Source organism: Nicotiana tabacum, chromosome 12 (assembly GCF_000715075.1).
Source record: "Nicotiana tabacum cultivar K326 chromosome 12, ASM71507v2, whole genome shotgun sequence".
Lineage (NCBI taxonomy): Eukaryota > Viridiplantae > Streptophyta > Magnoliopsida > Solanales > Solanaceae > Nicotiana > Nicotiana tabacum.
Window position 1 is genome coordinate 118096159 of NC_134091.1, and position 72089 is coordinate 118168247.

The 72089-nt window shown below is 38.1% G+C and overlaps 2 protein-coding genes and 1 non-coding gene across 6 annotated transcripts; all 3 read left to right on the forward strand.

The window, feature by feature from the left end:
- The first annotated feature begins 13318 nt into the window (after positions 1–13318).
- On the forward strand, positions 13319–19864 carry LOC107765264 (inactive leucine-rich repeat receptor-like serine/threonine-protein kinase At1g60630). The gene is made up of 2 exons (XM_016583889.2): positions 13319–15810; positions 18902–19864. The coding sequence occupies exons 1-2, from the start codon at positions 14433–14435 to the stop codon at positions 19558–19560; spliced, it is 2037 nt and encodes a 678-aa protein (XP_016439375.1). The 5' UTR covers positions 13319–14432; the 3' UTR covers positions 19561–19864.
- A 1901-nt stretch (positions 19865–21765) lies between these two features.
- On the forward strand, positions 21766–56194 carry LOC107813361 (ADP-ribosylation factor GTPase-activating protein AGD2). 4 transcript variants are annotated; one of them, XM_075226897.1, is made up of 20 exons: positions 21766–22043; positions 22129–22205; positions 22883–22983; positions 24271–24341; positions 26390–26452; positions 27725–27769; positions 27922–27987; positions 28915–28962; positions 29063–29158; positions 29239–29280; positions 41492–41707; positions 41891–42019; positions 48246–48458; positions 49007–49090; positions 49166–49438; positions 51707–51745; positions 51940–52061; positions 52410–52497; positions 54019–54464; positions 55731–56194. In XM_075226897.1, the coding sequence occupies exons 1-20, from the start codon at positions 21990–21992 to the stop codon at positions 55843–55845; spliced, it is 2388 nt and encodes a 795-aa protein (XP_075082998.1). In that variant the 5' UTR covers positions 21766–21989; the 3' UTR covers positions 55846–56194. The 4 variants fall into 4 exon arrangements, with proteins under 4 accessions (XP_075082998.1, XP_075082999.1, XP_075083000.1 ...); XM_075226899.1 differs by having other exon boundaries at positions 21833–22043; positions 22888–22983; XM_075226898.1 differs by lacking the exon at positions 51707–51745.
- On the forward strand, positions 37170–37272 carry LOC142167680 (small nucleolar RNA R71). The gene has a single exon (XR_012697768.1). It is a non-coding gene; the product is annotated as a small nucleolar RNA R71 (small nucleolar RNA).
- Positions 56195–72089: the final 15895 nt, after the last annotated feature.

Below are 72089 nucleotides of genomic sequence, written 5' to 3' on the forward strand. Positions count from 1 at the left end.
AGAATGAGTCGCTATGTAAGTGAGGCAGTTGGTGCATGTCCACCTCACTTAGGTTGGGGTGTGACAATAGGCAAATAAACCAACATATGCTATGAAAGAAAATGACCATACGATAAATATTGGTTTCTTGCATTTTGCTTTACAGATCTATTGACGGGGCAAAAATAGATCAACAAAGACGTAATGTATAAATTATAGTAATTTGATTAGGAAAATCGATACAGAAACTTGCGCAGATCTAAGATACATTAGGCGAGATGCAACGGAGACTAATGTCGTCGCCATCTCGACTTTTCTTTCCAATGAAATCACCCAAAACCCTCTCTTTTGTTACTGGAGAAGATTTGTGTAGTGTTTTGTTTCCTGTAAAGATGGATCTTAATTAGGAAAATGACAATTAATTAAGCTAAAGAATGTAACATCAACTTTATCCAAGAATTTAAAGGTAAATAAATGGAAAAAAGTAATGGTAAAAAAGGTATCTCCAAACGTCATTTTATCTCATTATTTCACTATTTATAGGCATTTAATAGATGAATATAGTCCATTCATGTATTATTTACTGAATTTAGTGCATTAATTACTCAAAGTACTCTTCAAATTCTTTAGATACAACATCACGCTAATGACTTTTCATTTAATCAATTATCTATACTATTTATTAGAGGGTCAATTTACTATTTGGTAGTATTAAAATGTTATAAAAATAGTGTTTGTATGGGAGGTAATTTATTTGATCAACTTTTGAAGGGCATTTTCGTAATCCAACTTTCAACTTTTCGAATATAGCTTATATATATATATATATATATATATATATATATATATATATATATATATATATATATATATATATATATATATATATATATAAAGCGGTAACAGCTATTTGGATTAATTCTTCTAAATTGATCTCGAATCATGTATAATACGTGTATAACTATTCTATAATCTATGTATACTGATTAGGAAAAATAAATAATGAACCCGACCGACTATTTGTGTAACGATTCCTTTTCTATAGTCGAAAGTGATCAAAGAAATTAGCCCATTAGTTAGCGCAATCCAGGCCCAATGTGGGCATGAGAGCTTAAAAGCTTGTTTTGGGCCATTGAAATGAAGATCGTACCCATTCTTGAGCTCATAAAATTAGGCCCAGTAAGGCACCAAATGAGGGTTACACGATTTATATATAAAAAAAGATCCTTACATGAATAAACGGTTGGATTTATTGTTTAATTTTTTTTAGCAATTATACATAGATTATACACAGTTATGCACATATTATACATGTATTAAACATCCGAAAGCTATTTTTAGTTTAAGAGGTTGGGATATTATAACGACCTGACTGGTCGTTTTGAATATTTTAACCCCGATCCCCTAATTATTGCTTCCTCTCTTTTGTATTATGGATATGTGATTTGATGGGGGTGTTTGGTTTTGGTTTCGGGCGAGTTTCGGAGTGGAATGAGACATCTAATCCCTAAGTCAGAGCTTTAAGTTGAAAAGGTTTATCGTAGTTTGACTTTTGTGTAGATGACTCTAGAATAGAATTTTGACGGTTCCAACAGTTCCACATTGTGATTTTGGACTTAGGAGCGTATCCGGATATCGATTTGGAGGTGTGTAGGTCGTTTCTGTGCGAATTGGCGAAAATTAGAAAATTTAAGGTTTGTAAGATTGGAAAGTTTGCCCAGGAGTTGACTTTGTTGACATCGGGGTCGAATTTCGATTCCGAAAGTTGGAATAGGTCCGTCATATTATTTAATACTTGTATGCAAAGTTTTAAGTCAATCAGAGTTGTCTTGGTATGAATCGACATTAGTTTTTGGAATTCAGAAGTTCATAGTTTCATACGCTTAAATTGGGTTGCGATTCGTAGAATCGATGTTGTTTTATGTGATTTTTGGCCTCGAGTAGGTTCGTTATATAGTTTGGTACTTGTTGCTATATTCGGATGGTGTCCCGGGGGGGCCGTGTGTGATTCAGATTGAATCCGAATTAATTTTGGACTTAGCCTCATTGCTGAAGTGTCAGCCTTCTGGTGTCATCGCACATGCGGAGGGAATGGTGCAGGTGCAGACTTGCAAATGCGAGTGATGGAGTGCAAAAGAGAAAAGGGCTGCCCAAGCCTGGGATCACAGGTGCGAGATAGTTTCCGCATCTGCGAGTCCGCAAAAGCGGAAGAAATGGTCGGAGATGTGGATTGTGCCAGCTTGGTCGGTCATCGCAGAAGCACAGATTATCCGCAGGTGCACGTTCCCAGGTGCACGAGTTTTGCCGCAGAAGCGGATTTCCCTGACCTTAGTGGGAACATCACCTGCGATGATTTTTTCGCAGGTACGACATCGCAGATGCGATTAAAGGCCCGCAAAAGCAAAATCAGTGGGCAGAAAAGACCTAATTTCGAGAGTTTGATTTCATAATCTATTTTTTGACCTAGAGAGCTTGGTTTGTGGCGATTTTTCGAGAGTTTTTCAAGAAAATCATTGGGGTAAAAAATTCTAACTCAGTTTTGGTTAAATTACATGAATCTATTATTAATTTTATCATTTAATTAGTGATTTGAGTTGGAAATACGAGGAAAATTGTGAAAATTTCCTAGACTAAATTTTGAGGCTTTGAAAGGTGATTTGAGGTCGGATTTGAGTAATTCTTATATGGTTGGACTCGTTATCGGATTGATATTCGGATTTTGTAATTTTGGTCGGGTTCCGAGATGCGGGCCCATGTTGACCTTTTGAGCTGACTTTTTATTTCTTAGCAAATATCGTAATTTTATTGTTCGAAATAGTTTCTTATAGTTTATATTTATAGTATAAAGTTATTTAGTCTAGATTTGAGCCGTTCATAGTTGGATAATTGAGGAAAATGCCTATTAGTGGATTGAGTTTGCGTGTTTCGAGGTAAGTATCTTGCCTAACTTTGTGTGGGGAATTACCCCGCAGGATTGGTATTGTTTGTGATAATTATGATGTGTGGAAGTCGTGTACGCAAGGTGACAAGTGTGTACACCGGCTAAAAGTAAAAATTATCGGTTTTAGCTGTGTAGATTTTTTTCATGCCTTAATTGAGTTATCTTAATATGTTATATTCATCATCATTAGTCATTTTCATATGTTCTACTCGTCTTATCTCTTACTTGCTAATTGCTCGACACGTTTAGTTTAAGTTATTGTTTCCTTTATTCCATATTCGTTATTTAACCATTGAACTCTTTATTTGAAGTTGTTATTCTTGGAATATCTTGTTGTTGAAATTAGTATTGAGCTATAAAGGTCGTGATTCGCATTGAGACAAAGTGTTAAGTTGTGAAATACTATTCTTGTTGATTTATTCACTACCAGTTGTTCTTGTTGAGACTCTTATATACATTGTGGTTGAGCCATTGGCTCTTTATTGCGAAAACACTGTTATTGTTGATTTCTTTAGCAAGTTGTGATATTGAGTATTTGAGGTGCGATTTGTGATACGTTGTGATATTGATACACATACGATGGTCTAAGGTTTTGGGGTTGAAATGCATGCGGTGAAATAAGTTGGGCTTGATACGCGTGGCTAGTAGGGGAACTACTAGAAGCCACGCGATGTGATAAGGTGGGCTAAAACGCGGAATGCTATTTCGTTAAAATGATTTTCAAAACTAAATGCAAGGCTCCCGCGGTGATATAAGAAAAGATTATGAATTATTCTTGTAATTTGAGACTACGAGGTGGTACCTCGGTAGTGACTCTTGTTGGTATTGCTCTATTGCTGCACTTGTCTTTGGTTGTTTTGTTTCCTTAACATATCATTCCTTGTCTTCTCCGTGTTGCATTATTTGCTTTAGTTCCGTGTAGCTAACCTTGATATGTTATTTGTTGTTTCAATTTCATTACTTTCATTACTACACTGCCATACACTTGTGCAGTTTTTCTTATTTATTCCAGTAGGGCCTTGACCTGACCTCGTCACTACTCTACCTAGGATAGGCTTGGCACTTACTGGATATCGCTGTGGTGTACTCATGCTACGGTTCTGCACATCCTTTGTGCAGATTCAGGTATCTCCTACCATTTTAGGCATCAATGAGCTAAGTTCGTACTTGAAGACTTCAAGGTACACATGTCGGCGTTCGCAGGCCTCGGAGTCACCTCCTGTCTATTTCTATATTTTCCTTCTTTTACCAGACACAGTTGTATAGGGATGACTATGCTATCGTTGTAGAGCTTGTGACTCGATATCATCAGGTTTTGAGGAAAATTGTAAATGTTGAGCTTTGGAGTTTTCTTTATTAAGAAATGTTGAGTATTTGACAGTTCACTTGCTATTTCAGTTATATTTCGCATGATTGTTAGGCTTACCTAGTCTTAGAGACTAGGTGCCATCACTACATCCTACAGAGGGAAATTGGGGTCATGACAAATTGGTATTAGAGCTCTAAGTTTATAGGTGTTATGAGTCACAAGCAGGCTTAGTAGAGCCTCGCGAATCGGTACAAAGATGTTTGTACTTGTCTTCGGGAGGCTATGGAACTGTTAGGAAAAGTTTCACTTCTTTGATTCCTTATCGTGCGAATTTGTTGGCTTCGAAATTCTAAATCTATGTCTTTCTATTCTTTCATAGATGGTGAGGACACACACAGATGAATCGGATGATAAGACACTCGTGCCCTGCCAGAGCCGCAAGAGGTCGGGGTTGGGGCAGAGGCCGAGGATGGGCATGTGGTACAGCTAGAGAACCTACCCTAGATGCTATAGAGGAGCCACCAGTAGCTCCAGTTGGAGGGCAGGCACCTGAGACCCCTGTAACTACCCCCACACTTCAGGAGACTCTCGCCTAATTTTTGAGCATGTTTGGCACTTTAGCACAGGTATGGTTGATCCCACTTACTCCTGGCATATCTCAGGCCGGGGGAGGAGCACAGACTCCCGCCGCCCATACCCCAGCACAGTGGGTCCATGTTGACCAGGTCCTAGAGGTCATACCAGTGCAGCCGGTTGTCCCAGTTCAGTCCGAGGTTAGGGCGGTAGCTTCTTAGGGGGAGGAACTCAAACTTGAGAGGTACAAAAAGTACCACCCTCATACTTTTAGCGTTTTGGCGACAGAGGATGCTCAGGGGTTTTTTGAGGATTACCACCATATCCTTTATACTATGGGCATACAAGAGTCGAGTGGGGATTCCTTTCACTGCGTTTCAGCTTAAGGGAGCGGCTTATCAGTGGTGGAGAACGTATGAGTTGGTTAGCCCAACCGAGGCAACTTCACTCACTTGGGCTCATTTCTTAGAGATGTTCATGAGGGAATTTATTCCTCAGAGTCTTAGGGATGCATGGCACGCAAAGTTTGAGCAGTTGCGCCAGGGTGCTATGCCCGTATCAGAGTATGCAGTATGGTTCAGCGAGTTGTCGAGGCATGCACCTGCATTAGTTTCCACTGTAAGAGAGCGAGCTCGTCAATTTATCGAGGGGCTCAACCCCACGTAGTAGATTTAGCATGCCTCGAGAGTTGGAGACTGGCATCACATACCAGTAGACTGTGGAGATCACTCGGAGATTGGAGGGTGTGTGGGGCCTAAAAGAGAGGAGAAGGAGGCCAAGAGGCCTCGAGATTCTAGCACATATAGTGGTGCCCGTGCCCCAGTTGCAGTCCGTCATGGTAGAGGCTATGTGAGATGTCCTGTTCATTCAGCACTCTTATAGGCCTCAGGATGCCTATTATGCACTGCCACTATCTAGTACATCTCCTGCACGGGGTATTTTCAGTGGCCCAGTCCAACCGACCGGGCCCGAACCAATTCCGACAGTCACGTCCTCTGATAGCTTGTTTTAAGTGTGGTGACACTCGTCATATGGTGAGGGACTGCCCGAGACTTAGGAAGGGTGCACCTCCACAGACTACTCAGGCCCCACGTATTCCACAGGACCCTCAGGCTTCTCAGGCCGTGGTTACCGCACCAGTTGCCACTCCACCTGCACAGCTAGCTAGAGGTGGAGGTCGGGCAGGTAAAGGTCGCCCTAGAGGGGGAGGCCAGTCCAGATGGTATGCTCTTCCTACTAGGACGTAGGCAGTTGCATCAGACTGAGTTATTACAAATACCGTTCCGGTTTGTCATAGAGATACATCTGTCTTATTTGATCCAGGCTCCACTTATACTTATGTATCATCTTACTTTGCCCCATATATGGGTATATCCCGTGCTTCTTTGAGTTCTCTTCTCTATGTGTCCATGCTTGTGGGAGATTCCATTATTGTTGACCGTGTGTATCGGTCATGTTTAGTTGATCTTGGTGTTTTTGAGACCAGAGACGATCTATTGTTGCTCAGTATGGTAGATTTTGATGTTATTTTGGGCACGGACTGATTGTCACCCTATCATAATATCCTTGATTGTCACGCAAAGACGGTGAGTTGGCTATGCCAGGTTTGCCACGGTTGGAGTGGAGTGGTACCTTGGATTATGTTCCTAGCAGGGTGTTGTATTTTCTTAAGGCACAACAAATGGTTGGGAAGGGGTGTGAGGCATATCTAACCTACATGAGAGATGTCAGTGTTGATACTCGTACCGTTGAGTCAATTCCGATAGTGAGGGATTATCTAGATGTATTTCTGGCGGATCTTCCTAGCATGCCGCCCGACACGAATATCGATCTTAGTATTGATTTGTTATCGGGCACTCAGCCCATTTTTATTCCACCATATCGTATGGCCCAAGCAGAGTTAAAAGAGTTAAAGGAGCAGTTGCAAGAATTGCTTGATAAGGGTTTCATTCGGCCTAGTGTGTCACTTTGGGGTGCTCCAGTGTTATTTGTATAAATAAGAAGGATGGTTCTATGCACATGCGTATTGATTATCGATAGTTGAACAAGGTGACAGTGGAGAACAAGTATCCATTACCATGCATTGATGACCTATTTGATTAACTATAGGGTGCTATAGTGTTCTCAAAGATTAATTTGCGGTCAGGCTATCATCATTTGAAGGTTCGGGAGCCAGATATCCCGAAGACTGCCTTCAAGACTTGGTATGGTCATTACGAGTTCCCTGTGATGTCATTTGGGCTGACCAACGACCCAACAACATTCATGCACTTAATAAACAGTGTATTCTAGCCCTATCTTGACTTATTCATCATCGTGTTTATTGACGACATCTTGGTGTACTCCCGGAGCTGAGAGGATCATGAGCAGCACGTGAGGATCATGCTCCATACATTGAGAGAAAAGAAATTGTATGCCAAATTTTCAAAGTGTGAATTCTGGCATGATTCAGTGGCGTTTTTGGGTCATGTAATGTCAAGTGAGGGGATCAAGGTAGATCCGAAGAAGATTGAAGCAGTGCAGAGTTGGCTCAGACCGTCTTCAGATATTGAGATCCGGAGTTTTTGGTTTGGCACGGTATTATTTCCGATTCGTAAAGGGTTTCTCATTGCTGCACCTATGACCAGATTGACCCAGAAGAGTGCTCCGTTCAGGTGAACCGAGGAGTGCGATGAGAGCTTTCAAAAGTTCAAGACTACTTTGACTACAAACCAGTGTTGGTGTTGCCTACGGGTTTGGGGTCTTACACTGTATATTATGATGCATCGCGTGTTGGCCTTTACGCGGTGTTGATGCAGGACAATAGGGTGATTGCCTACGCATCTCGAAAGTTGAAGGTGCATGAGAAGAATTATCTTGTCCACGACCTTGAGTTAGCAGCTATTCTTCATGTCTTGAAGATTTGACGGCACTATTTGTATGGTGTTCCTTGTGAGGTCTATACCGACCACTGAAGTCTGCAACATCTGTTCAAATAGAAGGATCTTAACTTGCGTCAGCGGAGATGATTAGCGTTACTTAAGGACTATGATATCATAATTCAATATCATCCTGGGAAGGCCAATGTGGTGGCCGATGCCTTAAGTCGTAAGGCGGAGAGCTTGGGCAGTTTAGCATATCTATTGGCAGCAGAGAGGACATTAGCATTGGATGTTCAGACCTTGGCCTACCAGTTGGTTATATTGGATATTTCAGAGTCGAGTCGAGTCTTAGGCTTGTGTGGTTTCTCGGTCTTCTCTATATGATCGTATCAGAGATCATCAGTATAATGACTCCTATCAACTTGTCCTCAAGACACGGTTCTGCACGGCGACTCCATGAAGGTCACTATTGGGGATGGCAGTGTGTTATAGATGCAAGGTAAGCTATATGTGCCCAATATAGATAGATTGCATGAGTTGATTCTTCAGGAGGCCCATAATTCGCGGTACTCCATTCATCCTGGTGCCGCCAAGATATATCAGGACTTGAGGCAACACTATTGGTAGATGAGAATGAAGAAGGACATAGTGGAGTATGTAGCTCGCTATCTAAACTGTCAGCAGGTGAAGTATGAGCATCAGCGGCCATGTGGATTACTTTAGAGGCTAGAGATTCCAGAGTGGAAATAGGAGCGAGTTACTGTGGATTTTGTTGTTGGGCTCCTACGAACTCAGAGGATGTTCGATGTAGTATGTGTAGTTGTGGATAGGTTGACAAAGCCGACTCATTTCATTCTAGTGGTAGCTACTTATTCTTTAGAGTAGCTGGCTCAGGTTTATATTAGCGAGATTGTCCGACTTCATGGCGTGCCGGTATCCATCATCTCTAACCGGGGTACGCAGTTTATATCACGATTCTGGAGGGTCGTACACCATGAGTTAGACACACGGGTTGAGTTGAGTACAATATTTCACCCTCAGACGGACGGGCAGTCCGAGCGCACTATTCAGATATTGGAGAATATGCTTTGTGCATGTGTGATGGAGTTTGGGGGTTCTTGGGATCAGTTATTGGCACCTGCGGAATTTGCCTACAATAACAGTTATCAGTCGATCATTCAGATGACTCCATATAAAGCCTTGTATGGGAGACGGTGTCGGTGTCTGGTAGGTTGGTTTGATCCGGGTAAGGCTAGGCTATTGGGTACAGACTTGGTTCAAGATGCTTCGGAAAAGCTTAAATTGATTCAAGATCGGGTTCGCACAGCCCAATCTAGACATAAGAGTTATGCGGATCAGAAGGTTCGCGACGTTGCATTCATGGTTTAGGATCTTGCTATGGGTTTCGCCCACGAAGGGTGTTATGAGGTTCAGAAAGAAGGGCAAATTAACCCCTAGGTATATCACGCCTTTTATAATTATTGAGAGAATTGGAGAGATGGCCTACAAGCTTGCACTGCCATCTAGCCTAGCTGCAACTCGTCCAGTATTCCATGTTTCTATTCTCCGAAAGTATCACGGTGATCCGTCTCATGTGTTAGATTTTAGCTCAGTCCAGTTGGACAAGGATTTGTCTTATGTGAAGGAGCCGGTGGTCATTTTGGACAGTCAGGTCCAAAAGTTGAGGTTGAAGAACATTGCTTCAGTGAAGGTTCAGTGGAGGGGTCAACCAGTCAAGGGGGTGACCTGGGAGACCGAGCATGATATGTGTAGCCGTTATCCTCATCTTTTCACTACTTCGGGTATGTCTCTGTACTAGTTCGAGTGCGAACGTTTGTCTTAAGAGGGGGAAGATGTAATGATCCGGCCGGTTGTTTTGAGTATTTTAGCCCTGATCCCCTAATTATTGCTTCCTCTATGTTGTATTATGGATATTTGACTTGACGACGATTTTTGGTTTTGGTTTCGGGCGAGTTTCGGAATGGAATGGGACATATAGTCCCTAAGTTGGAGCTTTGAGTTGAAAGGACTAACAGTAGTTTGACTTTTATGTAGACGACTCCGGAATGGAGCTTTAACAGTTCCAACAGTTTCGTATGGTGATTTTGGACATAGGAGCATGTCCGGATGTCGATTTAGAGGCCCGTAGGTCATTTCGGCGTGAATAACTAACCCTATATAATATGTGAATAACTATCTATAATCTATGTATACCGATTAGAAAAAATAAATAATGAACCCGACCGACTATTTGTGTAAAGATCCCTTTTCCATAATCGAAAGTGATCAAAGAAATTAGCCTATTAGTTAGCGCAATTGAGGCCCAATGTGGGCTTGAAAGCTTGAAAGCTTAAAAGCTTGTTTTGGGCCATTGAAATGAAGATCGTACTCATTCATGAGCTCATAAATGTAGGCCCAGTAAGGTACTAATTTTACACGATTATATATATATATAAAAAAGACCCTTACATGAATAGCCGGTTGGAGTTGCTGTTTATTTTTTTTAGTAAATATACATAGATTATACACATTTATGCGCATATTATACATGTATTAAACATCCGACGACTATTTTTAGTTTAAGAGGTTGGGATATTTGGGTTAATTCTTCTATATTGTAAAGCTAACTCATGTATAATATGTGTGTAGGTGTGTATAATCTATGTATACTGCTAAAAAAATAAATAGTAAATCTAACCAACTATTTATGTAAGATCAACGTAACCAAAGAAATTAGTCCATTAGTTAGCGCTATTCCGACCCACACAGTCTTGAAAGCTTAAAAGATGTGTTGGGCCATACAGATGAAGATAGTACTTATTCATGGTCTCACGGCCCACTAAGGGGCCAGATGTAGAGAAGGCTCCAAATGTTCCAATTTTTTTTTTCAATTTCAATCAAATATTGTCCAAATGTTGAAAATCTTGAAACTTTTTCAAAACATTTTTTAGTCTTTCGGTGTGATCCCATACCCCACTTGGAAAATTACACTAAGCATATCGTTGTTATTAGTAAGTTTTCTAGTCAACCAATGTTTCAATTTTTATAAAAACTACAACACTCCTCTTGGTGTTTGATTTGAAAAGAATTTTTTTTTTCGGTGCTTTTTTAGTTTCCGAGAAAATTAGAACAAAAAGAATTCACACTTTTCAATTTAAATGTCAAATGACCTATACTAGAAGGGACAAAAGTCCATAATACCAGTCAACATTTATTTCATGCTTATGTTTATTCATAAAGAATTGTCAAGATACCCCCGATATATTTGGTGAGACGGATGAAATCCTTCAACTCTTAGTTAGAGGTAACCGATTTAAGCTTTGAAAATATTATTTTTTTTATAGAGAGAATTTTCTCCTTTAATGGACAACTAGCACGTAATCCAGGCCATGCCTTATGACGAAAGAGGGAGAAAGGGCGGATCACTTGTCGATCCGTGATCAAAGAAAAACTATATCCGAAGAATGTAATACAAATTAACAAGTACAAAAGGATAGAGTTCTCTATTAATCCACGCTTGTTGATGAGACAGTGACAAATGATTATTTTTAAAATAAAAAAATATCAGGACAACCCTCAAATAAAAAATTTAGAAGGATCTAGTGTAAGAAGGGAAAAAAATACAAGAAACTGTAAAGATGCCTTGCACAATCAAAGATAAATCTCAAGGAAGGTTAATAAAATTATACCTATCAACTAATTTTGTTTTCTTACTTTTGTTTTTCTTGTCTTCCAATTAAACCTAATATAAAATGTCAGATTATTAGTCCATATTACGTCCTTAATACTCTTTACCTTAGTCATTATTCATTACTCATTAATTACTACTCGATACTAACTTTTACGTAAAGTTTTCAATTCAATTAATGCCACGACAGTTTCACCATTGATGCCTTTACAGCTTTTCTCCTTTCAGAAAAAGGCTTTTTGTTGCAACATTATAATAACTATAGAATGAATGAAAAGAGACTGCAAAAACTTGGACCACGTAACTTATCATTTACTCTACCTTGTAAAATTTAAAGAGTATAAATATTTATTAAATGAGATAGCTGGTTTTGCATGGTCATTATTATGTTGGGGGCATTTGTTTTGTCTTATAAAGTAAATGGGATTGAATTTATTATTATTATCATACGGTTTATACCATGCTCCTTGACGTTATACATTAAATGAATTTTGTTATGACTTTTATAATTCGTTCCTTTTTATTTTTCACACCAAAGAAACAAAATCTTCAATGTTAGGTCACTCACCTGCATATTTGATAGGTAATACTTTCCCCCTAATTAGTAGAGTCCGCGGATTTTTGATTTTAATTCTATGGGTTCAATTTTATATTTTTTTAGCATTGAACCCATTATATTATAAAGTTATGCATTTATATTTACTATTTATTATAAATTTATGCTCCGCATCGAAAATACTTGATTCAGTTGAACCCGATAATTGTATGCTACATCTGACCCGTCCCTTGTTGATCTAAATCTAACCAGCGTGAATGAAGATTAGTGGAACTAGTTGATTTTGAATAACGAAAAGATTAATTGTAGTGCAAATATTGTTATAACTTTGAAATGATGTAAATATCGAATATCATTTTAATATTAAGATGTTTGACTCACAATACACCTCTAATTATTAAGATGTTATCTCTATAAATATTAAATAATTAAGATTGTTTCTTGTTCTGAAGGTCAGAATGTATGCAAGTTATTTATATGTAAATCATATAAATATTATAGAAAATATTAATTATATGATATTTTAAAAATTATTTGCTTGACGAAGCACTAGCAGCGGTGGCAGTTGGACACTAGTGGTAATTGACGATTTTGGTCGTATAGGTAGAACTTTTATTATCGACAGGCAACAAAAGTGGAGTATACTATTCCTATATGATTATTTGATATTCATGTCATTTCATTTAAAATCGTCTTAATCAAACATTTAAAAATTTATTTTTTTTGTAACTAAAAGTTCTCTATATCTTCTATTATTATATAGATCTTTAACAAGTCTAATTTTTTTCTTCTTACTGAATAGTAAACTTAAAGTAAAACCGTCAACATTACTAAGGCGCGTTTATTAAAAAAACTTCTCTTTTTTCAAATAAATAGATAAATCAAAAATGTATTTGTTCATGAAATTTTATAAGTTCTTGAAAAAATTTCGAAGATAAGTTTATCAAAAATCACTTTTTCAGAAATTTTGGAAAATTTTTTTTCCTCGCTCACAAAACTGTAATACATTTTTAAATTTCAAATATCTTTTTTTCGACTTAACTCAAAATACTATTTCTTTTTAAAATATATAATTTTTATGTCCAAACGCCTACTAAATGTTAATTCCAAGAAACCAAACTATTTCCTCCAAGAAAAATGAAAATATATTTGACAGCATCACTGTCTAGTAAACGTTACTAGTAACTAGTAAGTCAATGTCTGAAACGGAGTAAAGTTTGTGACAAATAAACTGCCCGTGTCACCAAACATGAATACATTAATTACAATCTACTATCGCCTTCAATTTCTTCACCTATTTCCTGAGACCCCATTTTCATCTCAGCCAAAAAACCCACCTGTCCTCTTCTCTCTTTTTTTTTTTCTGTCCCTTTCTTTCTACAGTTTTCTCGTCCCTCTATCCTATAAAGACTGATATCAATGTAACATAACATGGTTGCAGACCAAATTGCAAGAAAAATACTATAGAAATAAGATTACTTGAATTGGATCCAATGCCTTTCAAGCTTCAAAAACACCCCTCAAAATTCAAATAAATGTTTTTAGTAGTCCAATGTGTTTTTCCTTTTAAAATTCAGCAAAGAAATGTATTTTATTACACACCCAAATCATTGTTCCAGTAAAATGAGAAGCATTTTTGGGTGTCTCTGCAAACTCTGAACCCTGTCACGTGAAGTTTAAGCCAAAAAAATTCAAGAAACGAAGCCCCCCAAATCTTGAAATTCTTTGTACTATTAATCCCATTTCTCTTTGTTTATGGTACTGAGTTTTTTTTAGGTTCCATTAAAAGTGAAAGTACTAGCACAGTGAACAAAGAGTAAATATGTTGTGGATTTTGTTTGCTTCTGTTTTGGAGGTGTTGTCAAGTTTGATTTATAGCTTGTGAGTCAAAGCTATTGTCATTGATGATAATGACACTAATTGGCGCCTTCTGTTACACTTCCTCATTACATTCTTTTAAAGTGGTAGATCTGAAGATTCTGGTGTTGAAAGTGATCTTGTTAAAACTCTTTAGATAGAAAGCTAATTGTCTTTTGGATCTTTCAGTTTTCAAGATTCTATCTGATTTTTTTGTCCTCCTCAATACCAAATAAAAACACTTCCACCTTTTTTCCTCCACCATACCAAAACCCAAATCAAGACTCCATTTTTAATCTGCTGTTCAACTTTTTAGTGTTTCATTCATCAGTAGAAATCCAAATCAAGACTCCATTTTTAACTTGCAGTTCAACATTTTAGTGCTAATTCATAAGTAGAAATCCAAATCAAGACTCCATTTTTACTCTTCAATTGAGCATTTCAGTGTTCATTCATCAATGGAAATCCAAATCAAGACTCCATTTTTACTCTGCATTTGAGCTTTTTAGTGCTCATTCATGAAAATCCAAATCAAGAATCCATTTTAACTCTGCAGTTGAGCATTTTAGAGCTCATTCATCAATGAAAATGCCAACTTTAGTGAAAATCAAGAACCCCTTTTGGCTGTAGAGTTGAACAAGAACAATTCAGTGTTCATTGATTCAACAATGGAAATGTTATCAATTTCAATGGGAATCAAGAACCCACTTTTGTACTTAAGGTACAATTCATGTCACAAAATGTTCTTTTTAATCTTTTCAATATTTTCCATATTTTTCCCACTTGTAAAATCAGGAGATGCTGAAGCTTTACTAGCATTGAAAGCCACAGTAGACCCAAAAAACATTCTTGATTGGAAAAAAGGGACTGATTTATGTCAATGGCAAGGTGTAAAAGAATGCATGAATGGAAAAAGAGTTGCAAAGCTTGTAGTTGAAAATCTAAATTTGAGTGGCAGATTGGACGAAAATGCCCTCAATCAATTGGATCAATTACGAGTTTTATCCTTCAAACAGAACTCCATTTCCGGCCAAATTCCTAACCTCGCCGGACTTTTCAACCTCAAATCCCTCTTCCTCAATAACAACAACTTCTCCGGTGAGTTTCCGGCGTCCATCACTGTCCTCCACCGCATCAAAGTCGTGGTACTCGCCGGCAACGATCTGTCAGGCGAAATTCCGCCGTCGTTTACGAAATTATCCCGGCTTTACGTGCTGTATTTACAGGACAATCACTTCACCGGCGAAATCCCGCCTTTGAATCAACCGAGTTTGAGATTCTTCAATGTGTCAAACAATCAACTCTCCGGCCGAATCCCTAATACTCCGGCGCTTTCTCGGTTCAACGAATCGTCTTTCGCCGGAAATGTCAATTTGTGCGGAGCCCAATTAAACCCTAAATGTACAATCTCCGGTCCTTCAATTAGCCCGTCGTATCCTATTAGTCCTTACAATGAATCTCACCATAAAAGAAGCAAAAAGCTTGTCATTATCATCGTTTCGGCGCTTGCCGGAGTTTTGCTGCTCTGCATTTTGACGGCGATTTTCATAGCATGTGTGAGAAAAAGAAGAAGAAAAAATAATGAAGGAAAAAGCAAAGGAATTGAAGCCGCTGCCACCGGCGGGGATGAAGAGGGGACAAGTGGCGGCGGTGGCAGTGGTGGTAATTTTGGAGGAAAAGAAGGGGCATTTTCATGGGATCAACAAGGAAGTGAAGGATTAGGGGCATTGGTGTTCTGCGGACCAGGGGATCAACAAATGAATTACAGCTTAGAGGATTTGTTGAAGGCTTCAGCTGAGACATTAGGGAGGGGTATAATGGGAAGTACATACAAAGCAGTGATGGAATCTGGTTACATTGTGACGGTGAAGCGGCTGAGGGATTCGAGGTTTCCTAGGTTAGAGGAATTCCGGCGACACGTGGAGATTATTGGTAGGCTAAGACATCCTAACTTGGTCCCACTCCGAGCATATTTTCAAGCTAAGGAAGAACGTTTGCTTGTCTATGATTATTTCCCTAATGGCAGCCTCTTCTCCCTCATTCATGGTACATATTATGTTTGTTACTTATTCATTTATATTATCATATTATTTATGTTGTTGAGTGAGCTCATGAATAGTGAAAGAAAACAACGGGAATAGTTAAGCTCATGAGTATTGAAAGGAAGAAAAAACAGGGGTTATTGAGCTTGTGAATAGTAAAAGTAAGAAAAAATGAGCATAGTTGAGTTCGTGAATAGTAGAAGCAAGAAAACGCGAGCATAGTTGAGCTCATGACTCATGAGTAGGGAAAGGAAGAAAAAAACGAGGATAATTGAGCTCGTGAAGAGTGAAACGAAGTAAAAACAGGGATAGTTAAGCTCATGAATAGTGAAGGGAAGAAATAACGGGGATAGATTTGGCGGGAGCGGGATAAACTTGCATTTAAGTGGTATAACGTGGAATTAATTAAGCAAATAACTTATTTACGTCTTGTATATGCATCGAATCAATAGATGCATGCATGTGTTTATTACTAAATTAGGTATTGCAATGGTTAATTAATGCCTAGTGCTCCTCTTTAGATTAAACTAGTTTAGTTTGGTGCAAATACACGTGGGGACAATTTTTTTGTCCGTGAAATCACTTGGTTATAGCTCAATCTCCAAAAGTCGGTTCCTTATTTGACATGGCCTTTTCTTTTTTTGAGTTCGAATTGTGACCTCTTGACTGTTTTATGGAACATTAGAGGACTTAAGTGGCCTATTTTTTGTGTTCATCTTTGTGAACTTTACAGATTTTCCTTGAATTGTTTTGCTTTTTAATATGTTTCTTTGATCTTCTTCAGTTTTCTGTCTTTTTGTTAATTTTGAATTTTCTCCCATATAATTTGGTTTGGTAGTGTATCACTTTCTGGTTGGATTTTGTTTGGTAATGGTGGGGAAGAGAGGGACAACAAGGGAAGAGTGTAGGAGCCAACAAAGAAAATGAGACAAAAAAAGAGGAAAGCATGGAGATAAAGCTTTTAGGAATTAGGTTAACTGCCCAAGTGAGGACAAATATGTAAATCACAAAGTAAGTCCCAAACTTACTTTGGTATACTGATATGAGGATTATAGAAATATTTTATTTTGTTAAATTACTGGGCAAATAAGAAAAGAAAAGAAGTTCAAATAAGTAATAACTAACCTCTTCTAACCTTAGAGCTAGAGATGGAATTTTATTTATGAAAGAAGAGGACAAAGAACAATAGTGGTGTATAGTGATCTGCCTTTTGATTCTTACATTAGGGGGAAAACAGAAAAGGAAGATTTTTCATTTAAATAGATTGTGAAGAAGATGTCATTCTGAGAAGAGATTTTGAATTAGGAAACAAAAGAATGATGTCAATACTTCACTCGCATTTTTCGACCTTGCCATTTATAGATACTAACATAGTGCCAAAATAGTTGTCCACACATATGGAGATAACACATGCTACATTGAAACTAGAAAGACAAAATCATTGTTTTCAGCAATAACTTGCCTATAAGGTGGATTAGCAGCTCTGCTTGGTTTTTTTGAGTTCTGAACAATACAACTATAATGACCCTGCATATTGCTCGAATTTGCTTATGTAAGAGTTTCTTTGCCTTCTGCTGATTTTGCAACTTGTTTACTATGCTGCTAATAACTAAATTGACCATTGAACTTTCAAGGAGACCTGGAAAAGGAAATTGTTTCTCCAGAATAGAAATAATAAAGTTCAAATTGTTTCTCCTTATGTATATACACACAAAATAGATACACATATATACATCAGATACACATATACATCTCTTTTGCTCTTTATACATTTATGTGTTTATGTACTTGTATGGTCAGTATCGAAGCTAGGTATTTGAGTAAGGGGATTTAAATAAATGTAAAAATGTCACACCTAAGATATCAATCTATCTCGAGGGGATTCAATGGTTTATATACATGCAATTTTTTGTTTCTATGTGCACAATGAAATTTTCCAGCGAAGGGGATTCAATTGAACCCCTTTCACCCAGGGTAGCTCCAACAGTGTTTGGTGTACACACACACACACACACACATACATACTTCCTTTGTCATTTATATGATACTCTTTCCTTTTTAGTTCGTTCCAAAAGAATGACATATTTCTTTATATGGAAACTCGTTTACTTTAAACTCTCATTTTGCCCTCAATGATATCCTCTTATAGCCATATAAAAGTCATTGCATGTTTAGTGCTACAAGTTCCAGGGTACTTCTTGTATGTGCCAAAGTCTTTCTTTCTTTCTTAAACTTCATCCAGTTCAAGCATCGCCATATAACATAAAACAGAGGGAGTCTGTATATATGTCTATGTATGTGTGTGTGTGATTATAGTTTGAATTGTCCTAAGTTTTTCTCGAAAACTAAATGTCCTATAAGTTGATCTGTTCCAAGTAAACTGAAGTTGCAATTCCGTTCTATTCTAGAGTGTGTCCGATGTGATACTTAATTTTTTTCCAATAGGAAAACTAGAATACACTACACCAGCGAGTAAGAACAATAAAGTTATTCATCTTATTAACTATTGTCAATTGACATACTGAATACTCAATTCACTAGTTGTAGTACTCTAGAGTAGGAATAGCAAGTTGGGGAATAATAAAAAATCATGTAGTTTAGATGCTAGTCTCTTCAAATAAAGTTCCAAGGATGCAGTGAAGCCATTGAATGTGAGTTGCTCTTTGGGGTCATTAGACCATTTCAGGCACTGTTGAGGAACAGGGCTAAAGGCATACCTAAGTTTGTTGGAACAAAAAGAACGTGGAGGATGCTTCTTGCCTCAAGCAATTGTATATGGACGCACCACCTCAAATAGTGTGTTTCCTCTGGTGTGGTTTAATCTTCTTACCAGTCGTGTAAGACCACATTTGAAGTTCTACAGTACATCGTGTTTTTATAGTCATGTTTCGAATTCTAGAGTTTTAGAATTATTAATCGCTAGGAATGGGGGAGGCAATTGTATTTTTGAAGAGAACGCATCTAAAATTAGCCCGAGGCTTTTTTAATCATTTTCTTGTTTTCTTGTATTTTCCGACAACCAATTTGTTTTGTTAATCAAATAATGCTCCAGATGATAACTATATTATATTGTTACTATGTGATTACTTTTGCAGGGTCAAGGGCTAATAGTGGTTCAAAGCCACTTCACTGGACCTCCTGTCTCAAAATTGCAGAGGATGTGGCTACTGGATTGCTTCATATCCATCAGAACCCTGGTCTGACTCATGGAAACTTGAAATCATCAAATGTACTCTTGGGGGCCGACTTTGAATCGTGCCTCACCGATTATGGCCTCATGCCATTTAGGAATCCAGATTCTCCAGAGGAATCCGGTGCTTCTTCCCTCTTTTACAGAGCTCCTGAATGTCGTGACATTCGAAGGCCAGTAACCCATCAGGCTGATGTCTATAGCTTTGGCGTCCTCCTGTTGGAGCTCCTCACCGGAAAGACCCCTTTCCAAGATCTTGTTCAAGAACATGGATCTGACATACCGAAATGGGTGAGATCTGTTCGAGAAGAAGAAACTGAATCGGGTGATGAACCTGCATCTAGTAATGAAGCCTCAGAAGAGAAACTTGGTGCTCTTTTAAACATAGCCATGGCTTGTGTTTCACTTGTAGCTGAGAATCGTCCCACGATGAAGGATGTTTTAAGGATGATTCGGGATGCTAGAGCAGAAGCTCAAGGGTCTTCTAATAGCAGTGACCATTCGCCAGGAAGATGGTCAGATACTGTCCAGAGCTTGCCGAGAGACGAACATTTGAGCATATGAGTTGTATACTTTTTGAAGGGTTTGAATAACGTGGCTTGATTCTTTTGAATCTTTGAAGCATCAATGAATATGAGTTATAATGGATTTGTTGATTCAGTTCTTGTAAAGACCAAGGGCTTTTTATTTTTCTTGTTTCTAGGTTTAGTTGTTAGTATCTAGGAGATTTGCTTTATACCACTTCATTGACATTCACTAGTTTAAGATCCATTCCTGAGTCAAAAGTTTGTTGCCAGCTTGTTTTGTGAGGATGTAATTGTAATTGAGGTTCCAACTCTTTTTTAGGAAATATCTTGTTTGTATCCAACTTCATGCTTTCATTCAATATTGTCCTTCCTAATGAAATGGCTGATAAAATAGTCTTCATGCTGCAGAAAGAAAGAGATAATCTGCCCTTATGGCTTTTGGTTCTGTGATAAGAGAGAGATAAAAATGCAGACTAATTATTCAATCGAGTTTCAAACCGTGTGACAAAGTCCTCAAGATTTCTCGTATGTATATATATATATAGAAACAGTCCAAGTCCTAGTCCAGAAATGTCACAAAGATCAGGAGAAGATGGTAATTACGAAGACGAAAACTATTATCAAGATGCTCAAGACCCAAACGATGATTCAGAGATAGCTTTGATTCAGTAGCACTATACAATCTTGACACATAAAAATACAAGAATTGCTATCTGATACAAGAGTACAATAATACAACTACCAAAAGGGGAAATGACATAAAGTAAGTAATACAGAGACATTTCAAAAAGAAGACTGAAAATAGCTGAAGAAGACTTGCAACAAAGCTCAAAGAGACTTGCAACAAACTTTGAAAATAATCAGCGAGTGGAGAAAATAATTACAAAACGACAAATAAAAGAGAATCATTTCTATTCAAGCCATGTGACGATATATATATATAAAATCTTGGGTGGGACAAGTCTTTAGACTTGTTTACTATGCAATGGTTGGTTATGCCTCCGGTGGTGGATCCGAGAGATGATTAAAAGAGTAGTTACGGAGTCAGATGCTACAAATTCTATTCATATTTTTGACTATTACTATTCAATTGATTTCCTACCTTATATTAACTAATAACTATGTGAAAATGAAAAATGTTACATTGGCTTAATTTATAGCCCATGGTGCACTTGAACCTATGTTTTTTTTCGTCAAATTAAGTATTTTATATACATATTTTTTAAAATTATTCTTATATTAGCTTTGGTTGAATGATACACTTGATTGGAAATTGAGTTATTTATCCAAAGAAATAAGAATCAACTGTCACTTAATATTTTGCATGCTTCTTATTGCCAAGTAGTTTTCCAGTTGTTCTGAATGTGTTGGTGTTTTCTACTTACTAGTCAAGAACACCACAAAGGAAGTGGAGAAAATTGAGCAAGAAAACACTATCAAGTGTTTTGTGAGAGAGAGATATCACCAAATCACATTATACAGTTTCCTCTACACCTACATTAAATCTAATAAATTGTAGCACTTCACTTCCCTTATTTCCACTTCTTTTACAGCTTCCATATTAAATGCAACAGTTAACAGTTTTTTTTAAAAAGCTGTTTGATAAAATTTTAAAAAGAATTAAGTTTTATCTAACATTGGTATAAAAATATTTACAAAATTGTATCAATATAAAACTATTTACTATTAATAACTGTCTACTAAGTATGTACTACTTACTTGAAAGAGATAGTGCGTAACATGCCGTGGGCGGAGCTAGAAGCCCGAATATGGGTTCGGCCGAACCCATGAGTTTTTGCTTTAACAATGTATTTGAATTAAGAAATTCATTAAAAAAAAATTAAATTTAGAACCAAGTTATTAGCACTTGATTGTTGCTCTAAAATATAGAGTTCAAAAAGTTAAAATCCTTGTTTCGCCTTTAGTAACATGTTAAAGCTGGTCAAATTGCACCGATGAAAATTTTAACATAATGAATTTAGATGTTTTGACTGTCTTTAGATGAATTCAAGATTTAGAGTCTGTATACATAATCTCAACTTAAATTAAGTAATATGAATAATGAATTAATGAGAATTTATATAGCAGAGTCCAACTAATTTAGAATGGTTGTTGTAATAAAAAACAAAAGGTGAATGTATAAAGTTAACAGTAAAATTTTGGATTATTCTTATTGATGATTTACTATTTTTTTTTTAACAATCCTTGAAATAAAATAGGGTCCTAACCAGCTCAAATACACATAATTCCACTCTCAAGAATGAATATTATAGTTATACAAAAGTGGCTCCATATAGCATTTGACAACCTACCAAAAAACAACCTTAAAATGACGTATCTGCCACTATGAATTAAGATCTGATCCTAAAAAGCTTCTTCATTTGGGAAAGTACAGTAATATCAAAATCGGATAGATCCATTCGCGTTTCTGATTCTAAACAAGTTGGAGTTTTTTGAAAGAGAAATATGTCAATGGCTGCGTTTATTAAGCTGGAAGATTCTCCTATGTTCCAGAAACAAGTTAGATTTTGCTTTTAATCCCCTTCTCTCCTTTTTTTTTTCTTGTAAAATTTATTTATTTTTTCCAAAATTTGTTGTTTTTTAGGTGCGGTCTGTTGAACAGAATACGGATGAGCTTAGAGATCGATGTCAAAAGCTATACAAAGGCTGTAAGAAGTACATGTGAGTACCCAGTTTTATCATTTCAGAATTCAGTTAGTGCAATAACTTTTTTTACTGTAATAACTTGAAATGATTGTAAAGCTGACATTTTTAGTCCAATGAACTACATTTCAATCCACACTATTAGAGTTGGCTATATAATCATGTACATTCTATTATAATCTATTAGGTCAGTTTTATTCAAGGAGTACTAAATAATTTGTTTTGGCAAATTGGGAGTTCTCTTTTTTAGTTTTTAGTTTTTTAAATTAATGATGGTGGTAGCTGGGCCAAGCTTGCTCGCACCTCTACTATTTCACGGCGCACTTACTAATTCTCACCATCACAAAAACATGTTAGTCTAACCAATAGTACACGTACCTGCTAGCTCCCACCGGCAACAGATACATGCTACCTCTCACCAGGTACCAAGTAACTGTAGTCATCAAGCGTAGGCAGTGGTTCTCTAGAAACCAGAGGTTTTTGAACAGTCATCTCTCTCTCTCTCTGTCTCTCTCTTTCTCTCTCTCACAGATGCACACAAGGTACAGAGAATAGAAATGTATGTGTAAATATGCTGTTGCCGAGTTTGTTGCTCTGCGAAATTTTTATTCTCTTGTTCTGTCTGAAAGTTTTGATTTATTCATTAGCATTTATTGGTTTAGGTAGAGGCTATTATTGATACTTTGTTATCTCAGGGAAGTTCTTGGAGAAGCGCACAATGGGGATATCATCTTTGCCGAATCATTAGAGGCATTTGGTGGTGGTCTAGACGACCCTCTCAGTGTGTCCCTTGGAGGTTAGTTAATTTTTCTGATTCATCCTATTACAAAGTTACTCATTTTTGCTAATTTTATTTGCAACTGTCAATTACTGCATTGTGCATGCGGTTTATTTTCTTGAAGAAGGTGTTTTTTTTTCTCTTCAATGTTGCTGGATTTCAGAATTCTCATATAAATGATCACCCTGAGGTTCGCGTTAAGTTTGGTTGAGACTTCACGTGAATGCAAAAATATATCCCTGCCAAGGCTCTTGAATTCTGTGGCCCCAAACAGCTGACTTCTTATCTGTATATTAGCACTGCAAGGAAGCCTGATCTCTATATGGAGAAATACCAGTTATATAAGCTGGTCTTGCATGTCCTAAAACTATGTGAAAACCAAATTTTCTTCTTCCTGAAGGGGGCATTTTAGCTAAAGGGATTCACTGCATTCTTAATTGCTTTCTGGGCCATCTCTCATTCTGTTAGGGAGCTCCTGAGTCACTATTGATGTCAGAGTACTTAAAGCCTGAAAGTGGTCACCTAGTGCTATAATATTACATGGATGTTGTTGAGAAGGCAACTCTTTGGTTTCTTTCCCTGGGTGCTGTGTGGGATGGAAGACTTGCCAGCTCAAATAGATGATTGGATGGGTTTCAGATGGCTTGTAGTTTTGTAGGCTAGTTGGTATGTGATGGGCATTTAGTTTTTTTTTTGGTCATTAAAAATTACAGCTATTAACAAAATGAAGAAAAAAAGTATGTACAGCTATTAACAAAATGAAGAAAAAAAGTATGTTGGATCTAACAGGCTCCAAAGATTGTGTTGCGTGTTATTGCTGGAATATAACATAATTTGAAGCGAAACCACCATTTAGTGATGGTTCATTATATTGTTGGAAGTTATAATCAATTTACCATTATCCACCAAGTTTTGAATCATGTGCCATTGGCTCTCAGAGATTTCTCTGTTATTAGAAAAAAAGAAAAGAAAATCAATTCCCTGTTGCTTGTTGGTCTTCCTAAGTTCTAACTCCAATTGTTAATGTATCAGAATTCCGTGAAGTCTTGATTAAAGAAAAAGTGTTTGTAGTTCTATTTTTCATACTATGCATGCTCATATGTGAAATTTCATGCTGTAGTTCTGGGTGTCACTTGATGGAGTTGACGTGGACACTTCGTCTGTTGTTACTCCATTTGTATTTCCAAAGTACGATTACGTAATGTAATTGATAATGTTTTCTCCATGATCACATTGTGAAGCTTCATTGTTAACTCGAATCAAACGTTAAGATTATTTTCACTCTTAAATGCATCCATATGTCAGGTCCAATCATTACGAAGTTCATCACTGCGTTGCGTGAGCTTGCTACATACAAGGAACTTATCCGATCTCAAGTAAGTGGATGCATCGTATAGTAGAGTAGTTCTCTATTTGGTAACAAATTGGAATGCACCATTGCTGTTTCTTTTGTAATTTTCGCTGTAATTTACTCTTGAGCCTTTAGTTAGAAACATTGTACTCTTCTATCAAAGCCTGTTGCTTTGTGTGTGCTCTGTTCCGTTTTACTTGAATACACCTATAATAGTTAATCAAACAATTTTGGTGAACTAAACCTGTGTCAACAACTCATGGATTGGGATCATGGAGGTAATAAGTTATCAGTGGGATGGGTTCCATCTCAAAATACAATTCAGGGTGGGTGATGGTATAAAGATAAGATTCTAATATGATGCATGGCTGAGACATAAACCCTTGAGGGATACCAAATTTATACAACTTTGCATCATATCCTGAAGCAACCGTAGCTGGATGCAGATCTACTAATGGTTGGGACTTCAGATTCGTGAGGAATCATTAGGATTGGGAGAATGACTGGCTATTATCATAGGGAAACTTGAAAAAAAGAGAAGGTTCTTTGATGAACTGTGATAAAAGGGGAATCCTCACAGACTCACAGTGAAGGCCTGCTATAACACATTGTTGAATCTTGGGAACAGCTCAACTCAGTGGTCTTGCCAAATGCTCTAGAAGATCAGAGCAGCCCTTAAAAGTTTTGGTTGGATCACAAGCTTGTCTCCCTCAGAATAATCTGGAAAAGGGCATGTTATTTTGTGTAAAACATGTCCCAACTGTTGAAGAGAGTTGGAATATCCTATAATCTCTTTTTATATGCATTCCACTGAGCGGCGGAACACACTAAAAAGACACTCTATTCTGTTGGAGAGGAAGGAATGCTCATAAATACATCAGAAGATATGGAGTCCAGCATGAATTTGGTAGGGAATGCGGAGAAAGATAAATCATAAGTGCTCTGAAGGAAGATTGAGACTCTGCACTTGCTGAAGTTCAAGTGAGATTATGGTATTTAAGGCTCTACACTGGCTGAAGTCCAATTCCATGCTCTATTAACTTTGGTGTAATTCAAAACCTGAATGCTACATATGTTTTGATGGATGTCACTGGCTTGGTACATAGGAAAAAGGGAAGTGATACATTTTCTTGTTTGTATACATTTAACACCTACTTGCTTCTGTTCTTTAAGTATTATGCCATCAGTTATCAAAAAGAGAAAAAAGAAAAATGTCAGTTAAGTTCTGAAGTTGTTCTCTTCAGGTCCACGCGCATAGAAACATCACCTTGAGTGGAACAAGAACCATTCTCATCAAACACCAATTCTTTCTGTAGTTGCCGTGGGAGTGGAGTTTTCTACACCAACCTAATACACAATTGAGTTTTCTATAAGTACAAGTATAACTTTTTAAACTAATCCAAATTTGATATTTCTGAGATCGCCAATAGTTTTTTTCCCGTTTAAATGCCGTGGAAATGGAGAATCATAAGTAGATAGCTTGGACTTGCAATTTTAGAACAAGCTATTATGAGCTTTCTCTGGCACTGAATGAAGTTCTTGGGACCTCCTATAATTGGATGAGCTAAGCTTGTCTGATTATGTCACTCCATTTATGTGAAAGATTTGTCAATATTTGTCAGTAAAGCTCTGAAGTTGTTCTCTTCAGATCCACGCGCATAGAAACATCATCCTGAGTGGAAGAACAACCATTCTCATCAAACACCAAATCTTTCTGTAGTTGCCGTGGAAGTGGCGTTTTCTACACCAACCTAATACACAATTGAGTTTTCTATAATTACAAGTATAACTATTTAAACTAATCCAAATTTGATATTTCTGAGATCGCCATTAATTTTGTTTCGTTTAAATGCCATGAAAGTGGAGAATCATAAGTAGATAGTGTGGACTTGCAATTTTAGAACAAGCTATTATGAGCTCTCTCTGACACTGCAGAATGAAGTTCTTGGGACCTCCTGTAATTGGATGAGCTAAGCTTGTCTGATTATATCGCTTCATTTTATGTGAAAGATTTGTCAATATTTGTTCAGATATACTTGATTGAAAAAGTAAGACAAGCTATAACTTTTGCAGGTAGAACATGTGCTCGTGGATCGCGTGAGCCAATTTTTGTCTGTTGATTTGCAGGATGTAAAGGTAACCACATTTGGCACTGTAGATGAAACTTTCTATATGTTTGCTTTATAGAATTAAAGAGCTTTTATAATATTCCTACTTTTAGATGTTACGTTTTGCCTACTATTTGATATATTAGCGAGAAAATTGCCTCAATTACATAGGATAAGTATATATCTGATGAATTGTTTCTGTTATTTTCTGTTTTATGTGACATTCAATCCCATATGTGGCCCTAAAATCCTACGGGTGTTAGTAAGTGTGAGAAAATAAGAGAAGGGAAGAGATGTATTGATTACTTGATAATCTAAAAGATACGAGATACCCCTATTTATGAGCAACACTCAACAAGAACACCTCAGGCAGATTTAGCATTAGACAAAAACTTGGGAGGCAAGGAAATTTCTTCTTCGAGACTTTACTGTAGCGAGTAATTTGCCATCAAAGCTCTGATACAACAGCTACAACAATAACCACAACTGCAACAACAATCCTTATAGTGCCAGGATAAGTCATGTTCTTTAGCAGATTCAAATTCCAGCAAGTTATTATTACTGCTGCTATTACATTGAACAGGCACAATATCTTTGTAGTTCTAGACATAACTGATATGTATAATAGAGAGGCTTTATGTTGTTTATAACTTGATATGTAAACCTATTCGTTTCTTCTTTATTCCTGCCCAAGGTTACCCTCTAATTCTGTTTCCAATATTCAATACTCCCTCCGTTTCAAGTTATGTGAACCTATTACCTTTTTAGTCCGTGCCAAAGAGAATGACCTCTTTCCATATTTGGAAACAATTTACCTTTATGCAATGATTTATAGCCACGCAAAATATATGTGCCTCATTTTACACCACAAGTTCAAAAGTTTTCTCTTTTTTTCTTAAACTCCGTGCCCAGTCAAATAGGTTCACATAAATTGAAATGGAGGGAGTACTAGATATCGCAAGAAACATGATGTAATAACGTATCTATGAAATATGCTGCAGCTGCAATGTGGGTTTTGCGGGGGTGGGGGATGGGGAGGGGGAAAAAGGTTTTGAGATCAACTCCTCTTTGGAATGACTATGTAAATTAGGAATTATTCTATGTTGCCAAATCCTGCAATTGGGACAATTGTTTTGGCATCCATGAACTTCTGCTAGTCATTTAACCATCTGTTTGTTGAACATGGCCAGCGCAACTTTAGGTGTCAGTCTGTCACATGGATGCATGTGAGTGGGTTTTGACATAAAAGTTTTTGTACTTAAGTGTTAATGATGCAGATTACTCGTCTCTAATTTTGCAGGAATCTCGTCGCCGGTTTGATAAAGCTGCATCCACTTATGACCAGGTAATGGAGATGTCTGAATTAAAACAGGTGGAAAACTGCCTTTTAAATGCTTAGAAGATTTCATATACAAAATCCTATGCTGGCTCGATGGGAAGATAACACTTCCACTTCACTTTGTTATTAATTTCATTCTTGAGTTGCTAAACTGCCAGACACGTGAAAGGTTTGCTTCTCTGAAGAAGAATGCACGGGATGAAGTTGTTGCTGAAATAGAAGAAGTAAGCCCTTTCTCTGAAAAAGGTTCTCTTTGTGGATTGTTCATCCTCATGTCTCTCTCTTTCTCTCTAACTTGATAATGTATAACCCAATGACAATTAATACATGTTGCTAAAGTTACCAACCAAAGGTGCTTGGCAGCCTGATCACTATTTGTCCAAATAAAATTGTGTCCCAGAGAATCTCCAAACTTCGTTGGCAATAGGTCTTTTTCTATAGAACACCTCTGAGGAATCATTTGCATGCTTTTTTACCTTGAAGAAAAAAAATAGAGATGGAAAGGTGATGCTTTGGGAAGAAACTATAAGAAAATTCATCCTCATTTTCTGATTTTCGATCATGGACGATCCAAATTGCTACCATTTATTTATTTGTAGATATTGGGGTATAACAAGGGAACTGGATGAGAAACTCATTCGGTCATGCTTTGGGTAAACACATCATCCTTATTGCTACTGATAATGCTATATGTGGGATATTAAACTAGGGAATGGGATAAGAAACTAAACCTCAAGCTTTGGGGAAACACATTGTAGCCCATTCTTTGTTCCCCTTTTTATTGGTTGTTAAATGACCTGCACGAAAGGAAAAAGTTCTACGTGTTCAGGTAAAGCTCGCCGAGGCAACTTATTGGTAGCCTTTTTCATGAAGCATTTCTCAGAGGCTTTACATATATTTACTTTGCTCCCAAGTCCAGGGAACAAATTGTGATAAATTAATATTGAAGCATTTAACGTGTATCCCATTGCTGTTTTTGTGCTAATGATATCCTATTCAGGATTTTATGGAACATATATTCCCTCTGTGTTTTCTATTAGCACTTATCTGACAAGAAAAATGATCGACCTAGTTAAGAGTCAAAACTGGGAATGGACATTTTACCATGCTTAGTTAAATACACTGAGGATCGTTAACTTGTTCTGTGACAGGACCTACACAACTCGAAGTCCACTTTTGAGAGAAGCCGTTTCAATCTAGTATGTATAATGCATACAAGAATTTTTTCTACACTGATTTAGCAAAAGTTTCTTGCCTCTAGGTTCTAGTTTATAGCCTTGGTGCCCTCAAGGATTTCAGGTAAATGCTCTCACGAATGTTGAAGCCAAAAAGAAGTACGAGTTCTTAGAATCCTTTAGTGCTATTATGGATGCACATCTGAGATACTTCAAGCTGGTATGTCTTTTTGATGTTCTCTTTAATGCAGTTATGTTTCCGTCATCAAACTAACAAATTTCAGTACTTGTTTCATGTAGGGTTATGACTTATTAAGCCAAATGGAGCCGTTCATCCATCAGGTACCCCATTATATAAGTTACTTTTTCCTTATATTGTGATAGAGGACATTGACTGGGAAGAGGTAGTATCACATCAGGATGCTGTCATTTTTATTATTTTGGATGTGGCAGACTACTGGTCCTCTTATGCTGCAATTTGATTCTTGTTCCTTACTTCTTTCTTGAGAACTCTTTCATTGTTTTCTGTTTTCTGATTGCTGACGAGCTCAAAACACACATTTAAATTGTGCTCGCTAATAAAAGATAATATAGTATAATATCGTATCCACAGGGATTGGATTTAAACAGTATTCTCGTAGTTTCTAGTTTGATTGCTATCGAGGAGGATCGACAATTGAGATTTATATGACTAAGAAGTGAAATTAACTAAGAATCTAAGGCTATTGACTAATGACTATCGAGGCAAGGAGTAAGCAACTAAGGTTGTCAGTGGGAGAGGATAGGGTTTTGACAGGATAGGTGCAAGATAATTGTTCGGGATCTAACTCTAGATAATTCACTTATAATATTCAAGTGAGTCTCTCGAATTTACTCTATTATTATTTCAAACGTTCAGCAAAAACTCCTCTCTCGATTAAGTCTTAACCTCACGAGATGAACCAATTTAAGCACTGTGAAAATGTGCAAGAATGCGTAGTGGATCGGTCTTTAGGAAAACCTCTTTCGATTATTTTCCTAACTAGGTTTAATCAATGATTTAACTAGCCTCTTTCGATTACTTAGAAGAATCTATGAACTCAACCAACAATATAATGCAAAGATATCACAAGTTATGCCTCTCTCGATTACATGAACTAGTAAATATTGATGCAATAATTAAATCTTCTAAAACGATTCAAATACATAAAAATAGAGTTATAATCCACAAACAATCATCAATACACCAAATCCATCAAAGCATAAAAGGAACTACCCCATAGACATGGCGAAGTTCTTCACAAATCTATATTATTATAAAAGCATGAATACAATGTCGGTTTACAAAAATAACCTTATAATATTAAGCATAATAACTCATAATAAAAGGACATAATCGGAATTCTAGATATTAGCCTTATAATCCTATTAGTTTTAGAACATAATACTACACGTTAGGAATCCTACATGATTACCTTTAGGAATCCTATTAGTATAATTACTTTTCGGTTGTCTAATTCATATAAAATTGAACAAGTAAATATATTTATTCATGTAATCCTATTACTTCTAGGATATACTTCTTAAAAATTCTTATTACTAATTTAATTTGAAAACGTATTATAATGTCCTATTACTAATTTAATTTAAGAATGTATTATATTGTCCAAATCCATTTAGAAAAAGGAGAGCCTATATTATTATAAAATTATAAATACAATATTAATATACCAGAATTGCCCACAAATATTAAACGGGAGAACTCATACGGAAAGGGCATAACCGCAATAACTTATTTTTTGGACTACAATACCTTATATGCTAATTTTTAATATTTAATACTTTAAAATTAATAAAATTTGTCTATTAAATTCTTATTAAAATATGTGGGAAGGTTTAATAAAATCAATTTCATCAGAATATTCCGTATTGGCAATACGTTACCACTCCATAATGTCCAATACCAAAAAAAATAAATAATATTAAATGGACTGCATAAAGAGTTGACATTGAGAAAAAAAGATACGCCCATGATAATATATTTTTATATTATATTTGAACTATTTTCCTACTCAAATAATATTTTTTTATCAACTTTTCGTGTAATATTTAAAAATACCCAATTATTAAACTACAACTAAGAAAATATTTAAGAATATAAATGTGTGAGAAAGAGAGAAAATAATGGTTGGTAAGACTCAATACCACTAATTATTCTACAGACATAAAGATCTAAACGTGAAATGTCATATCAATCTTTTACTTAAAATTTATGGTGGATAAAATTATAATTAAGACTAAATATACAAAACAAGAGATGAACTAATATTAAGATCTAAATCAACATAGAAGAAATTATTTTTTATGTTAAAATTAAATAATTAAATCTTTTAATTAATTATTTAGCAAGAGAATCCAATTCAATTATTTTTTTAAATTCATCACATGAATAAAATTCTTATTCAAGCAAAAAAAATCTTAGGGTACATAAATTTATTCCTTAAAAAGAGCGTTAGAACATAAAGTAAAAAAGGTTAATATATTATTAAGAATCAAAATGTTATACAAGTGTCTGAGGAAGTACAATCAAAGCTAAATATTAAACAAGAATAAGCTTTCAATACTATATTATAAAGAGTCGACTTTGCTATAACAGGATTATTCTTTGTAGATGCATCCGGCGGAATCGAAATAATATTTCTATGTCATGCATTACTTGCAAATATCATATCAAGAGGCATGGCGCTGTTAGCAATAATAGCAAGTGGTGTACCAACAATGATTTTATTGTGAGGCCACCCACTTTAGATTTGATATACCTCTTCAAGTAACTTAAATAACCATCACAAATATATCAAAGCAGAGCAATGGTGCTAAATTTATAAGAAAAGCAAAATTGATAATATGGGATGAAGCACTTATGGCTAAGTGGCAAACGGAGTTCTAGAGATATATTGGATATTAATGAACCGTTTGGTGAAAAATTAATAGTTTGGGAGGTAATTTGTGTCAAGTACTACCAGTAGTTCCAAAATCGACAAAAGCAGAGACTGTAAAAGGCAGCTTGCCAAAGTTATACTTCTGGCCTCAAATGAAAAAGATTCAACTGACAAGAAATATAAAGTAAGAACAGATCCAGTATTCAGTGTTTTCTTGCTTTGTGTCAGAAACGAATAAGAGCATCCAATAAAAGATGATTTGGTTATTCCTGAACACTTGGTTATCAATCCCAATGGTAATAGTAGTGCATTTAATAAGAGAAATATTTCTATCATTAGATTAAACCGTAATTTGTGCAAATCGCATGATAGAATTAAAAAGACATTTTAGCTAGCAGAAATGAATATGTTGATCAACTAAATAAAAGGTTGTTTGCAAAATTTTATAGTAAGAACAAAATGTTTTCCTGTTTTTGACTTAGCAGAAAATGATACCAATAATTACTACCAAGAAGAATATTTAAATACTTTAATACCAAACAACCTTCTACCATACATGTTTGTTGTCAAGTTTATTATTTCTTACGTATGTTAGTGTCACAGTATATATAATAGACTAAGTTGATCTTCCATTGTATATAGGTTGATTTTGAAGAAAAATATGCCTGTCATGCTACTGAAAAACTTAAATACGCCAAATAGCTTATGTAATATCACACAGATGGTATATAGAAGTTTTGACAATAACGTCATACATACAAAAATTATGATACTGGTCAATGTGCTTCTAAGTATATTCTTATCCCTAAATTCAACTTTCGTCTTCCGAAACTAAGAAATATTCTTTTAAATTTGTGTGAAAATATTTTTTAGTATGTTTATGTTTTGCAAATATAATAAATAAAGTACAAGGACAAACATCATAAATATTGGACTATATTTACCGCAATATATTTTCTTGTACGAACAACTGTATGTTGCACTTTCAAGAGGGATATCAAGATCGACAACAAGAGTTTTGGTTAAGGCAGAGCAATCAAAGCATTAGGAGGAAACATACTCAAAAAAATATTGTCCACAAAGAAGTGTTCTTTAAGATACCATCACATTAAATATTTTTAAACTATAATACATAATTATTTAATTAACATGACAAAATTGATCATTTGTTTAAATTTTGATGATGTCCTTTTATTTTAAATTCATGTATTATTCTAATGTAATAATATTTTTCGGCATTTGGATGGTTGTTGTATAATAATACATAAAATTTCTCTTATTAATTAAATTTTATTGCTTTCATATAAATAAATATTTAAATCATCACGTGTCATTATTAACGTGCAACGCACGTTCATAGATACTAGTATAACTAAAGTATAGGAAAACATAAATTCAATCCAAACTAGGATCTTAAGTGAAGAAGGAATGATGAAATCCTTTTTCTTGTGTTCTTCCCAAGCCTCCTTAGGTCGAAAATGTGTCCAAAATCCCGAAAATGGTGTTTTTTGGTGTATTTAAGCCTTCCCAAAATAAATCCGGACGAAACTACCCTTTTTAATCTGAAATAGGAAAACACTAGCAATTTTGTACTACCGCGCCGCGCCATGCGGCGCGCTTGTGGAAAATTGTAGAACACTTTGCAAAATACAATCTGGGCATATTTTGCACTGTCGCGCCGTGAATTTTTACATAGTAAATTCGTTTCTTCATTTTTTTACATCCGGACTTGGTTCTCGACCCCCTGAACGTGATCCCGGCTTAATTACTTGGGCTTCTACTCAGACTTTAAAGCTCCAACTTGTTCGATTTAGCTCCAAATTACCTTAATAGCTCGAAATCGTTTCCTACGAGGCACAAAACACATAATAAGTGTAAATCACTATCGTTTAAGCTCAAACACGTAAAATTTAGTAATTAGAGTGCAATCTTATGGCTAAAACATGGGTTTCTAGCCTACCATCAACACCCCACACTTAAACCATTGCTCGTCCTCGAGCAATCAAACTGCACTTCGCATAGAGACGACTTTCTTATCAGACAACTTCCCTAACGCATCATGCCAAGAATATTTAAAATAGACTAAGCACTATATCATGACATCCTAGCCTCAAAACTCGACTCATAAGCACCATGTAATTTTCACAACCTGCTCACTTACTCTAACTCAGAGGTCAAAGACTTTACCTTACCTTCGTAAATTATGTGCCGTCACACAAACAATAAAGAGTAGTTCCACACATAATAAAATTACACAATAAAATTCAAGAACAAATAGGAACTCATGATAGAAAAGATTAACTCTCTCAGAAATGAAATTCATGTGCCACAAAGAATGTACCATAAGCTTGCCAAGATCAAGTAGGACTTTATTTTGGTTGAAATGCAGGCTGCCCTTTTTTTCATTCTATATGGAATAGTGACTACACCTCCTTAAGCACTTTAATACAACAATTTCACAATTTAAACCCCACACTTATGTCAACACATAACTCCACCTTCACATAAATATACGTCAACTCCCAACTTCTTTAAGCACAAATACATCAAGAATTACCACTATCAATGAATATTTTTTTTCACAACAATACAACTAGTTTTTTTTTTCATTTTCTTTTTTAATTCAAGTGTCTCTTACTTTTTCAAAACAGTGCACCTTTCTCATTATTTCAATAGTTCCACTCAAAAACCAAACCAACACCCCACACTTTAACTTTTACAAAGTTCATAACCAATTCAAGTGCTCACGAGAGGTGAAAGGTTCAAATAGATGGTCAATTCAAACAAATGGGTAAGGCTTGTAATGTGGTTGCCAAAGAAACAAGATTACAGGCTCGAAGGGGTTAACTAAGATGCATAACAATTAGGTGGTTAAAAGCATATAACTGGCTCAACAAAGAGACGCCTATATCATTTCCAAGACTGAATACAACTTCTATTTCGCTTTGCAAACACACGGGGCAAGTTCTAGACATCAAATTCAATGCACAGAATACACAAAACCTCACACACACATGGCACATAACTCACTCAGGATCAGACTCATCAAGACACCCTAGTCAAATCAGTTAAGCAAAGTTAAGATCATACAATTTAAGGTACTTATACAAGAGTCAAAACTGGGCCTAAGCGTCACAACTAAAACACTTATTATTCTCTAGGCATAATAAAGTCAAGAGATATTGCTTTTATTTCAAATCATAGCACAAGGTTTCCTACTCCTAAAAAAAATAAAAAATAACTACACCCGGTTCAAACAAAACCCTTGAAAAAGAACCGCGGCACAAAGAAAAACCAAGGGGGATTTATTACACTACCTAAGAAAAACAAAATATATATATTTTGTTTTTCGACTTTAATCCCTCAAGAAGACAGCCGAGGAAATCCATTGTCGGGAAAAGTCAAAATTTCCAATCAAAAGAGACGATTACAAACACACATATACATTCCCCACCCCACACTTTAAATCGTGGCATGTCCCCATGGCACACAATTAAAAAGCATAAAGTGAAGGAAACTTCCCTGAACATGTAGTCGGGGTCTGAGTCGAAGTTGGGCTTCATCCCTCGCGCCCGAACTAATGCACACATCCATACGGACAGCTTCTTCGCGGCCTTCTTTGGGTACATCCCACACTTATCTTTCTCGCTCACCGCAGCCTTCTCTTTCGCGCTCTTTACTTTCCATTCAACACTCGCATCTGGTTTGTCCTTTTGTTCCCCCTTTGCTACATCCATCTTAAAATTCACAGTTTTATCACCCACTCTAAGCATGAGTTTTCTCTCTTGTATATCTAATATAGCTCTACCCGTCGCTAAGAATAGTATTCCTAGGATGAGGGGGACTTCCTTATTTTCTTCCATATTTACCACTATAAAATCCACAGGAAATACGAACTTATCCACCCGAACTAACACATCTTCCACTATCCCCTCGAGTGTTATAGTCTTTTGGTTTGCCAGCTGCAAAGATATGGGTCCAGACCTTATCTCTCCAATCTCCTTCTCCAGTTTCTTGTAGATAGATAGAGGCATTAAATTAATTGAAGCACCAAAATCACATAAGGATTTATCAAAATTAATAGTTCCTAAAGAGCAAGACATAGTAAAACTCCCTGGATCTCCATACTTTTGTGGGAGTTTATTTTGCAATATCGCGCTGTAATGCTTTGTGAGCTTTACCACTGAGGTCTCCTCTATTTTCCTCTTCTTCGTAAGGATCTCTTTCAAGAATTTATCATAAGCAGGCATCTGTGAGAGCACTTGTGAATGGTAAGTTTACATGAATTTATTTCAGCACATCCAAAAATCTCTCAAACTGCTTGTCCAACTTTTCTCTACTTAGCTTTTGGGAAAAAGGTAGAGCATGCATATGCTTGCTCACCTCAGGTTCCTCCCTTCTCGAGTTTTTTTCCTTCTTCTTTTCTCAGCTCCCATCTGGCCTTTCTTCTTCTTATCAACATCACTTTTCAGCTGCTCCCCACTTTCTTTTTCAAGTCTCATATCTTTTTGGATCGGGGTGAGATCTTTCAACACTTGCCCACTTCTCAAAGTTACAACATTCACTGTTTCTTTGGAATTTCTTTCTGTATTAGCCGGGAGCGTTCCTAGGACCCTCTCAGAAATTAGAGTAGCTAGTTTCCCAACCTGTCTTTCTAGGTTTCGAAAAGATATGCCCAGTTCTTTGATAGCTGCACCATGGGCGTCAAGCCTCTCATATGTCTTGATAATGAAGGCCTTTGTTAGATCTTCCATGCTAGACTGATTAGACTGTTGAGGTTGGTACTGCTGCCTCTGCTGATTTTGAAACCTGATTTTGAAACCTGGAGCTCCTTGTCCCTGGAATCTGGGGTTGTTTTGTTGCTATGCATTTGCAGTACCCCCAGGTGAACTCCATGAAAAACCGGGGTACCTCTGACCCATTGTATTAAAATTATAGTTTCCTACAACATTCACTTCCTCAGTTGAGGTTTGACATTCATGAGTAGGGTGTCCTCTTTCACATATATCACAAGCTACGTGATGCTCATTTTGCATCGTGGCTGAGGTTAGCTTTCGTATTTCTTTAGCCATAGTATCAAGCTGCACTTGCACATATGTATTAGCATCAACTTGGTGAACACCAGTCGATCTTCTTCTTTCAGCATTCTCAGAGGGTCACTGATTAGCATCTTCAGATAGCTCATCAAGAATTATAACTATCTGCTCTGGAGTCTTCTTCATCAAAGGGCCTCCAACTGCATTGCTCAATGTTTTACGCGAGGTCGGTGTCAATCCTTCCCAAAAGTCCTGGAGTTGCATCCAGAGTTCAATTCCGTTATGTTGATACTTTCTAACTATCTCCTTAAACCTCTCACATGCTTCAAAAACAGTTTCAATATCTTTCTAGAAGAAGTAAGGATTTCTCTTCTAAACTTACCTGTCTTAGCGGAGGAGTATCCAGGAATTTTCTGGTCATCTCCTCCCATGTTCTAATCGATCCATTGGGCAAGCTTCGAAGCCACTGCTTAGCATCATCTTTAAGTGAAAAGGGAAATGCCCTTAAGTACACTGCATTGCATGATACCCCATTGTATTGAAAGGTATTCATAATCTCCTCAAAGTCCATTAGATGCATGTTTGGATCTTCGTTCATCTTCCCTCTGAAGACACAGTAGTTCTGAATGGTTTGAAGCAAGGATTTGCTTCAACTCGAAATTGTTTGCTGCAATTGTAGGTGGTCTAACACTTGATAATCCTTGATTGTAGACTGGTCTGGCATAATCACCCAACGCTCTACCAGGCTTGGGTACCGCATTCTCGAATTGGTCTTCAACCAAAGGTCGATTTAGATTGAATCTTCGACCCCCGTTATGTTCGACAGTCTCATCAGCAATTCTCCGTGCAACTTCTTGTTGTTCTTGTTGTGCTTCCTCTCTTGCAGCTACATCTACCTCGTCGTCGCCGTTATTAGCCATGTGTTCTTGGGTTGAAGGTTGCCCCAAGAACTTTTTGGTGCACTCTTTCTCTTTCCTAAGTTGCCGCAGGTGTTTTTCCAATTCCGGGTTGTAGGGTATTACTTCTTTTGAAGAAAATCGAGTCATACACCACAAACTTAACCTGTTGCCTGCACAAGGAAGATATACCCGTGAAGAAAAAAAAAAAAAAGTTTCCTGAATTAGTACTACAAACTATTTCAAACACTATTGATTGCCAATCGCCGGCAACGACACCAAAATTTGACGAGCGCAAAACACACACTTAAATTGTGCTCGCTAATCAAAGATAGTATAGTATAATATCGTATCCACATGGATTGAATTTAAACAGTATTCTCGTAGTTTCTAGCTTGATTGCTATCGAGGAGGATCAACAATTGAGATTTATATGACTAAGAAGTGAAATTAACTAAGAATCTAAGGCTATTGACTAATGATTATCGAGACAAGGAGTAAGAAACTAAGGTTGTCAGTGGGAGAGGATAGGGTTTTGACAGGATAGGTGCAAGATAATTGTTCGGGATCTAACTCTAGATAATTCACTTATAATATTCAAGTGAGTCTCTCGAATTTACTCTATTATTAGTTCAAACGTTCAGCAAAAACTCCTCTCTCGATTAAGTCTTATCCTCACGAGATGAACCAATTTAAGCACTGTGAAAATGTGCAAGAATGCGTAACGGATCGGTCTTTAGGAAAACTTCTTTCGATTATTTTTCTAACTAGGTTTAATCAATGATTCAACTAGCCTCTTTCGATTACTTAGAAGAATCTATGAACTCAACCAACTATATAATGCAAAGATATCACAAGTTATGCCTCTCTCGATTACATGAACTAGTAAATATTGATGCAACAATTAAATCTTCTAAAACGATTCAAATACATAAAAATAGAGTTATAATCCACAAACAATCATCAATACACCAAATCCATCAAAGCATAAAAGGAACTACTCCATAGACATGGCGAAGTTCTTCACAAATATAACTAAAGTATAGGAAAACATAAATTCAATCCAAACCAGGATTTTGAGTGAAGAAGGAATGATGAAATCCTTTTGCTTGTGTTCTTCCCAAGCCTCCTTAGGTCGAAAATGTGTCCAAAAGTCCCGAAAATGTTGTTTTCTGGTGTATTTAAGCCTCCCCAAAAAAATAAATCCGGACGAAACTATCCTTTTTTAGCTGAAATAGGAAAACACTCTAACAATTTTATACTACCGCGCCGCACCCCGCGCGCTTGTGGAAAATTGCAGAACACTTTGCAAAAATACAATCTTGGCATATTTTGCATTGCAACTGTGCAATTTTTACAGAGTAAATTCGTTTCGTCATTTTTTTTACATCCGGACTTGGCTCTCGACCTCCTGAACGTGATCCCGGCTTAATTGCTTGGGCTTCTATTCAGACTTCAAAGCTCCAACTTGTTCGATTTAGCTCCAAATTACCTTAATAGCTCGGAATCGTTTCCTACAAGGCACAAAATACATAATAAGTGTAAATTACTTTCGTTTAAGCTCAAACAACGTAAAATGCAGTAATTAGAGTGCAATCTTATGGCTAAAACACGGGTTTCTAGCCTACCATCAATTGAAATATGCGCAAATTATATTTAAGGAGATTAATCTTTGCATAGAATAGCTGATTCATGTCTTTTAAGAGCATCTTGGGTTTTGTGCTAATGTGCTTGCTTATTTTAAGGTATTTCTACCTCATTTAAAAGCTGCAATTGAGAATTACTAGAAAGATGGCTATTTTTTAGGGCAATGGACCAAATTTGTGCTTGAACTATGCAAAATATTCTAACTTTTCCCTCAATTAATAGTTGCGGTAGAAGCCCCTGTCGTTAGCAAAAGAGCTTACCAATGCCCTTATTTGCTAACGGCGGAAGCTTTGAGATCAACTTATCTCTAATTATCATGATTAGCACCGGAAGATGCCATGTGTCCTATCATTTAAGCCCCTGATTTTTTAACAACCCCCCTTCTTTTTTCTTCTAAATATCGTGGTGTCGGGACCAGTTTGCGTGCACCTCGACTAATTTCGCGGGATACCTGCTACCTCCCACCAACAACAGGTACCAGGTAACTCTGTCCAGCAATGCTTGAACAAACGGGAAGAAATCACCTACTGTATTTTGTTTTTTGTCTCCACTGGTATTCCCCTCCCCCTTTTTATCCACCCTCGAAATAACCTCCTTCATCCAAAAGGCAACAACCTTCACCGTCCACCATCTACCATATTCTCCTTCTCTATTATTTCTGAAAGGGACAGTGATGGTGGTAACCCTGTGGAGAGGTGGTGGTTGTTGGTGTCAAGGGTGGGTAAAATAGAGGAGGGGTTGGGGCTGGTTAAAAATAGTGCCTTTAAAGATAGCTATGTAGCAGCCTCAAGTGCTAATCATTGTATTTAAAATCTAGTTTTAGCTCAATAATGCTCTGTTAGCAACAAAAAAAAGGGGTCGTAGATGAACCCTTTTGCTAACCGCAAGGGCTCATTTGGCCCCAAATATTAACGAAGAGCAAAGTTAGACCACTTCGCACAGTCCGTAGGTGTGAAACCATGGTAAATGAAGGTATTAAAAGAGAACGAGGTACATCCAAAATCACATGGAAGAAAGTTGTCTCGAAAGACCTACAATTTTTGGGAATCTATTCAGACTTAGCAAAAGATATGGCATAATGGGAAAAAAGATATATGTAGGCGATACATATTAGTTGAGTATATGTTTTAGATATTAGCACTTTTATCATCGGTCATATGCTTTCTAGGAGTGGGTTAGCCTTCCGGAGGTTTATAAGTTTCGAAAATATACAGAACTTCTAATGCTTTTTATTTGTATTTGCATAATATTGGCATGAGATGAGTTTAAACGGAGTAACGTGGTCAGAGAGGATTCATATAGCAGACCCTAACTTGTTTGTAGGGATTGAGATATAGTTGGTGTTTATTTTTTGATAAGGAGAGAGATGGCTATTTCATTTTAGAAATACCTTTTTTTACACGGAGAGAGAGGGGATCAGTCACATGCTGATTACTAACGATGTCAATCATGACACCCTTCTTGGGAGATCCACCCTACCAGCCAAAGTTGACAAAGCCAAGCATAATGTAAGCATTGGGCTTGTTGAGGAGCTGGTGTTTATTTGCTTTGCTTCTCATTTCTTTTGCTTTTTTGTTTTGAAAATCTCTTTAATCACTGCAAAGTTTCTTGAAGGAGAAAATGTATAGTCTCTGGTATAAATGATACTTCACTAGTACCTCAGTGAAAGGCATAAACTGAGCATATATAAAAAGTATATATTAGTGAAAACTTATTTAGGATGAATTTCAAATACTACAGGTTACTCGACCAGTTTTGGCCTAAACCGCAGCGGACCAGCATTGGATGGGTTGCTTATGACCCGTTGGCTACCTAACCTTCTTCAACTACACAATGTAGCCCAACCTGCTCATTTGCCACCTCCACTGATTACATTCAGATCTATATGTCTTGCACTGCCTCTTTTGCTGCATTTATAAACATAAAATGGATGATTTGCAGCTTGCTTGATTATTGACATTGACAACAGTCAAAATGATTAAAAATTTGCAGTTTGTATGTGATATCTTTCTTCTTTTTGCATATTTTTGGTGCTAATATTAACTCCTCAAATCAGGTTTTGACATATGCTCAGCAGTCGAAGGAACAGGCCTGCATAGAACAAGACAAACTTGCCAAAAGAATCCAAGAGTTCAGGACACAAGCTGAGCTTAATCATATGCGGGGATCCAGTAACCTTGGTACTTCAACTAGTTCTATAGCCTCAAATGGTGTTGGTATGAATTCAGACAAAAATATAGAAGCAATTATGCAGTCCAGTGCAGAAGGAGCGGTAAGTAATATATCAATGTCATTTCTGTCTGTTATTTGTCAGTGTAGGGGTGGAGAGCTCTACAATAAATATAGCACTAGATTTAAGTATAGGAATCCCTGAAATGTCTCCTGATTTTGTAGATTAATTTTATTGTAAATACTAGACATTAAACTCTGGATACTTTTTCTTACATTCTTCCAGGTCCAAACTATTAAGCAGGGATATCTTTTGAAAAGATCTTCCAGTTTGAGGGCAGATTGGAAGAGACGGTTTTTCGTACTTGACAGTCTTGGCAATTTATATTATTACAGGCTCAAGGGTGCACAGATGGTATTCTTAATTTTTTCACCTTCCTAATATAAGTCATTTTCATGCCTTTATTCTGCTTTATTTTTCTTTTTCTAAGTTTTTCTTAGACGCCTTGTGTGAATCAGTCCTACTTGTTTAGTGTTACTTTTCTGATTCTCAGTTGACATGAAAATCAAGGTCGTATAATTGAATCTTAAGTGCAATGATTAGTGTTAGTTTACAGATATGTACATAATGTAGTCTTGTCCCACATTGGAATAGGAGTAATATGTCCTTGTAGAGTATAGCTATAAATAAGGACCTCTTGTATTGCATTGAATATCTAATATCAATAATATATTTTCTCCCGTGCTTTCTCACATGGTATCAGAGCAATCGTGAGAGATTTATCGCTGTGCATAAATTCCAGCGACTCCGGGAAGAGAAATAAGTCACCGAAAATCTTTTTCCTGCGACTCTTTTTAGTTTTTTTCAAGGCTGTTTGCGTCTTCTTTGTCTCCGTCAGTGTTGTGCAAAATCCAACACTACCACAAGAGTCGTCATTGTCCGGCGACCAAACCCCAGTGAAAATCTCTGGCAGCAGCCTCCTCACGCGCACCCACGCGCCACCAGAAGCTCACGCGCCGGCGCTTACGACCATTTCCAGCCATTTTTTGAAAAAATTCCTTCAGAACAGTTGGGTCGCCTGGTAATTCCGATCCTACCCTTACTGTTTTCGTTTCATTCCAAACACTTTGAGTTTTTGCGGCAGCTACAGTAAGATTCCGACGACTACAATATTCCCTTATTCTGTTTCAGTGGATTACAGTTGATTTTTCTCTTATTTGGTAATAATTTGCAACGATGTCTTTGGGATTTGATGTTTTTGGGTCTAGAAACATGAGTTCTGGAAGCTCTAGTGTTATGATTACCTCGGTACCTTTAATGGGAAGTTCAAACTACTTAGTTTGGGCTTCATCTGTCGAGTTGTGGTGTAAAGGTCAAAGTGTTCAAGATCATCTAATCAAACAGTCTAGCGAAGGAGATGAAAATGCGATAACACTTTGGGCAAAGATCGATGCTCAGTTATGTAGCATCTTGTGGCGATCTATTGATTCCAAGTTGATGCTCTTGTTTCGTCCATTCCAGACATGTTATTTGGTTTGGGCAAAGGCTCGTACCTTATACACTAATGACATATCTCGCTTCTATGATGTGATATCGCGGATGACAAACTTAAAGAAGCAGGAATTAGATATGTCTACTTACTTGGGTCAAGTACATGCAGTCATGGAGGAATTTGAGAAGTTGATGCCAGTTTCTGCTAGCGTTGAAAAACAACAAGAGCAGCGACAGAAGATGTTTCTAGTTCTTACCCTCGTTGGACTTCCTAATGATCTTGATTCAGTACGCGACCAGATTTTGGCTAGTCCGACTGTCCCCACAGTTGATGAATTATTCTCTCGATTACTCCGCCTTGCTGCAGCACTAAGTCACCCAGTGATCTCATCACAGATACTTGATTCCTCTGTTCTCGCATCCCAGACAGTGGATGTTCGGGCGTCTCAAACTATGGAGAATAGACGAGGAGGAGGTCGTTTTGGAAGATCTAGACTCAAGTGTTCTTATTATCACAAACTTGGACACACCCGTGAAATGTGCTATTCCTTACATGGTCGTCCACCCAAAAATGCTTACATTGCTCAGACCGAGACTACAGGTAACCGGGGATTTTCTTTATCTAAAGAAGAATATAATGAGCTCCTTCAGTATCGAGCATGTAAGCAGACATCTCCACAAGTAGCCTCGGTTGTTCAGACTGATACTTTTGTTGCTGGTAATTCTTTTGCTTGTGTTTCCCAATCTAGTACTCTTGGACCATGGGTCATGGACTCAGGCGCTTCTGATCACATCTCCCAAAAATGCTTACATTGCTCAGACCGAGACTACAGGTAACCAGGGATTTTCTTTATCTAAAGAATAATATAATGAGCTCCTTCAGTATCGAGCAAGTAAGCAGACATCTCCACAAGTAGCCTCGGTTGCTCAGACTGATACTTCTATTGCTGGTAATTCTTTTGCTTGTGTTTTCCAGTCTAGTACTCTTGGACCATGGGTCATGGACTCAGGCGCTTCTGATCACATCTCTGGTAATATATCACTTTTGTCGAATATTGTATATTCACAGTCTCTTCCCACTGTTACTTTAGTCAATGGATGTCAAACTAAGGCAAAAGGAGTTGGACAAGCTAATCTCTTGTCTTCTATCACCCTAGATTCCGTTCTTTATGTCCCTGGTTGTCCTTTTAGTTTTGCATCTGTTAGTCGTTTGACTCGTGTCCTCCATTGTGGCATATATTTTATTGACGATTCTTTTATTATGCAGGACCACAGCACGGGACAGACAATTGGTACAGGACGTGAATTAGAAGGCCTTTACTACCTTAACTCACTCAGTCCTTCCACATCATGTCTAGTTACAAATCCTCCAGACCTAATCCACATACGTTTAGGACAACCGAGTTTATCGAAATTTCAAAAGATGGTGCCTAGTTTATCTAGTTTGTCTACATTAGATTGTGAGTCGTGTCAGCTTGGGATACATACCCGAGCCTCATTTCCGTGTAGTGTCGAGAGTCATGCAGAGTCTGTTTTCTCCTTAGTTCATTCTGATATATGGGGTCCTAGTAGAGTCAGTTCAACCTTGGGATTTCGTTATTTTGTTAGTTTTATTGATGATTATTCAAGATGTACTTGGCTTTTCTTAATGAAAGATCGTTCTGAGTTATTTTATATATTCCAGAGTTTCTGTGCTGAAATCAAAAACCAATTTGGTGTTTCTATTCGCATTTTTCGCAGTGATAATGACTTGGAATATTTATCTTCTCAGTTTCAGCTGTTTATGACTTCTCAAGTAATTATTCATCAGACATCTTGTCCTTATACCCCTCAGCAAAATGGGGTTGCAGAGAGAAAGAATAGGCACCTTATTGAGACTGCTCGCACACTTGTAATTGAATCTCGTGTTCCGTTATGTTTTTGGGGTGATGCAGTTCTCACAGCTTGTTATTTGATTAATCAGATGCCTTCATCTCCCATCAAGGATCAGATTCCGCATTCAGTATTGTTTCCCCAGTCACCCTTATACTCTCTTCCACCTCGTGTTTTTGGGAGCACGTGTTTTGTTCATAATTTAGCCCCTGGGAAAGATAAGTTAGCTCCTCGTGCTCTCAAGTGTGTCTTCCTTGGTTATTCTCATGTTCAGAAGGGATATCGTTGTTATTCCCTAATCTTCGTAGGTACCTTATGTCAGCTGACGTCACATTTTTTGAGTCTAAACCTTTTATTTACCTCTGCTAACTACCATGATATATCCGAGGTCTTATTGAGGAGTTTACTATAGCTCTTCCTCCACCTTTGACCACAAAAGTTTCACCCATACCAACCGTTGAGGAGTCTAGTATTGTTCCTCCTAGATCCTCAGCCACAGGAACACCACTCTTGACTTATCATAGTCGTTTGCGCCGTACATCAGGCCCAACTGGTTCTCGTCCTGCACCTGACCCTGCTCCTACTGCAGACTTGTCTCTTCCTAGTACACCGATTGCACTTCGAAAAGGTATACGGACCACACTTAATTCTAATCCCCATTATGTCGGTTTAAGTTATCATCGTCTGTCATCTCCCAATTATGCTTTTATATCTTCTTTGTCTTTGATTTCCATTCCTAAGTCTACAGGTGAAGCGTTGTCTCATCCAGGATGGCGACATGTTATGAGTGATGAGATGTCTGCTTTACATTCAAGTGGTACTTGGGAGCTTGTTCCTCTTCCTTCAGGTAAATCTACTGGTGGTTGTCGTTGGGTTTATGCAGTCAAAGTTGGTCCCGATGGCCAGGTTGATCGACTTAAGGCCCGTCTTGTTGCCAAAATATATACTCAGATATTTGGGCTCGATTACAGTGATACCTTCTCTCCCGTGGCTAAAGTCGCATCAGTCCGCCTTTTTCTATCCATGGCTGCGGTTTGTCATTGGCCTCTTTATTAGCTGGACATTAAGAATGCCTTTCTTCACTGTGATCTTGAGGATGAGGTTTATATGGAGCAACCACCTGGTTTTGTTGCTCAGGGGGAGTCTCGTGACCTTGTATGTCGCTTGCGTCAGTCACTTTATGGTCTAAAGCAATCTCCTCGAGCCTGGTTTGGTAAGTTCAACATGGTTATCCAGGAGTTTGGCATGACTCGTAGTGAAGCTGATCACTCTGTGTTTTATCGGCACTCTGCTTCTCGTCTCTGTATTTATCTAGTTGTCTATGTTGATGATATTGTTATTACTGGTAATGATCAGGATGATATTACCAATATAAAGCAGCATCTCTTCCAGCACTTCCAAACTAAGGATCTAGGCAGATTGAAGTACTTTTTAGGTATTGAGGTTGCTCAGTCTAGCTCAGTTATTGTTATTTCTCAAAGAAAATATGCTTTAGACATTCTTGAGGAGACAATGATGATAGGTTGCAGAGCTGTTGACACTCCGATGGATCCGAATTCTAAACTTCTGCTAGGACAAGGTGAGCCGCTTAGCGATCCTGCAAGCTATAGGCGGCTGGTTGGTAAATTAAATTATCTCACAGTGACTAGACCCGACATTTCTTATCCTGTGAGTGTTGTAAGTCAGTTTATGAATTCTCCCTGTGATAGTCATTGGGATGCAGTTGTCCGCATTATTCGGTATATAAAATCGGCTCCAGGCAAAGGGCTACTGTTTGGGGATCGAGGTCATGAGCAGATCGTTGGATACTCAGATGCTGATTGGGCAGGATCACCTTCTGATAGACGTTCTACGTCTGAATATTGTGTTTTAGTAGGAGAAAATTTGGTGTCTTTGGAAGAGCAAGAAACACAATGTAGTTGCTCGGTCTAGTGCAGAAGCAGAATATCGAGCAATGGCTATGACAACATGTGAGTTAGTCTGGACCAAACAATTGCTCAAGGCGTTGAAATTTGGTGAAATCAGTCGGATGGAACTTGTGTGCGATAATCAAGCTGCCCTTCATATTGCATCAAATCCGGTGTTCCGTGAGAGAACTAAACACATTGAGATTGATTGTAACTTCGTCAGAGAAAAGATACTTTTAGGAGAGATTGCTACAAAGTTTGTGAGGTCGAATGATCAGCTTGCAGATATTTTCTCCAATTCCCTCACTGATTCTCGTATTGGTTATATATGTAACAAGCTCGGTATATATGATTTGTATGCACCGGCATGAGGGGGAGTGTTAGTTTACAGATATGTACATAATATAGTCCTGTCCCACATTGGAATAGGAGTAATATGTTCTTGTAGAGTATAGTTATAAATAAGGATCTCTTGTATTGTACTGAGTATCTAATATCAATAATATATTTTCTCCCGTGCTTTCTCACAATTAGTATAATAAGGTAAACTGGTAAAGTACAATCATTTGGTAGAAATTTATGAATTATGTGGGAGAAAAACCTTAAGGCCAAATGTAATGTTGCTGATTCTTTACGACTTTCTCTAACATCTTCATGAGTAGGCTTACTTCTGTGTGAACTCCTTGGATTGCTAAGAATATTATTTGTTTCAAAAGCTGATGTTTGTGTAGAATTGGAAAATCAACATGAATCTACTTTGACGAGACAGAACGACTGAAATATGTCTATATTTGCTGATATAGATGTGGTCTACTAATGACTGTCTATAGTAGGTTTACATTGTGCTCATTTTCTATATCTGAAAGGCAACCCTTTGCCACCTCAGTCAAAAGAGCATCTTTTAACTTTGAAGTCTTTGATGTGATTCCATCATAGCGGGGCAAAGTTTTCTTTGAAACAATGATAATAAAAAAGATCTGGCGCGCTGTAAGATTTTCTAGTTTTTGCTATACTTCTTGTATGCGTGTATTTATGCCCTTTCTTAATAAAATCTTATTACTTGATCAAAAAGGAAAAATATCTGGTACCTAATTTTTGGTTTAAAATTACCTTCTTTGTTCAAAACTGGAAAGTACTTAAAAGCTCTAAACTCTAGCTTTTTGAAAAGAAAATTTGGAACAAAACTTATACAAACTAATGGTACTTTATGGTATCCGAAGCACTTTGGAAAGCACCTATGGTTAATGTAAAAATTACACTTTCCTCAACTGTGGTGGATGTTTTTTAACTAAGTGCTAGAGTATTTTAGCCGTAAAGTTATTTCCAGGACATTCTTTTGCTTACTCCTTCAAATTTTATCTTATTGGCAGAGCTCCCCGTCATCTCATCCCTCCGGCGTTGATAACAATAGTAGTGTATTTGGCAGATTCCGGACAAGGTATAGGTCGTCATCCCTTGGAGAGGAGAATTTAGGCTGTCGTACTGTTGATCTTCATACTTCTACTCTAAAACCTGATGCGGAGGACACAGACCTGAGGCTTTGCTTCAGAATTATTTCGCCGTTAAAAACTTATACATTGCAGGTAAAGCATAGAATAGTCGATCTTTGTTCTCAATGCTAAATTGATAGTAATATGTCAATGCTAGAAGGGAAGAACATTTCAAAGAAGAAAGAGTTAGAGTAACTCAATATTTTAAACTGTTTTATTAGGAAGTTTGAGTTTTAAGTCTACTATTGTTTTGATGCATTAGATCTGTATCTGATTACTGAATGGAGGAATGCTACAACTTTTTGACGATATAGTGTAATTGTTTCATTTGGCTATCTATCTTTTAGTCAAATTGATTCAGGTTACCATTTTTTAAGCTTATGCACAGTATATTTTGTTTTAATCTTCATCAAGTAAATAAAAGATCTGTCAACTGTGCGTTTGTCAAGTCTTATGCTTTGGCACTTTATAGTAATGGGCTGAACAATAGTCACAATTGGCTTCTTTATTTGCTTCAGCAGAAAGAACCATGAACGGTGCAAGCTCTTCTGTAGTTGCACTAATGTGTTACCAGATTCTACAACACTTTAACAAGGGCTGATCCATTATGTATAACAATTGCCCTTTATTTTCACTGGCAGGCTGAAAGTGAAGCTGAAAGAGTTGACTGGATGAATAAAATCACCGGAGTGATTGCGTCCCTTTTGAATTCTCATCTACATAAGGTCGAATCTTGAAATCTAGTTTTCTGTACAAAATAATTTTCTGAAGTCATCTTGAGCGTCGTCTTGTTTTTGCAGTTTGATCCTAGTAAAAATGACGTTGATAGTAGCAACGGTACCTATGCTGCTTCTTTAAATGTTCAAGGGGCTGTTAGTGGCGAAAATGCACTAGCTACCATGAGAGTCAATCAGGCCGATTCTGTTTCTAGGATTCTCAGAGAAGTTCCTGGAAATGACACGTGTGCTGACTGTGGTGCTTTAGAACCTGATTGGGCATCTCTAAATCTTGGTATCTTAATTTGCATAGAATGCTCGGGAATTCATCGGAACCTTGGTGTTCATATCTCAAAGGTACATATTTGTCAATACTGAAATTTCTTTTGTTCCTTTTGTGTACAAATATCCGTCTTATTTTTGCAACAAAAAATAGACCACTTTAGTTCATGGTGTTTGTTCAATTTTCTACTGGTCCACATGCATGTATATCTGCGAATATAATTTTTTGCATTACTTTCATGATGATCCATTGTTAGTTCCGGAGGTTAGTAGCTATTGAATGAGAGGAGAACGAACATATAGAGGTATAAGGTAGCTAGGAAAGAGGCGAAGTTGGCGGTCACGGAGGCTAAGACTGCGGCATTTGGCCGTCTGTACGAGGATCTGGGGGACAAAGGCCGGGAGAAGAAGTTATTCCGACTGGCCAAGGCGAAAGAGAGGAAGGCTCGAGATCTGGACCAGGTGAGGGGGGTCAAAGACGAGGACGGTAGAGTATTGATGGGAGAGGAGCATATTAAGAGGAGATGACATACTTACTTTCATAAATTCCTGAATGAAGAGGGGGATCGGGACATTATGCTAGGTGAATTGGGGCACTCCGAGAGGCACCGAGACTTTAGGTACTGCAGGCGCATTAAGGTCAGGGAGGTCGTGGGGGCTATGCGTAAGATGAGTAGGGGTAGAGCAATCAGGCCGGACGAAATCCCGGTAGAATTTTGGAGGAGTGTAGGGTAGAGCAGACTTGGAGTGGTTGACTGGGCTGTTCAATGTTATTTTCAGGACGAAGAGGATGCCGGATGAGTGGAGGTGGAGCATGATGGTTCCACTGTACAAGAACAAAGGTGATATCTAGAGTTGTAACAATTATAGGGGTATCAAATTACTAAGTCATACTATGAAAGTCTGGGAGAGGGTGGTATAAGTGAGGGTGAGGGGGACGATGTCTATATCCGACAACCATTTCGGGTTCACGCCGGGTCGTTCGACTAGGGAAGCTATTTACCTTATTAGGAGGTTGGTGGAGCAGTATAGGGAAACAAAAAGGATTTGCACATGGTGTTTATTGACATGGAGAAAGCGTATGACAAGATCCCTAGAGAGGTTCTTTGGAGATACTTGGAGGCTAAAGGTGTGCCGGTTGCCTTTAGGGCGATTAAGGACATGTATGATGGAGCTAAGACTCGGGTTAGGACAGTGGGAGGCAACTTAGAGCATTTTCCGGTTGTTATGGGGTTACATCAAGAATTTGCGCTCAGCCCGTTCTTATTTGCATTGGTTATGGACGCACTGACACGCCACATTCAATGGGAAGTGCCATGGTGTATGTTATTCGCTGATGACATTGATATGATCGATGAGACGCGAGGCAGCGTTAACGAGAGGTTGGGGGTTTGGAGACAGACCCTTGAGTCTAAGGGTTTCAAGTTGAGCAGAACTAAGACGGAATACCTAGAGTGCAAGTTCGGCGCGGAGCCGAGGGAAGCGTGCACGGAAGTGAGGCTTGAATCACAGGTCATCCTCAAGCGTGGCAGTTTCAAGTACCTTGGGTCGGTTATCCTGGGGATGAGGAGATAGACGAGCATGTTACGCACCGTATAGGGGTGAGGTGGATGAAATGGAGACTAGCATATGGAGTACTGTGTGACAAGAAAGTGCCTCTGTCACTCAAAGGTAAGTTTTATAGGGCGGTGGTTAGACCGGCCATGTTGTATGGGGCTGAGTGTTGGTTAATTAAGCAATCACACATCCAGAAGATGAAGGTACCAGAAATGAGGATGTTGAGGTGGATGTGCGGGCATACTAGGATGGATAAGATTAGGAACGAAGTTATTCGGAAGAAGGTGGGCGTAGCTCCTATGGATGACAAGATGCGGGAAACGAGGCTCAGATGGTTCGGGCACGTACGGAGGAGAAGCCCAGATGCCCCGGTAAGGAGGTGTGAGCGGTTGGTTTTGAAGGGTACGAGGAGAGGTAGAGGGCGGCCTAAGAAGTATTGGGGAGAGGTGATCAGACAGGACATGGCGTGGCTTCAGATTTTCGAGAACATGGCCCTTGATAGGAAGGTGTGAAAGTCGAGCATTGGGGTTGTAGGTTAGGAGGTAGTTGAACATTGTTTTCTTTGTACAAGTGTGAGGCTAGTCTGATAGGGCTTTGTCTTAGACTGCTAGTGGTCATGTTGTGTTCACACTATTCTACTATTTTTCTTTGTGCCGGACCTTATCTACGGATTATTGTTAGTGTTTTGCATCTATTCTCTGATTCTTATGTTGCTGTCATCATTTATTTTGTTTTTTGTCGATAGTACTGATATATTGTCTCTCTTTTCGTCTTCTTGAACCGAAGGTCTTCCGGAAACAGCTTCTCTACTCCCTCGGGGTAGGGGTAAGGTCTGCGTACACTCTACCCTCCCCATACCCCACTTGTGGGATTTTACTGGGTTGTTATTGTTGTTGTTAGTAGCTATTGAATCTTTTCTGGAAATGTATTTTGAGTTAATACCGTTTTTGCCGTCGCTGCAAAAAAAATTGAAAGATCTATGGGCCTGTATTTATTCTTGAGATACTTATTATTTACAGGTCAGGTCCATCACGTTAGATGTCAGGGTTTGGGAGCCTACCATTTTGGATCTTTTTCGCACATTGGGTAATTCTTACTGTAACTCGGTGTGGGAGGAGCTGCTTCTACTTCCAAGTGGCAGGTATGTTCCTTTAGTTGATAACATACAAGAAAGGCATTCTTGCATGGTATAAATTTCTGTAGATCTTCGAGTTCAGATTTAATGTGAAAGGTCCTCCAGTCAGTCAAGAAAAGAAATGTTAAGAGATGTGAAAGATCATAAAATTCCCGCTTTACAGATAACAGAACTATCTATGTCCCTATCTACTATTTCAGTACATTGTCGGACAATTCATCTTTTGATAACAAATGTAAGAAACAAGTAGATAATGTCCCCACGTGCCAGGATTATATTACATGCATTTAGCTCTAATGATTTGTAAACTATGTTTTACTAGTATAACTCGTGTTGAATGATCAATTTGTTCAGATCAACAAATGTTGATGCTATTCAATCTGTTTCCAAGCCAAGCCCGAAAGATGGCTTTCATGAAAAGGAGAAGTACATTTTGGCAAAGGTATACTTTCTTGCATGTTTTAAGGACTTTCCTTCTCCATGTCATACATTTTTTCCCTTGTGCTAAGCCTGAAAATTCTGTTTACAGTTACTGAGATTTGATATAATCTCAAAGGAAGTCATGTGAAAAATACCTTAGTATGTGTTTAGGTGCTTGAGTTATGCCCAAAACCCCTTTTGGGAGATTCATTTGCCCCTCCAATCCCTATGAACTATAAAATGGGATCCAACACCTCCTTAGACTTGTGATGACCCTCTTGAAACAACCTAGGTAGCCTTGAGTCAAATAACTACCTTCCCCAGTTATCTTCTTCATAAGATTCTGAAAATTCATTAGATTGTTTCCAAATTAATCTTGATATTTCCATTATAGCTATAAGTTCTTCGTATTCAATTCTAATTTTGTCAAGAAGACTGCCTTCTATAAATCTTACCTTTTTAAAAAAGAAAAGAAGAATATTGCCTTCTATATTTTTTTAGTTTTTAAAATAATTTTAAAGTTAAAAAAAATAAATTTAAAAAATTTAAAAAATATTGCCTTCTATAAGTTTTTTCTATTTGGTTCCACCACGTCTTGTATACTTTTTCTTGATCTCCTCAGCTATTACTTTGTTTGTAGTTTATCTTTCAGACCTTATTCTATCTTCCTTAAAGAGGGATCTGCCTATTTCATTTTTAGCTCTGAATCCATAAGCATCATTCCTATTCTCATTTTAGTTCTTTTGCTATCCTTTTCCACGTCAATATCTTCAGTGTAGCTGCAAATCTTTAGCCTGGATCTGCTATATGCTGTGCCACCGTTGTTCCATTTCCCTGAATGTAGGTTCCTGGACATACATCATCTATCTGAACAAGGCTGTCCTCCGACATTAGGCCCACTTTCCAGCACAGGCCAAATATTCGTTTAATTGTTTTTGCTCTATTACATTTTTGTTTAGTTCACCATTAAAACTTGAAATGAATTTAGTAGTTCATATCCATCTGTGTTATTTTTTGCATAACACATCAAATGATTGAACTAGAGTGGAAATTTCATGTCATTGTGCTTGATACTGTTACTAGAAATATTTGTAACAGTAATTTGTTAAGTTACTAGAAGTATTTGTAACAGAAATTCTTTAAGTTAGTATCATTAACCAAACTAAGATGATCAATCATAAGAGTTCCGTCACGGACAGTTCATATATAAAGTATATTAGTCTTTATAGTACAAATACTTGTACTAGAGTAAAAATTAATGGAGATAAATCTGAGTCAAGTTACAATTAACCATATAGAAAATGTATATCATCAAAAATCAAAGCTCTTAACAATTTGGATTTTGTCAGCTTATTTGCTTTAGCTAAACATTTTTTGTATCAAAGCTGACTCTTTACCCCACTGTTGTACTTCTTGCATCTTCTTGATGCCTATTTTATTAACTACTACATCAAAAAAAAAAAAAACAATCGCTGCTAGAAATGAGAATGTATGCAAAGTTTCTATGAATATTTGCTATATTAACTTGCTTCATGTTGTCCAGTATGTTGAAAAGCAGGTTGTGAATAAAGAAGCTCTTGCACCTTACAACAACAATCGTGCCACCGGCATCTGGGAAGCAGTTAGGAGTAATAACGTGAAGGAAGTCTATCGAATTATTGTAATGTCAGATGTGAATATAATCAACACTACCTATGATGAGGTCAAAGGTGCTAAAATATACCATGAAATCCATGAAAATGATTCAAAACTAGGCTTTGATGATTCCAAAAAGAAACATCAAAACCCAGCAGGCTGTCAGGACATCAAGCTTTGCCGTCAAGGATGTTCTTTGTTACATCTAGCATGCAACGGTGACAGTCCAGTGATGCTTGAGCTTCTTCTGCAATTTGGTGCAGATATAAATAGGCGTGATTTTCATGGAAGGACTCCTCTACAACATTGTATCTGCATGGGGAGACACCACTTGGCAAAATTTTTGCTTAGAAGGTGATATATTTAATTCAGAGTCATTTTTACGTAGCATGGTTGATAATCTGACCTCTCAGCAACATATATTTCTATTAGTTCTCCCAATATTTAATTTGGTTACATTTTCTCAGCATTTAGATCTGTAGTTCTTTCTTACAGTTGGCTAAAATTATTTGAATTCATGACAAGATGACTTCCATGGTTCCACATTAAACTGAATTCAAGATTATACTCTTTCTTGCTTTTAGTTACTATATGCTTACCTCCATCATTTGTTCCTTTGCTCTTGGTTTTTAAAAAGGAACCATAATACTTATGCTGTATTCATCTATGCGTGAACATATCATTTTAAATTCAGATCTAATGCTAATAACTTGTGTACCTTCTTGGACATAATGTGGTAAAGTTGTCTAACCTAAACAAAGTATTGGCGAATGCACGCAAGATTGACGGTGCTTTCTGGTTCAACTACTTTCAGCCAACCGACTTCGTAGCACTAGTTTTCTAACATCCTAGTCTTCTTTGGAAAATAGACTTCCTAATCATCTATGTTAGTTGGACTGGGCTATGGCTGTTAGACATGGTGCATGTCGAGGCGTCAGAGTTGCCATAGCCTTTATATCAAGGATAGACATGTGTGAGTAACACACTAGATGCAGGTGATAGGATATGGCTGATAAGCATGAAAATTTAGGTTATATGCATATAATGTTTCACTATCTAGCCTCTTGACATAAAGAATGACCATTCCTTTGGTATAAGGGGGGACACAGTAATCTTAAGGTTAGGAGGAAAAGTTCTGATTGTAAGTAAGTTCATATTGAGCAATTTATGTGCACTTTAACAAAAATCTACTACTTTGACTATTCTGAGCTTAGAAAAATTCAAGTATCCAACTAATAAATTATCCTGTACTAGTGCCTATGTTATGTCATAACAGCATGATAAGTTGACCTCATTGGAGCTCAGAAGTGACATGCGTATTTCCAGCTCAGCCTATACCAAGTAGCTTTTCACATAGTGGTTTATTTCAAGAAATTGTGTTGTACTTTAGCGACTTCTATAAGTTCATACTCTGGGGGAAAGTTCACATCCAAAGGACATAAAGTTTTTGATATTTTACATTCTCTACTAACTCTCTTTTGTTACTGCTAGTACTCGTGGCTCCCAATTTCAAAGGGGTTGATGACTTGATGTTGAGCTTATGCTTTGTAAACCAAATATCGAACTCTTAAATTTTTCCGAGTCTCATATTTATGCTTTGCCTGGCATGTATGTTTTCAGAGGTGCCCGTGCATCGATCAAGGATTACGGTGGACTCAGTGTGCTGGAAAGGGCCATGGAGATGGGTGGAATCAAAGATGAGGAGTTATTTATCCTGCTTACCAAGAGTGAGTGAAATGGGCATTTTTTTTTTAATTGGCAGCTCCTCAGCTTCCAACTTCTTTAAATTGTAAAGCATGTTTTTCTATAAATGCTTACTATTTTCTCCTCTACTATTTGAAATTCAATTTGTCTCTCCCTCTCTCCGGTTTACGTTGTCGATGTTTGGTGAAGTTCCTGAAAAAAACAAGAACCAGTGCAGTGTTCACAGATCCTTTTTTCACATTGTTAGTTTTTGAAACAACCATTCTAGATATTAAGAGTAAAAAGCTGTAAACCTTCCTGAGAGGAACTGGAAGTTTGTTTTTTCATCAGATTCTCTTTGGTAAAGTATGTCAATCTAAAGTTTTACAATTTCTTAGGAACTGGAAAGTTCTGCTACTATCTTCATCTAATGTTTTCTATCAATTCTAAACCCTCCTGTTCTGATTTTTTTCCTTTTAAGTTCAAATAATTACGTTGTTTAAATAATACACAAGCACTTTGTTTTGCATATCTTATTTAATTTATTAAGTTATGTGGACAATAAAATGCTCATCGACTTTTGTAGCACTTCAATCAACAGGCACGAGTTAGTAGGGCTGTGCATAATTTGGTAAATATCGAATTACCGTACCGAAATCGAAAATTTTGATATTTGGTATTCGGTATGGTATTTGGTTGAAGTTTTAAAAAATAATTGGTATTAGGTATGGTATTTGATATTTTAAAATAAAATACCAAAATACCGATACCGTACCGAAATATATATTATATTATACAATACACATATTATTAGTTATAACATAATTATAAGAAATCTAAAATTTTACTTTCCTTTATTCTCTAAGTTTATCAATTAATTCTAAGCAAGTAATAAGACATTTCTATTGATCAAATTTATTCTTTTATGTACAATTTTCTCTCTGGGTTGGTTGCTGGTTTTGGATATAACTTTTGTCAACAAACTTTTTTTAGTTTTGTAGTTTCGAGTACTTTAATTAAGAATATTATCGTCTGACTCTATGCACTAGTTAGTATTCAAATCGAATAAAGTGAAGTTACTGAACCGAATAAACTGAAATCGAAAGGAGAAAAACCGAATTATACTCACTTTAATTAGGTACGGTATTGGTATAGCATTTTAAGAAACCGAATACCGAATTAAAATGTCTAAATACCGTACCGAGGAACACTACGAGTTACAACCCGCAACTCGATTGCATTATGTATATGTGATATTTCATTTTTTACTCAAACGATGTGCAAACGATTAAAAATTTCTTTTGCAGAAACATGACCAAGTTCTACATTCGAAACGTGAAACAAAAAATCCAAATCGGGGTGGAAGCAATTAAAATAGGAACTTTGCTTGCATAAGTTAATTGATAACGTTCAAGACTATGCAGGATTATATACAGAAGATCCTAAATCATCAATCGAATCATTTTAATCATACAAGTAAAGAAAATCTTCGTCATAAAAGTAATTCTCTTTGTAAATATATAAATTGTTAAGTCTCATCGACATAGGTTCTTGCCCATTTAGAGGTGTAGTTGAGCTTGATTAGTAGATCAAAAGTTATTTTAGGTCGTAGATTCAAATTTCAGATGGGGAGGTAAGAGCGATTAAGACTAGAAGTCATGGTCCAATTAGTGATGACAAGATGCACCTAACTCAATAATATGGAACAAAAGAACTACCATAGTGTTAGATATTAAGACAAAAATAAAATTAAGAAGGGATCTAGATAAAATCATGCAAGACTTTGTGCCTTTTGCCGTCCGAAATGATATATTTAGGGCCCTCAAATCAAAACCAAATAAAGCTTAGTTTAGACATTGGCTTTCTGTATTACTATAAGATTCTGATGTTTTTGTCTCCCATCTTTTTTAAAATATTAATTAATTATTTGACTTCAAATATTTATTAGTATATAACACAAAGCATTTCCCATAAAGTTCTCTTTTAGCTCCACTCGTGGATGTAATTTTTAAATTTTGGAATGTATTCCAAAAGGAACATGATAAGATGTTACTCCAAAAAAGTAGCTACCTCCCCCACCTATCTATATATAGTAATATTATGTGTATGGATTTACTATAGTTGTATATTTGGGGTATTCTATTAGATTATATTCCATTGCAAATGGTATTATATTGTTTCTTAATTCAGAGTTAATGTGATCAAGTTTTAAAGTAAGCTTAGATTATTAACCATACAAAATGTAGGTACAAAGGGTCGATACAGTCACCTGATTCAGTTATATGTATTTAATGAACCACTGTCCTATAATGTGATCCGGATTTAGTGGGCGTTTGGACATAAGAATTGTGAAATTCCGGAAAAAGTAGATTTTTTTTTGCAAATGAAAGTGATATTTGAAGGTGAGAGTTGTATTTGGACATAAATACATTATGAAGTTATTTTTAAATTTTTGTGAGTGATTTGAAGTGAAAATTTTGAAAAATAGTTTTTTGGAATTTTTTAAGTTTTCGAAAATATTCGAAATTCAACTTCAAGTGAAATTTAAAAATTTCATGGCTAATCCAATATTTTTTTATGGCCAAACAGGGCCTTAGTCTGTTCCAATGCGAATACCGGGGATCGTAAATGAATGGAAAATCAAAAAAATATAACATAATATACAAATATTCTGATTTGCAAAGAGGGGCCTTGTATTAAATATTCACTTTGTACCTGTTCTTGCCGCCCTACAAGAAAGGTTAGGGATTATAGGGTATATCTTAGGCCTCAGAATCAATACTCGATAATGCTGCCTTTAGAAAATGGCTTTCCTTATTCAGAGATTATGATGTTTTGTTTATCTTTTTCATTATTGTTAATACAGTAGTTGACCATAAATTTTAAATTAAATACAAAGTTATTACATAAAGTTCTTTTTCAGTTCCCTCGTGAATGCAATTTTTAAATGGTCTAAGTTGCGATGTATTCCCAAAGGAACCATGATAAAATGTTTCTTCCAAAAAATAGGGTACTCCTAGACTTCTCTTCATATACTCTTGTTGCTCTCTAGTGTAGTTGTATTATGTTTGCGTAATCATTTTATTTGTATATCGACTCTTCTTTAAATATATAAATATATTATAACGATCCGGTCAGTTGATTTGAGAGTATTAGCCCCAATACCCTAATTATTGCTCCCTCTACTTCATTTTTATGATTATGTGACTTGCCGGGGAGCTTGGTGTCGGGTTCGGGAGAGTTTCGGAGTGAAATGGGACACATAGTCCCTAAATTGGAAGTTTAAGTCGTAGGAGTTGACCGTAGTTTGACTTGTGTGAAGACGGCTCCGGAATGGAGTTTTGACGGTTCCAATAGCTCTGTGGGGTGATTTTGGTCTTAGAAGCATGTCCGAATGTTGATTTGGAGGTCTGTAGGTCATTTCAGCGTTAATTGGCGAAAGTTGGAAAGTTGGAAGGTTTTGGAAAGTTTGACGGAGAGTGGACTTTTTGATATCGGGGTCAGATTCTAATTCCGAAAGTTGGAGTAGGTATGTAATGTCGTTTATGACTTGTGTGCAAAATTTGAGGTCACTCGGACTTGATTTGATAGGGTTCGACATCGAATGTAGAAGTTAAAACTTTATAAGTTCATTAGGCTTGAATTGGGGCGCGATTCGTGATTTTAGCATTGTTTGATGTGAATTGACGATTCGAGCGTGCTCGTATAATGTTTTAGGACTTGTTGATATATTTGGTTGAGGTCCCGGGGGCCTCGGGTGTAATTCGGACCATGTTCGACGCTTTTCGGAACATTGAAGATTGCTGAATTTGGTGCTTTTAGTTTCCTTATGCGCGATCGCGAGTGGAATAACGCGATCGCGAAGAGTAGTGTGGCACTGGAGGGATTTTGCTCTATGCGATCGCGAGGTTGTGTATGCAATCGCGGAAGGTTGGTTTACAGTGAATCGCGAATGCATGTAGGAAGCCGTGTTCGTGAAGAAGGAATGGCGATGCTGGGGCTGAAGCAGTTCGTGCTACACGATGGCGTGGACTAGGATGCGATCGCAGAGTTGAGGCAGCTTGTTAATCGCGTTCCCGATTGCTTTCACGCGGTCGCGGTGAGTAAATTTGAGATAGGCAGAAATTGTGTTACGCGATCGAGAAGGGATTTCCGCGATCGCGATGTGTAAGAAGGAATTTCCGCGATCGCGATGTGTAAATCACTGGGCAGCAGACTAAAATTTCAAAATGAGGGTTTATTTTCTTATTTCACAATTTGGACTTTGAGAGCTCGGTTTAAGGCGATTTTTCGAGGGGTTTTCAGAGGGATTGTTGGAGTAAGAGTTCTTAACTCGTTTTTGATTAAATTTCACTAATCTATCTTTGATTTCGTCATTTAATTAGGGATTTGGGTAGAAGAATTGGGGAAAATGGAGGAAACTTAGGCTGAATTTTGAGGATTTGAGCGAGATTGTGGTATCAGATTTGTGTAATTCTTGTATGGTTAGACTCGATATCGAATGGGCGTTCAGATTTTATAATTTTGGCCGGGTTTCGAGATGCGGACCCGGGTCGAATCTTGGAGCGAATTTTCAATTCTTAGCTAAGATCATTATTTCATTATTTAAATTAGTTTCCTATAGTTATATTTATAGTATGAAATTATTTTAGCTAGGTTCGAGCCGTTCGGAGTTGGAAAATCGAGGAAAAAGCCTTCTAATTGATTGATTGAGCGTGGTTTGAGGTAAGTGACTTGTCTAACCTTGTGTGTGGGAAATTCTCCTTAGAATTTGATACTGTGGCGATAATTTGTGAAATGTGAAGGTTGTGTACGCAAGGTAACGAGTGCGTACACGGGCTAAATATTGGAAATCCCGATTTTAGCTACGTAGTTTCCTTTTTCATGCCTTAATTGAGTTACTTTAACATGTTGTAGCCATCATGTGTAGCCTAATTTCACATGTCTACTTGTCTTATCTCCTATTTGCAACTTGTATCACATGTTTAATTGAATTACTTGCTTTTCTTGATTTCCGTATTCATTACTTAACTATGGAATTCTTTACTTGAAATTGCTATCCTTGAAATATCTTGTTGTTGAGTTTGGTATTGAATTGTAAGGCCGTGGTTCTTTTGAAGCAGGGTGTAAGTTATGAAATATCATTTATTTAGTTGTTGTGTTTTGACTTTCGTGTTATTGTTGAGGTGATTGTTTGGTTGTTTGCACGAGGTTTCTGCCTTGCAGTTGTTATTGTTTGCACGAGATTTCTGCCGTGTCGTTGTGATTATTGATATGCATGCGGTGGTATAAGGTCTGGGTATGGAAACACATGCTGTGAGATAAGGTGGGTTTGATACGCGTGGCTAGTAGGGGAACTACTAGAAACAATGCGTTGTGATAAAGTGGGCTAAACCGCGTGATGCTATTTTGGGAAAATGATTTTCAAAATTACATATAAAGGCTCTCGCGGTGATATAAGAAAAGACTAATTTATTTTTACGATTTGGGACTACGAGGCGGTGCCTCGGGAGTACCCTTGTTGATCTTCTTTATTTGCTGTATTGTTTGGTTCTTATTTCCTTAACATGTAAAATTCTTATTTTCCTTTCATGTTGTATTAACTTTCCTTGATTCTGTGTTGTTATTTCCCGTAAATTCTTTATTGTTCACTTTCCTGTCATTTTCATTATATCATTATATCTTATGTCTTGTTTCTTATTATCTCCAGTAGGGCCTTGATCTGACTCTGTCACTACTCTACTGAGGTTAGGCCTGACACTTACTAGGCACCATTGTGGTGTACTCATACTAAGCTTCTGCACATATTTTGTGCAGATCCAGGTACATTCTATCAGCCTCGGTGTCAGAGCATTGTGTGGCTTGCTTATTGGAGACTTCAAGGTACATTTGCCCGCGTCCGCAGGCCTCAGAGACCCCTTCTATCCTGTTCTTTTCTTATTTCTTTACATCTTTATAAATAATGATGTGTGGGATTATTCAGTACCGTATTTAGAGCTTGTGACTTGTACTTACACCGGGTTTTGGGAGATTTACATGTTGAGTTATAGATTTCATTTCATATAGTTGTTGATGTTTTGATATTTAAATTATTATTCCGTTATTCCTCATATTTTGTTAGGCTTACCTAATCTTAGAGACTAGGTGCCATCACGACATCCTACGGAGGGGATTTGGGGTTGTGACAAGTTGGTATCATAGCTCTAGGTTCATAGGTGTTGTGAGTCACAAACATGTTTAGTAGAGTCTCGCGGATCGGCATAGAGACGTCTGTACTTATCTTTGGGAGGCTATGTAACTGTTAGGAAAAGCTTCACTTCTTTGATTCCTTATTGTGCGAAATCTTTGACTGCGGATTCTAAATTTCTGTCTTTCTATTCTCTCATAGATGGTGAGGGCACGCACAACTGGATCAGATGACCAGACACCCGTACCCATTGCTAGAGCCGCGAGAGGCCGGGGCCGGTGTAGAGGCCGAGGCCGTCCACGTGGTGCAGCTAGAGCACCAGCACAAGCTGCTACAAAGGAGCCACAAGTAGCTCCAGTTGGAGGGCAGGCACTTGAGATGCTATGTTACTGCACAAGCACTCTAGGAGACTCTCACCCAGTTTCTGAGCATGTTCGGCACTTTAGCTCAAGCAGGGTTGATTCCACTTGCTCCTTCCACATCTCAGGCCGAGGGAGGAGCGCAGACTCCCGCCGCCCGTACCCCAGAGCAGCGAGTTTAGGTTGATCAGGTCCTAAAGGTCATACCAGTACAACCAGTAGCCCTAGTTCAACCCGAGGTTAGGGAAGCAACTTCTGAGGGGGAGCAACTCAGGCTCGAGAGGTACAAGAAGTCTTACCCTCCTACTTTTAGTGGCTTAGCATCACAGGATGCCCAGAGTTTTCTTGAGGAGTGCCACTGTATCCTTCGTACTATGGGTATTGCGGAGTCTAGTGGGGTTACTTTCAGTGCGTTCCAGCTTAAGGGAGCGGCCTATAAGTGGTGGCGAGCATATGAGTTGGGTAGTCCGGCTGAGGCAACTTCACTCACTTAGACTCAGTTCTCAGATATGTTCTTGAGGGAATGTGTTCCCAAAGTCTCAGAGATGCATGGCGCACAGAGTTTGAGCAGTTGTCGCCAGGTTTCTATGACACTGACGGAGAATGCGGTCCGGTTCAGTGATTTGGCTAGGTATGCACCAGCCTTGGTTGCTATTGTTATAGAGCGGGTCCGTCGATTTATCGAGGGGCTCAACCCAGTATCATATTTAGCAAGGCCCCGTGAGTTGGAGATGAACATCGCATACCAGCATGTAGTGGGGATCATTAGGAGATTAGATGGTATGCTGACCCAGGAGAGAGAGTAGAGGGAGGCCAAGAGGTCTCGAGAGTCTGGCATATGTAGTGGTACCTGTGTCCCAGCTGCAACTCGTCATGGTAGGGGCTATGTGAGTCGCCTTGTTCATTCAGCACTTCCATCTTCCAGCGGTATTCTGGCCACTCCTAGGCCTTAGTATCCCTACTATGCACTGCCATTATCTAGTGCACCTTCTGTACGGGGTGCTTTCAGCGGTCAATCCAACCGATCAGGCCCGAACCAGCCACAACAGCCACGTCCTCCGAGAGCTTATTTTGAGTGTGGTGACACTTGTCATATGGTGAGGGATTGCCCAGATTCAGGAGGGGTGCACCTCCATAGACTACTCAGGCTCCGCGTATTCCGCCGAGTCCTCAGGCTTCTCAGTCCATAGTCGTCGTACCAGCTGCCACCCCATCTACACAACCAGCTAGAGGTAGAGGTCGGGCAGGCAGAGGTCGCCCTAGAAGGGGAGGCCATGCCAGATATTATGCTCTTCCTGCTAGGACGGAGGCAGTTGCTTTCGACCCAGTCATCACAAGTATTGTTTCGGTCTGTCATAGAGATGCATCGGTCTTATTTGATCCAAGCTCCACTTATTCCTATGTGTTATCTTAATTTGCACCGTATTTGGGTATATCCCGTGATTCTTTATGTTCTCCTGTCTATGTGTCCACACCTGTGGGATATTCTATTGTTGTTGACTATGTGTATCGGTCGTGTTTGGTTATTCTTAGTGGTTTTGAGATCAGAGCCGATTTATTGTTGCTCAGTATGGTAGATTTTGATGTTATTTTAGGGATGGACTGGTTGTCTCCCTATCATACTATCCTTGATTGTCATGCCAAGATGGTGACGTTGGCTATGCCAGGTCTGCCGTTGTTAGAGTGGAGAGGTACTTTAAATTACGTTCCTAGCACGATTATTTCATATCTAAAGGCTCAGTGGATGGTGTAACGACCCAACCAGTCGTTTTGAGTATTTTCACTTTGCTCGGTAGTTTACGGGCATGAGTAGCTCCATATGATGCATTATGACATATGTGAATCATTGGTTTTGATTTTCAGGTTATTCAGAATCGAATTAGAAGAATGGATTTCATAGTCGAAGCTTTAAATTGGGAGAGTTGACCAAGTTTGACCTTTAGTCAATTTGAAACCGGGACGGAGTTTTGATTGTTTCACTAGCTCCGTTGGGTGATATCAGACTTAGAAGTGCGTCCGGACTGTGATTTGGAGATCCGTAGTGAAATTTGGCTTGAAATGGCGGAAGTTAAAATTTTGGAAAGTTTGACCGGGAGTGGACTTTTTTTATATCGGATTCGGATTGTGATTTCGGGAATTGAAATAGCTTCGTTATGTTATTTGGGACTTGAGCGCAAAATTTGAAGTCATTCCGGATTGATTTGCTATGTTTCGATACGAGTTATTGAATTTGAAAGTTCAAAGTTCATAGATTTTGACTTGAGACGCGATTCGTCGTTTCGGTATCGTTATGCGTGATTTGAGGCGTAGATCTATTATTGGACTTGTTGGTATATTCGGGTGGGGTCCTGAGGGGCTCGGGCGTGTTTCAGATTGATTTCGGATCATTTTCTTCAATGTTGCTATTGCTGGTTATGGTGTGACCGCACATGCGGCTGGTTTGCGCAAGTGCGAGGGTCGCAGAAGCGACGAAGGGGTCGAAGGAGCGGAGATATTGCTGGGAGCAAGGTTCCGCAGAAGCGGAGATTGCTTCACATCTGCGAAGGCGCAAATGCGATGAGTTGAGTGCAGAAACGGTTGGAAGCGCAGAAGCGACAAGTGGGCGCGCACCTGCGAGTGCGCAGATACGGGTATTTTACCGCAGGTGCAAAGGCAGACCTCCAGTGCTTCTCCGCAGAAGCGTGTTTTTGGTCGCAAATACGACGCTGCAGAAGTGGCTAATGTGGCACAGGTGCGAAAGTGCTGGGCAGAATGTTAAATACAAGGGTTCGCGATTTTGGCTTTATTTTAACATTTCCAAGCTTGGATTGAGGCGATTCTTGAGGCAATTTTGACCTTATGAATTGGGGTAAGTGTTCTCTACTCGGTTTTGGTTATATTTCATGAATCTACCTTCATTTTTTGGTAATTGGATTGTGAATTGTAAAGAGGAAATTGGGGGTTTTGGACTAAAGTTTCATAATATGAATTTTTGAGTTTTGAATATCGAATTGGAGTCGGATTTGAGTGAAACTAGTATGGTTGGACTCGTAATTGAATGGGTTGTTGGATTTTGTAAAATATTTTGGTTCCGAGGTGCGGGCTCGGGTTGGGCTTTTGGCTGATTTCGGGCTTTTGATTCAAGATTTGATCTTTTTCGACCGGGATTGGTTCCTTTAGCATTGTTTGATGTATTTGAGTTGCTTTTGGTTAGTTTCTAGCCGTTCGGAGGTCGGAATGCACGGGATGGCATCTTTGGAGCATCGCTTGGCTTGCTCGGCATTGGTATTAACTTGTTCGAGATAAGTAACTCTTCTAATCTTGATGATGAGGGTATGAAATCCCAAAATACGTGTTATGTGATTTGTGTTGAGGTGACGCACATGCTAGGTGACGGGCGTGTGTGCGTGCACCATGTGAATTGGGACTCTGCTATTTCCATGGCACTGTATAGTGATCCTACTTTGTTAATGTTCGTATTTTCACCATGTGATAAAATAATTAAGATGTCAATCATGCTAGATACCATGTTTAGGCTTTATGACGATACTACTAGGACCCATAGTGGTCGTTTTTTGCTGTTATTTCACTGATCTCATTGATATTTCGTACTCAGTCATATTTATGCATTCATATCATATCTCAGTCTCAGTTATTTATTGATACATAATATCTTTGTTGTCGGGCTAGTTTCATGGCATTGTGAGTCCGTGAGTGAGATTGGAGAGTGATGACTGAGTGAGGCCGAGGGCCTGAGTGAGATTGATATTTTGGGATCGGCCTGCACGTCGCAACATGTTATATTGATATTTTGGGATTGGTTTCACGCCGCAGCATGTTATATTGATATTTTGGGATCGGGTTGCACGCCGTAGCATGTTATATGGATTACATTTTATGGGATCGGGCTACACGCCGCAGCGATATATCGCTCGGGCTAAAAAGAGTCCCTCTAGGAGTCTACACACCCCAGTGAGCGCAGTCGACTATAAATATGAATCGGGTTATACACCGCAACGGGTATTGTACAATGCTGAGTGATTGAGTGTGCTGAGCATAGTAAGAGAGAATGCGAGACAGTGATATTGAGTACACTGAGAGTGTGAGTACATGAGTTCATCATCGAGATGCATTGCATTTGACATGCGTACTTGAGATACATGTATAGAGGTGTATTTCCTTCTGTTACCCAGTTTTGGGGACATTTATGATTTTACCTGTATCTTAACATGTAGGCATAGAGAAGTACTTTCCTCATGCTATCTGAAAATGAGACATCTTACTATTTGTTGAAAGGAGTTTTGGAAAAAATCACAGTTTTCAAACTTACTCGTATTTTGGCTTTTTCGGTAAAAGATTTGGATTTTCACTGAGGTACTTGAAAAGAAATGCCTATTTTTTTTATGGAACTATGAACGGATTGAGCTTTTTTTATTTTGAGATACTTATTTTGTTACTTGTACTACGCTGCTATGAACTGTTGTGAAATATTGGTGTTGGACCCGACCTTTCTGTTAGCTCGTCACTACTTTCAACCTAAGGTTAGGTAAGTTACTTATTGAGTACATGGGGTCGGTTGTACTCATATTACACTTCTGCACCTTGCATGCAAATGTTGGCTACTGATGTTGCTATGTTCGATATGAGCTGGATTGAAGATGTACCTGCGTCCCGGTTGTAGCTGCCCCTTGTTCGTGGTAGCTCTAGGTCCATAAAACTATGTTTATGTACTATTCAAACAGATTATGTATTTATTTCATTTCCGCTTTGTAAACTCTATTCTTAGAAGCTCATGATTTGTACTACCAGTTCTTGGGGAATGTACTAGATTCAGATATTTCTTTACTTAATTAATTGTTATTGGAATTGGTTAGTGGTTAATTGGCTTACCTAGCGGGTTGGGTTAGGTGCCATCATGACTAGTCGGATTTTGGGTCATGACAGATGGTTGATAATTGGTGTGTGATCACGCCCAACTATGCCTCCTAAGAGGTCTAGCGGTCGTTGCAAATATGATCCGATTTACAAGTCCGTAGTCGAATCCCACAGAACAATAATATGCTAATTACAACTAATAGTTTTGCACGAATTCAAGTAATCAACCTTCAGAAATATTATATAACAATTTGAGAGTTTACTGACTAAGATCAAATTACTTAAAAAATTCAGTAATTTATCACTAACAAAGCAAATATTGTAGACAAGATTTGGAAGAGTCTAAGGTTATGATTTCCCCTATTGCTAGAATCTTTCCCGCTACGTTTCCTATGAATTTGCCTGAATATTCTATACCAATCGTGAGTACTTTGATTGTCGTAGCTATCTCTCGAGCAACTACCACAATTTACTTGACGTATTCTCTCGAACTATGCTAGCTCGCATTAATTTACTGCTCATTACGATCACACCAAGACTTCGTTATCTCTAATCCCGCCTTTAAACTCATCTGTATCGATCTCTCAACTACGTTAGGAGTGGTGTTGTTCAACAACTCCCTAAATGTGTACTCTCTCTCTCTCTCGAGCAATATACACACTAAATAGGACCAATTAATTGAGAGCTCTTCAATTAACAATAATAAAAATATAGTTGAACAAGTAGAGAAAAATCAAAGGTAAATCTATATTAAACGCAGTAGAAAATCATCCTCCAATAGATTCCATCAAATCTTAGATTAAAGAGTTTAGCTACTCATAAATACAACAACAATCAACATAATGTTAAAAGACATGAAACTACAAAGTAAAGAGATAAAGGAAGGAAAAACTCGTTTGATTCTTGCTCCACAGTTATTGGCAGCCTTTTTCTTCTCCAAAATCATGTCCAACCCTAGAATAACTCGTTTGGAGTGTATTTATGTCAATCCCCGATCCAAATCCGGGTTGGGGTCTTTTTAACCCGCAATTTTTAATTTCCGTGCTATAAACCTCGCGAAGCCTGGTCTATAGCGCGGTCGAAACCTCGCGAAGCCTGGTCTATAGCACGGTCAACATGGCTATAGAATTCGTGAAGCCTGGTCTATAGCGCTATTGACCTGGCTATAGACCTCGCAAAGCCTGGTCTATAGCACGGTCAACCTGGCTATAGACCTTGCAAAGCCTGGTCTATAGCACTGTTTGGATACTTGATGCTTTTGTGCTCTTTTCTTGTATTTTTGTCCTCTTTTTGTACAACTTTCGTTTGACAATTCCTTTCGATGTTCCTACACATAAAACAATCCAATTTAGCTCAAATGTTGCACAATAACTCATCAGAACAACAAAATATAGGGTGAGTAATGTGCTAAAAGTATAGCATTTTAGCCAGTGTGATGCGTATCTGGCATACGTGAGAGATATCAGTGTGTATACTCCTACCGTTGAGTCAGTTCCTGTAGTGAGGGATTATCCAGATGTATTCCCGGCAAATCTTCCGGGCATGTCGCCCGACAGAAATATCGACTTTGGTATTGATTTGTTACCGTGCACTCAGCCCATTTCTATTCCACCCTATCGTATGGCCCCAACAGAGTTTAAAGAGTTTAAGGAGAAGTTGCAAGAGTTGCTTGATAAGGGCTTCATTCAGCCTAGTGTGTCACCTTGGGGTGCTCCAGTCTTGTCTGTAAAGAAGAAGGATGGTTCTATGCGCATGTGTATTGATTATCGCCAGTTGAACAAGGTTACAACGAAGAACATGTATCCATTGCCACTTATTGATGACCCATTTGATCAACTACATGGTGCTAAAGTGTTATCTAAGATTGACTTGCGTTCAGGCTATCATTAGATGAAGATTCGGGAGCCAGATATCTCAAAGACTGCCTTCAGGACTCGGTATGGACATTATGAGTTCTTATGATGTCTTTTGGGATGACCAACGCCCTAGTAGCATTCATGCACTTGATGAATAGTGTATTTCAGGCCTATCTTGACTTATTCGTCATTGTGTTTATTGACGACATTCTGGTGTGCTCCCGGAGCCGGGAGGATTATGAGCAACACCTGAGGGCTGTGCTTCAGACCTTGAGAGAAAATAAGTTATATGCAAAATTTTCAAAGTGCGAATTTTGGCTAGATTAAGTGGCATTTTTGGGTCATGTAGCATCAAGTGAGGGGATCAAGGTGGATCCGAAGAAGATTGAAGCGGTGCAGAGTTGGCCCAGACCGTCTTCAGCTACGGAGATCCGGAGTTTTCTAGATTTGGCGGGGTATTACCGTCGATTTGTAGAGGGTTTCTCGTCTATTGTGGCACCTATGACCATATTGACCCATAAGGGTTCTCCGTTCAGGTGGACCGAGGAGTGTGAGGAGAGCTTTCAAAAGCTCAAGACAGCTTTGACCACAACCCCGGTGTTGGTGTTGCCTTCAGGTTCGGGGCCTTATACTGTGTATTGTGATGCGTCACGCATTGGTCTCGGCGCAGTGTTGATGCAGGACGGTAGGGTGATTGCCTACGTGTCTAGACAGTTGAAGGTGCACAAAAAGAACTATTCTATCCACGACTTTCAGTTAGCAGCTATTGTTCATGCATTGAAGATTTGGCGGCACTATTTGTACGGTGTCCCTTGTGAGGTCTACACCGACCACCAGAGTTTACATCATCTGTTCAAATAGAAGGATCTTAACTTGCGGCAACAGAGGTGGTTAGAGTATCTTAAGTACTATGATATCACCATTCTATATTATCATGGGAAGGCCAATGTGGTGGCTGATGCCTTGATTCGCAAGGCAGAAAGTTTGGGCAGTTTAGCATATCTATTAGTAGCGAAGAGGCCATTAGCCTTAGATGTTCAGGCCTTGGCCAACCAGTTTATTAGATTGGATGTTTCTGAGCCGAGCCAAGTTTTAGCTTGTGTGGTTTCTCGGTCTTCTCTTTATGATCGTATCAGAGAACGTCAGTCTGACAACCCCCATCTGCTTGTCCTCAAGGACACGATTCAGCACGGCGATGCCAAGGAGGTCACTATTGGAGATGACGGTGTATTACGGATGCAGGGCAGGCTATGTGTGCCCAATGTAGATGGCTTGCTTGAGTTGATTCTTCAGGAGGCTCATAGTTAGCGGTACCCCATTCATCCAGGTGCCGCGAAGATGTATCAGGACCCGAGGTAGCATTATTGGTGGAGGAGAATGAAAAAGGACATAGTGGAATATATAGCTCGTCGCGTCAATTGTCAGCAGGTGAAGTGTGAACATCAGCAGCCATGTGGATTGCTTTAGAAGCTAGAGATCCTAGAGTGGAAATGGGAGCGGATTACTATAGATTTTGTTGTTAGTTCCCACGGACTCAGAGGAAGTTCAATGCAGTCTGGGTGATTGTGGATAGATTGACCAAGTCAGCTCATTTCATTCTAGTAGTGACTAGTTACTCTTTGGAGTAGCTGGCTCAGGTTTATATTCGTGAAATTGTTAGGCTTCATGGAATGCCGGTATCTATCTTCTCTGAATGGGGTACGTTGTTTACATTACTGATATGTAGAGACGTACAACATGAGTTAGGTACTCGGGTGGAGTTGAGTACAATATTTCACCCTCAGACGGACGGACAGTCCGAGCGTACTATTTAGATATTGGAGGATATGCTTTGTGCGTGTGTGATAGAGTTTGGGGGTTCTTAGGATCAGTTCTTGCCACTTGTGGAGTTTTCCTACAGCAACAGTTATCAATCGAGCATTCAGATGGACCTGTATGATGCTTTGTATGGTAGGCGGTGCCGGTCTCTGGTGGGTTGGTCTGAGCCGGGTGAGCCTAGGATATTGGGTACATACTTGGTTCAGGATGTTTTGGAAAAAGGTCAAATTGATCCAGGATCAACTTTGTATAGCCCAATCCAGATAGAAGAGTTATACAGATCGGAAGGTTCGCGACGTTACATTCATGGTTGGGGAGTGGGTCTTGCTCCGGGTTTCGCCCATGAAGGGCGTTATGAGGTTCGGGAAGAAGGGCAAGCTGAGCCCTAGGTATATCAGACCTTTTGAGATTCTTGAGAGGGTTGGAGAGGTGGCCTACATACTTGCACTACCATCTAGTCTAGCTGCAAGTCATCCAGTGTTCCATGATGCTATGCTCCGGAAGTATCACGGCGATCCGTCTCATGTGTTAGACTTCATATCAGTCCAGTTGGACAAGGATCGATCTTATATTGAGGAGCCGGTGGCCATTTTGGACAAGCAGGTTTGATAGTTGAGGTCGAAAAACATTGCTTCAGTTAAGGTTTAGTGCAAAGGTCAGCCAGTCGAGGAGGCGACTTGGAAGACCGAGCATGATATGCGTAGCCGTTATCCTCATCTTTTCACCACTTTAGGTATGTCTCTATACTCGTTCGAGGACAAATGTTTGTTTTAAGAGGGGGAGGATGTAACGACCCGGCCGGTTATTTTGAGAGTATTAGCTATGATCCCCTAATTATTGCTTTCTTTATTTTATTTTTGTGGTTATGTGACTTGTTGGGGCACTTGGTGTCGGGTTTGGGAGAGTTTCAGAGTGAAATGGGATAAATAGTCCCTAAATTAGAAGTTTAAGTCGCAGGAGTTGACCGTAGTTTGACTTGTGTAAAGACGACTCCAGAATGGAGTTTTGACGGCTCCAATTGCTCTGTGTGGTGATTCTGGTCTTATGAGCGTGTCCGGATATTGATTTGGAGGTCCGTAGGCCATTTCAATGTTAATTGGCGAAAGTTGGAAGATTTTGAAAGGTTTGACCGGGAGTGAACTTTTTGATATCGGGGTCAGATTCCGATTCCGGAAGTTGGAGTAGGTCTGTAATGTCATTTATGACTTGTGTGTAAAATGTG

Coding starts and splice junctions, on each gene's coding strand:
- LOC107813361 (XM_075226897.1), top strand. CDS start 21,990: ATGTCAATGGCTGCGTTTATTAAGCTGGAAGATTCTCCTATGTTCCAG. Junction 24,342..26,389: donor AGGAACTTATCCGATCTCAA/GTAAGTGGATGC, acceptor TAACTTTTGCAG/GTAGAACATGTGCTCGTGGA. Junction 27,988..28,914: donor TTGTTGCTGAAATAGAAGAA/GTAAGCCCTTTC, acceptor GTTCTGTGACAG/GACCTACACAACTCGAAGTC.
- LOC107765264 (XM_016583889.2), top strand. CDS start 14,433: ATGGAAATGTTATCAATTTCAATGGGAATCAAGAACCCACTTTTGTAC. Junction 15,811..18,901: donor CCTCTTCTCCCTCATTCATG/GTACATATTATG, acceptor TTACTTTTGCAG/GGTCAAGGGCTAATAGTGGT.